General features: G+C 30.3%; 3 protein-coding genes across 3 annotated transcripts; 1 reads left to right on the forward strand and 2 right to left on the reverse strand.

Moving 5' to 3' along the window:
* Window positions 1-26,317: 26,317 nt before the first annotated feature.
* On the reverse strand, window positions 26,318-31,810 carry LOC107030674 (late embryogenesis abundant protein 31-like). The gene is made up of 3 exons (XM_015231943.2): window positions 31,431-31,810; window positions 26,791-27,090; window positions 26,318-26,688 (listed from the first exon to the last, which is right to left on the reverse strand). The coding sequence occupies exons 1-3, from the start codon at window positions 31,728-31,730 to the stop codon at window positions 26,533-26,535; spliced, it is 756 nt and encodes a 251-aa protein (XP_015087429.2). The 5' UTR covers window positions 31,731-31,810; the 3' UTR covers window positions 26,318-26,532.
* A 5,014-nt stretch (window positions 31,811-36,824) lies between these two features.
* On the reverse strand, window positions 36,825-37,676 carry LOC107029532. The gene has a single exon (XM_015230967.2). It carries the CDS (start codon window positions 37,457-37,459, stop codon window positions 36,971-36,973), a length of 489 nt encoding a protein of 162 aa, XP_015086453.1. The 5' UTR covers window positions 37,460-37,676; the 3' UTR covers window positions 36,825-36,970.
* An 18,982-nt stretch (window positions 37,677-56,658) lies between these two features.
* LOC107031089 lies at window positions 56,659-59,332 on the forward strand. The gene is made up of 3 exons (XM_015232296.2): window positions 56,659-56,865; window positions 57,009-58,899; window positions 59,004-59,332. The coding sequence occupies exon 2, from the start codon at window positions 57,215-57,217 to the stop codon at window positions 57,863-57,865; it is 651 nt and encodes a 216-aa protein (XP_015087782.1). The 5' UTR covers window positions 56,659-56,865; window positions 57,009-57,214; the 3' UTR covers window positions 57,866-58,899; window positions 59,004-59,332.
* The last annotated feature ends 5,195 nt before the right edge of the window (window positions 59,333-64,527 follow it).

Below are 64,527 nucleotides of genomic sequence, written 5' to 3' on the forward strand. Positions count from 1 at the left end.
TATAATTATGCGATATCTTTTTATATCCACGCGAATGCATATATAGCTTTAAAATATGCAGAGGGTAAAAGGCTCTTTCCAAAATTTGGATCGTTACAGCAATTTCGATTAAAGTTTTGGATCTATTTCAGAATTTTTTTCCTCTTTTGGTTTGGTGTTCGATAGAATGGATTTGTGCCGCAAAAGGTTCCATTTGGAAAGAAACATTTTCTATCAACTTTTTTTTATATTCGATTTTTAATTAAGGGAGGAGCAATAGCAACTTTCGAGAAGGATTATGATAGTGCGATGTGTTGCTTTATATCGGTCTACTATTAGACAAAAGGCGGAAATTTTTCTAAAAAATCTTTAACATGTTCTATTTTCCATTATTTCAAAGTTGAAATAATAATAATGGTATTCTTATTATTATCATACAAACTATAATTCTTCATAAGTAATTTCTTTAGAAGCACTTCTAATAAATATATTTTTGACAAGAAGGCCTCCTCCTTACGAGTTTTCTACAGATTCAATTCAAATTAATCAAATATCAATACGAATTTTAGAAATGAAAAGAAAAAGAAGAGGACGATCACATGAGACTAACGCATATGAGTGAACATCACAACGTAATATTATATCCACCATCAATCAAGTTGGCCATATAATATACTAATAATTTGTAAAATTATAAACCAATAATAACCCAACTTGTGTTCAGAAACTAAGTCATATTTCACTGGCATTGGCATCTTTTAATAAGAAAATATAGCACATGCATTTTACTGTGCATGACAGAATCTTGAACAATAACAGTAGATGAATTATGTTTTACACCCAAACAGCAAAATATCAAAGTGAAAAACAAATCAAAGATTCTGTTTCATATAATTTTCTCTTGAAGCTGCCCAACTAGTTCCTTCAAATATAGCGTGACACAGTAGATGAGACTGTTTCTTTTTTAATCAGATGTTTCGAATTTAAATTTTAAATATAAAATGTTTTTGATAGGGAGTGCTCATTCTTAAACGAGGCCTTCAACAACGTAAATTTTAAATAGTCGAACTTTGATATGAATATCGAATACGGAGGGCAAAATTCAGGTAAAAAAGGTTCATTCCAATATATATAACATTAATCACGACTGTATTTATTTGTTTGCACTTTCTGTGAAACAAAAGCACGCCAAATAAATAAAATGTCATTACGTATTTGCCATATATAAAGTGACCTCGTGAATATTTTTATCACATTTTTGGTATATAAATAATAATTTACTGATGAAACTATATAACATGGTGTCAGTGATTAAACTTGTTTTGTATGTATCTATCTATATCTATATTGTGCGGCTAGCTGTATAAGATTATCATATATCACTGCACCAAAGACAAAAACTTCAATGATTTATTATTTTATTTCTTTTTTCGTAAAAGAAGAAATTTAACGGATAAAGATTTTAAATTTTCAAAAATAAATTATATGTGTGCCCACAGCTTTTGTTGTTATCCCTAGAGGCCAGAAGTTGTAATTTCGTCCGAGTCTCCTTGATTCTCAAAAAAATTATTAATCGCGTCGTTTAATTTGATATGATATCTTAAAAATAAAATTTTAAATTTAAAATGATAATTAAAAATTTATCTAATTATAATTTATTTTATATAAAATTAAAAACGTTTAAAATCAAATTACAAATAATTATAATCCGATAGAATCTTGCAATCGCACATAATCACTTGCCACTAAATATTGAAACAAGCTCAACTAAAATATTTCAGTATTTAGAACCTAACTATATAATATGTCCTTTCCAGCCAAAAAAAAAAAAAAAGAAACATCATTGTGTTGGAATGATAAGTTTCTTTTTCATTAATAATTAAAAATTTTGAGATTGAATCTTTTTGAGTATGAAATCGTCTTTTATTAAGAGGCATTTTTATTTCGATCTAAAACTTTTTGATAAAAATACAAATTTAATTGCCCTCTATGTGAGACTTTCAAATATAAATTGAGACCCCAAGAGTAATACTTACTACTTCATTTGTTCCATTTTATGTGCTACTCTTTTTTTTAGGTTGTTTTTGAAAAGAATGTCATTTTCTATAATTACAAATATTTTAATTTTAATTTCTTTTTTATCTTTAATTAAATGAATCTTAACCACACGTATATTTAAAGACGGGTTTAGACTATCAATTTCAAAGGTCTTTTTCTATTTTAAACATTATATCAACTAAAAAAATATGATATAAAATGAAACGGAGGAAATATAATATAGAATATGGATTAATAGTTGATTTTGCATGTGTGGGGGTAACGTAGTACTGCAAAATCACGATACCCAAAAATGAAAAAGTAGAAGGCTTTTGGGGAGACTGTCCTCTGCCTGCCAAAAAGAAGGTATAGGCTCCAGCCTACTAGCCGCTACTTATTTAACCTAGTCTTCTCCCATTTCCACAACACTTCACTTAAGGCCTTATTTGGTTGCGAAAATAAAATAATTTCACTATAACAATTACTTTCTCCGTCAACTTATGAATTTTATTTTTAAAGTTAAAAATTATAAGAACTTTGATTAATTTTTTAAGATGTTTTTATCATATTGACACGTAATTATTATATTTTTCATAGAATTTTTAAATATTTATTTTTTATATAATATATTAAATTAACGTATCTAATTTTTAACTTTAAAAATTAGTTAAATTAATTTTTAAAAAACATAACATGACAAATAAAAGTAAACGAAGGAAATATAAAAAACATAATGTGTTTATATCCTTTTAACTTCATCAATGACGTTTTCAATAGATTCTGCTATATTTTAAAGTTAAATTACTACTTAATACTTTCTCTATTTTCCATATTTAATGTAATTGTTTAACATTTTTTTTCATAGTTTAAATAAGTGAATTATTGTTCAATAAAATTATTGGTAATTTCTTCTGTTTTTTTCCTCATTTATATTTTTTATACAATAATTTTGAAAGATTTAGTTAACTTATTTATAATTTTACTTTGAATAATTCATATTTTCAAAAATAATTTAAAGGGCAGTAACGGAAATTAATGTTCAATTTATATTCTAATTATTTTGATAGATGTGCATCGTGTCACATTCGCTTAATACAATACAATACATCATTTTTTAGACTAAAATAAGAAAAGTAAATTTATTAAATTGTAATTTAATATATGTGATATATGATATTCTTTTTGTCTCAAATTATGTGAATTTTTCGTTTTTTGATGATCAAACTGTTTAAGTTCGATTAGAAATTTACATATGAAATCTTTAATTAAAATTCATATATTTGTAAACTATGTAAAAAATATTTTAAATCACAAATTCATAATTCAAAATGTTTAAAAAATCTACAATTAAAAATAAACTTGTTTAAATCTCAAAATTAAAAAATGCCACCTAACTTAAGTGTTGCTAAAATTAACTTAATTTTTCTAAAGTATTTTGGGAGAAAAAAAGCAAATTATAATACCTTTTATCTAACCAACCAAACAACCCCTTGAAACAATAGGGATATCCCAGAAAGTAATTTGTAGCAACATTGATTTCTAGATCTAGAAAAGCTTGGAAAACAATTACCTAAGACAAAATACTGAAAACTGATGATAAAAAAGCTTCAATTCGTGTTATTCAAGATAACAGCTATTTAGTTGCCGGGGACCAAATTCAATCTCTTCATAATGTACATCATGTTTAATATCAACATCATGGTCCATTTAACATACATTTTTATCGATACAAAATATCAGATAACTCTATCCATCAAAAATAAAATAAATAAATCAAACTCTAATAAATTATTCATCACTTGAATTCTTGTAACACTTACTTGTGCTGGCTGACGATAGATCTAACTGTTGTGATTTTGATTCCACGAGACATACAATAAGGTCAGAAAATGCACCAACTATATACTTATGTGTGCTCTTTGGATTTAATGTAAAATAACACATAAGAAGTTCATGTAACGATTCCCAATTGCCTCTTATATCACTTAATCCACGTGCCTCCACCATTTCTTGCATCGATCGTCGAAAATCCAAATACGGGTCGGGTGAATCCGTTGGAATCGCGATGCTCCCTTCGAGGGGAGCATCCGATCCAACGGATGATGAGGTGGATGCTAAAGAGGAAGAAATTGACGATGATGAGTCGATAATAGAATTGGAATGGCCCGGGCTAGAAAAAAAGAAACGCTGAGAAGCGTAAATAGTGGCTAAATCAGGGGTATTATTGTCTAATTCGTAATTATAATCCGATTCATCGGTAGATGAAGATGTAGGAATATTGCATTCTGATGATGATAAGTCGTAAAGAGAGTTGAAGTTTTTAACGGAATTGCAAAAATGCATACTATGATGTTGTTGTTGATGACGTTCATTATCATTATCATTATCATCGATGGATCGTAGGGGTAACGAACGTTTGAGTTTAGTGAAACAAAGATTAAAGTTTGTTCCAAGTGTAGTTCTTGGCATATTGTGAGGGAAATGGAGAAGGCTAAAGAAGAAATTTTTTTTGGGTAAAAGAGTAGAAGTGAGTGTGAATTATAAAAGTAGAGAGAAGACTTGGGGAAATGGAGCAAATATATATACATATATTATATTATAAGATAAGATGTCGTAAAAGTTAGGGTATGGATTACCTGCCCATAATTAAGAAGAAGTTTACTTGTGTTTTGTGTTTACTAGGGACTAAACACATTGTTTTCTTTCTCAAGTCACGATTCTAGTTATATTTTTCTTTTCATTTAAAAGTTATTTAAAGCTATAATAGTTTAATCAGTTAAAAATAAATTTTACAAGTGACATTTTATATCGATTGTATTATCTTTATTCATCCTCTAACATATATTATCGATTTGTCCATTAAGTCTGTTTTCGCTAAAGACAACATTTTTATTGTACTCCCTTCGTTCCATTTTATGTGATACTTTTCGCATTTTGAGATTCAAACAAGTCTATCTTTAACCGTAACTTTTTCATAGATCGTTTTAACATTTTGAATTATCAATTATCGTGACTTATAGTACTTTTTACGTAGTTTACAAATATATAAATTTCATTTCAAAAGTTTGAAGGTTTCATATGCAAATGACCGATCAAAGTTAAATTGTTTGACTCTTGAAAAATAAAAAATGCCACATAAAATGAGACAGAGAGCAATATGTACGAGGAAGGACGACTAAGCAATTAATTATTAAACAATAATGATGCTAATTTAACCATTTAATTTCTCTTTGCCTTAAATTAGGGTAGGAACTAGAAGAAAAATCATACTAGGATCTTTTCTAGTTGTAGTTACATATAACTAACTAAGCATGGTATGATGTACCTAACAAAAAATCTATCACATGGTGTAACTGTAGCAGTTAATTTTGGCTGCCATTTTTATTTTTATTTTGGTAGATCATAGCTAGCTAGGTTCAAATAAGGTCAAGAAAATTATTATATTCTTAATTCTTTATAAATTGGCTAGTGTGGTACTATACTAATCTCTATTAAATATTAATCAATGCGTTGCAACTTCATTAAATAAAAACATCTGCATCCAGTTAAAAGATAATAATAATAATTATTATTATTATTATTATTATTTTGCAAGGGTCATTGTAATACTTAATTTTTGTATATTTCAATAGATAATTTTTAAATATTTCAATCATATTAATGAATAAATTTGACAATATTGTACATATCGATATCTTCCATAAAACATTATAATACATAGTAGTTGGGCCTTCACATTGTTTAAGTTGGAAGCAAGGTGCACATGTTTGCTAAGCTGTGTTCATATGCTCACACCAGACAAAGCAGGCCACCACTAATTTTCTACTACTTATTATATAGTATAATACTAATTTATTAATGTTGTTTTTAAAAAGGTTTCGTTAAATTATTTATAATTAGAAATTTATCAATTCGGTTAACTTAAAAAGGAAAAACTACTTTACTAGACATACTTCACTATCATATCTATTATTATTACTTATACTTTTAAAATAGGGCAACTTTCACATATAGCAAACAAAAAATTCATATTTGTATGCTATAGCAAACTTTGCATAATTGCGCTCCATAGCAAACATAAAAACTGTATAATTCGCTATACATATACAAGTGTATAATTCGCTGGCCTATTTCGCTGCAATTGTATAATTCGCTATCCTACTTTCACTGCAATTGTATAATGCACAATTGTATAATTCACTGCCTATTTCGCTGCAATATTAAGTGTATAGCAAGAAGATATATGTTTTTCTTTCGCTTTATACAAAAACAGAAACACAATATATACACTTCTGTTGTATAAAGCTAGAGAAAATTGTATTTCACTGAAATTGTATAATTCGCAATTGTATAATTCGTTGGCCTTTTCCTCTGCAATATTTGAAGTAAAATGTTTGTAAATTGTATAATTAAGGTATAACACGAAGATATACATTTTTGCATGTGTATATACAATTTTCTCTCGCTTTATACAAAACAGAAACAGAATTATACACTTCTGTGTATAAAGCGAGAGAGGCGAGAGAGAATGGAGAGTGGCGAGCGAGATTTTTGGGAGAGAGACGCTGGCAAATTTTAGCTAATGTTTGCTATGGAGCACAATTAAATCAAACCCTAGCTATTCCATTTAATTTAGGTTATTAGTTTGCTATTATATACAATTTTTCCTTTAAGATATTACATATCTTACTAATTAAGAGTTCCATACATATATATGTGTATTTTTGCTACTAGATACACAAAAATAGAGAGAGAGATGAGCGAGAATAGAAAGAAAGGCAAATGGTATTCCTACATGCAAATCACAGTACGTATATATAGACTAGATACATATACATGTATGTATCTAAAATGATTCTGAGATGAGAGAATGGCGAGCCAAATGGGAGAGAGGCTATGGAGGGGAGCAAGATTTGTTGTGTATCACAGATAGCGAATCTACTTGGATACAATGTATCTAGAATAAATTGTATTTAAATTTGATTTCATATATCCATGATACATATTTCTGGAGATACAATAACTTGATAAGATATGTAATATAGCAAATTAAAGTGTATCTAAGTAATTAACTAATAAATTAATGAAATTATGTAAATTCCCTTCATTTAAATACATACTAGGTAGATCAACCACTTCCTTCGTTCACTTTTTTACTCATCCTCTATTTAACTTGACACTCTCAAACTATTTTGTTTTAAAGTATGATAAATGAATTCAAATTAAATGAAAAAGTAGAATAAAAATAAAATGATTTTTTAAAAAGTTTATTAAAAGAAGGGAGTTATTTGGTTAATGATTTGAGTGGTCATTGTCGGTCCAACACAGTAGGAAAGTGAAACATCAATTGTGTATGATTGTCTTATAACAATCCCCATATCACTCTCTTCTATCTACATTGTTTTTTTCTTTAATAAATTTTAGGTATGAATGTAAGTTCGTTAACTTAAATAAATAAAGTGTATGAAAGAAAAAAATATCGCTAAAAATTGAATGAAAAAATAAATAATGAAGAGATATTTTTTGTCGATTTTTAAAATCTCAAAAAATATATTTTACGTTAAGTAAGATATTAAGAATATAATGATAGTATAATTGATTTTAGTCCGAAACTCTCTCAAGTAGAGATGACATTGCAAGTGTTCTAATACTCCAAGAAAATACGCTTTGTTATTTTATAACTAATAAAAGCAAATTAGGTCACTATAGTAAAGGCAACATTTTAAGCCAAATTTTAGGAGGGAAATATCAAATCTTTGCTTTTTCACATAGATATAAAGGTCCCAACTTTAACAGCCAATTTCCCTTTTCTACCATCTCAAAAATTTTATTTACTCAATAAAATATAAGAGGATAAATCTTTGAAAACTACTTATGAGATGGAGGTGAGTGTTAAGGTTTGTCCCCGATTTTGTAATTTATTTGAATTCGACGTAATTATATTTTAAGTTAAAAAAAATTATAAGTACAAACAATTGCTTGGTGGAAAATAACTCTGCTATATCTATCCTTTTCTCGTAGAAATTTTTTTAACTCCTATAAATTGAAGATTCTTTATGTCTTCTCACGACATAATAACATTCACAATACAATGATTTAAAGAATCTTGTTTTGAGGGGTAATTTTTCATACACATGCCAATTGACCAAACCATATCAATGTTTTATGATGCTTCTAATATAGTTTTTTTTTTAAATCTTCTAATTTATTATTATTGAAATTTATGATAACTTCCGCGGGACTTGATTAATTCAATTCTAAAAGTGATATCAATTGAGATAAATGATAGACTGGAAGAAATAATTATTACTCCCTCTATTTCAAGTTATTTGTCTTGTTTTGATTTTGTGATAATTTCTTAAAAATAAAAGACTTATATTTTTATAATCTTTAATCTGTTATGTAAAAAGTTACACTTAAATCAGTATTAAAACGAAAAATAAATTATTAAAAACGAACTAAAAAAATAAAGCAAAATGAAAAGAATACCACATAAACATCACCATTTAAATATAAATATAAATAAAAAAATTTCAAGTTCCAATATTATTATTAAAGACTATACGATCAGCTACAAAATCTGAAGTACTGTTTAAAAAGACAATTATTATTTAAATTAAAAATTAGGGATCCGCATCACGTTGGTTGTTGAATAGTGAACTGACTCTACAAGCAGTATTATTAGTTGTTATATTCCCTTTAAATAAATAGTGTATGAAGCATAACATAATAATGCTGCAAAAATAATTGTCGTAAGTATTAAATAATGGAGAATATAATACGCTGGAAAATAATTAATACATGTGAGAGGATTAATTTCCTTACAAGTTCCATCATATTGCACGGAACAAGTACATCGAATAATTAAGTAATCAATGAAACACATCAATTTTGGTTATTAATTAGCGGTTGAAAAGATTTGGTATAGTGGAAAATGATTTTCTTGAAAATACGTATTACTATTTTCTTGTGTTTAAGTAAAAAAATAGTATCCACTCACTCATGAATTTCATGTGTACTTGATTTGACATATTTATTAAGAAGTAAGAAATAAAATTAAAAATTTATTACATCATTGTTAATTATGACAAGTTATTTATATGTTTGAAAATGAACATTATTTAATAATAAGGATAAAAATTATATATAAAATAATTAATTGTCTCTTTATTTATTTTCAAACTGAACAATTAAAAATAAATAAATATTTAAAAAAAATTATATAATAAGAAATATATATATATATATATATATATATATATATATATGTATGTATGTATGTATGTATGTATGTATGTATGTAAATTTATTATATGTAACTATAGTTTAATAAAATTGTAATTTTGCTACTATAGTATTCATTTTCAATAGCTATTTTCCAATTTAAAAGTATATCTTTTCAATTAGTGTATTTCTAGACTTGATTCTAGACATTGTATTATGGGCAAATTATATAAATCTCATTAGTTTAGGTTCTAATTACTTAGATTTCAACAGTTTAAAATATTACTCTCTATCATATTTCATACTTAGGATACATGAATTTGAATCCGTGAGATACATGTGCGAATTTTAAAATTGAGATACGTATTTTATTTGTTTAAATTAATTGGTTGTAACCAATTTCCTTAATATAAGACGAAAATCAAGGAGTGTATCTATTTTTATTTTATTTTATTGTCATTTGAAATAATAAATTCGTTAATATTATTTATAAAAGACAAAAACATGCATATCTTCGTTATGCAATTTGATTAATTCCCTTTTATTAATCTTAAAATAATAAAATTCATTTCATTTGATGTATCTATTATCAATATTTGATGTATATATCCAACAAACAATTTAATTTTGTGTATTTGTTATATGTATGTAGTATTAATTTTATGTATCATAAAAGTATCTAATATTAATATTGTGTATTTGTTATATGTATCTAATATTAATTTCATGTATCTATTTATATGAGATAATATTAATTCCATGTATCTATTATATGATCTAATTTCATGTATCTTTTATATGTATCTATCATTAATTCCATGTATCAAGTATTAATTCCATACATTATATTCAAAAGCATGCCATGTATCAAGTATTAATTCCATACATTATATTCAAAAGCATGTATCTCGGATACATAGTAAACACACATATAATTACATGTATCTAAATATGAAATGTAATTGAAACACACGAATTTAAAAATAAATTACGATTGTGGAGTATTTGTCTTATCATTAATTCAATAAAAAGTTTTTTAAAAAATCAATCAAAATCCAAAGGATCTGAATTTTTTTCATAGATACGTATAATCTTAAGTCAGATACATAAACTCTTAATTAGATACATGTACACCTGATGTGTATCTAACATTATTGTTGCACTGGATGTGCATGTAATGGAGATATAGGAAATGTTAAACCATTAGAGTATTTGATAAACAACAAAATCAAAAATATAAAACCTAATTTGTAACAAATCTATACGTATAATACTGATTTGAACATATAAACATTTATTGAGAGAATAAAGAAATAAAAAGGGAAAGAAGAATTAAGGAAGAGGACGTGACTATGGAGGAAATGGAGAAGGGAAAAAAAAAGAATTTGACTTGTTAAAGGACAAGGAGTTTAGATTTAAAATAATTATTTAATTCCTTATTTAAAGGATTTGTGTATCTAATTAATTTTTTTTAAAAATATAGTATAAATATTAAAAATGATCGTAAATGTAATTATTTTAAACTAGAGATAAATATAGTATATATGGTAATGATATATATGTAGTTATGTAGTTTATCCTTGTATTTAACTATTTATCAAGTATCCATCTTTTCTCTTTTATCTCTCCAAATTAGCTCATTCTTCCCTCATTCATAGATGATTATTTTTCTTCTTTTCTTTCATGGACGATTTTTTCATATTTTTTTAAATTCAAACTTAACGACGCTGCGTTTTCTCTCCCTTTCTCCGATAAAGTGTCGTTTTCATTGGCTAAATGATTTTTCGATGCTGCATTATAAGCAATGAGAGAAAGCTTTGAAGCTTAAGTTCAAATTACGAATTCATGAAATTGTATTACATTATATTCATGTATTTGAGTGTATTTGTTTCAATATTATTGCTAGAAATTTGAGGTTTTTTCATGGAATCAAACGCACACATATATGCATTCTATTCATATGTCAATGCACATGTATTTGCATTATATTCATGTATTTGAGTGTATTCGTTTCGATATTATTGTATCAAATGTATTTATTTGTATATGATATTGATTATGTACATTTATATCAATGTATTAAAGGTCTCTATTCCTTGTTATTCATTTTGTATCTCATGTATCTTGCAACTTGTTATAATTTGTATAAATGTATTCAAGTCTATAATAGTTCTTTGTTATAAACTTGTGTCATGTATTTGAGTGTACTTTTATTCACTATTATATATTTTGTATTAATGTATAATTTGAGTGTTACTATATAGTGTATTCATCACCAAATGCATTTATATTAATGTATTCAAGTGAAAAAAATAATCTATAACAATAAATTTTTTATTGTATCAATGTTATACAAGTAATAGTTAGTGATACAACAAAATCAATGACAAAGAAAAGATCTTGCAGTCTAATTCCTTTGTTTATTAAAAAAATAATAATGAGAGATTTCATATTTCCGTTTATTAGGGAAGATTGAGATATTATGTTAATTTTCTTCTTAAAAGGATATTGCCTCACCATGCACTACATTATATATTGTATTAGTATCCGGAGTAATTGTCTAAAAATAACATATGAATACTAGAATACAACTATCAAACACGATGAATACATTTAGATACGACTGGATAGTCAATTAAAAATTAATTACGAATAATAATTATCTTAATTATAACTACTGAACTTTACTAACCCTAAACTATAGTCATTTCTATAAATTCTACCGTATATTTGTAGCATCATAGACAAATAAAAATAATGGTAGAAGCACTTGCGGTTAGGAATGGAAATGGGGCGGTGTAGGGCGGGGCAGTGAGGGTTGAGCTTAACCAACAAAATTTTTAATCTATCCTGCGCCGCCCCGCATAGCAATACTTTTCATTTTCAACCCGTCCCACCCTGCTCCTCATATACCCGCTCCGCATGGACCCGCCCCACATAATTTTTTTAATATCTTCTATTTCTAGTTATGTTTGATACTAAAAATAAAATTCATAAAAATAAATTCATTAAGTTGTATTAATTTAATAGGATAGTAACTTAAAATTTAATTTTAGAGGTCAATTGGAAAACATGTAAGAAATTGTATTATTTTTTATTGAACCATTTTCAATTATTATCTTGAATATTTTAGTAGCTTTAATAAAATTATCATAATAAATAATGCTCTATCACTCTATAACATGTAAAAAATTTAAAATTAAGTTTGAACCCACATAAAATCACATGTATCCGCAACTCGCCCCACATTAATTTTAAAAAAACCCACTTCAATCCGTCCCGCATCTGATCTACCATACATAACTTTAAATCCGCTCCGCTCTGCATAACCTTAAATTCATTCTGTCCCGCATCCGTCCTGCCCCGTTGTCATCCCTACTTGCGATGATACTTATTACTACGTGTACATATTAAACACTTTAAGATGTACAAGTTCTTTTGGACCACACTGAGTAAATACACTTCCTTTGTATTAATAGCTTAACAAATTCTTACACACATTATGACTTCATCACATTAATTATAACAGATCTAATATCCTCCAGCTTACCAAACTGGGTTTATTATAGAAGATCATTTTGGGGAATTGACATATTTTTATTCAATATTTTGTTTAACAATTTAAGCCTAAACATAATGATATTCTATAGTCAATCTTGTATCTAGTTAGCCTTAAAATTAGAGGCAGATTATAAAAATTCAATTCGTTTGAAGCTATTTAGCTACAAATTAATCGAAAAGTATCAATAAATAAATAAATTTTGTAGCTAATTTCATATTATTAGACGTGACGTACATGAGCCAACCTAGGGGGCAGTCAGAAGCTACAATTCTAGAAGGAGAAATGGTTGCTACGATGTATACATTACATGTATATATCGTATGTCTTGTATCTTTTTATATTATAATATGTGTATATATATCTAGAATTGCTTATTCTGTATATGCGCTACATACGCTATATACATTCTTATTAGTGGCGAAGCCACCTTACAATATAATTAGGGGGTTCGGAGACCCTTTAAGGCAGAAAATTATATGATTTATGCATGATTAAAATAACTTTTTAGAACTTTTTAGGTATATATAGTAGATGTCGAATTTCCTTCGACTATTTCGTGTATCTATTTTTTTAGATTTTAAACCCCCTTATTGAAAATCTTGACTCCGCCACTTATTCTTATTAACTCTAGACATAACTGAAGATGATTTCATTGACATTAATTCTCTACAACATGTATACATGAAAGTTTGTCTAGCCCTTCACAGTATGTATATCAAAATGTATATATCTTTTTACATAATTTATATACAACTGAATATATATTTATTAATTCACAGGATATGATGATGAATAGATATATGGTATATTTTATAATATTTATCACAATGTATACATAATAATACTTCTTCTCTATTGATTTTCAGAAACATCTTTTAAAATCGCTTAAACTACATTCTCAAATTATATATCCTTCTTATAGAAAACATCCTTAAAGTAATTAAAACTTAATAACTTTCACACCCTTTTGTTATAATTTGTCAAAAAATTAACGGTTCTAACATAAAAACATAACCAGTTTTACGAAGAGTAGTATGAACTACCCATGTTTTTATATGAATTCTGTTAATTTTTGGGAAAATGCACAAGTACCTCCCAACCTATGTCCGAAATCTGAGAGACACACTTATACTATACTAAGGTCCTATTACCCTCTTGAACTTATTTCATAAATAATTTTTTACTCCTTTTCGGCCTACGTGACACTATCTTTAGGGAGGTAATAGAACCTTAGTATAGTATAAGTGTCTCTGAGATTTCGGGCATAGGTTGGGGGTACTTGTACATTTTCCCAAAAGTTAACGGAATTCATATAAAAACATGGGTAGTTCGTACTACTCTTCGTAAAACTGATTATGTTTTTGTGTGACAACCTCTAATATTATGTTTAGGAGGTTCAATACCAATATCTAGATATAAAATTCTTAAAAATACCTCATATATACAAGTATTAAGGATCATCTATTTTTAATAAGACGACATATAAATAAGAATCGATGCAGTAAAGGTATCCATAATATTTCATTTAATATTTGCTGAAAAATTGGCAATTTTACCTATACTAAATATTACCATCACTATATAAAAGATATTAATCAGTAAATCCATTAAAAAATTTGAAGTGTACACTACTTTAATTTAAGAGTTAAAACCTCAAAAACTCAAAATCCGTGCAAAGAGAGTGAAACATAGCATAGAAATTTGTACCATTCATGTGACGTATTTTGGATTTCGAGATTCAAACAAATCTATCTTTGATCGTAATTTTTCATATATCTTTGAATTATCAATTATTGAGACTTATAGTACTATTTATGTAGTTTACAAACATATAAATCTCATTTTAAAAAATTTAAAAACTCCTTGAGCAAATCGTCGATCAAATTTAAATTGTTTGACTCTAACAAAACGAAATCTGTCACATAAATTGAGACAAAGGAAGTATTTATTTTTGTATAGGAGGGATGGTTGTCGATGTACCCAATGACCGAATAGATAAATATTTGGATTGTTGTGATTATTTTTTAATAGAAATTGTTGAGTATCAAAAACTTATTAGGGGAGACTTGAGGCATTAAATTGGGATTAATAGAGACAATGCTACAAACATCTAGGATAAAATGAGATCATCGTGAAATTGATCATTATCAGTCTTTGGATAAGTAGGGTCGGAGCTATGGTGGTGTTAGAGTGTCCAAATGGACATTCTTTTGCGAAAAATTTCACTATATATGTATCAAATCTTACTTTATATTGATATATATACTATTTTGAACACTCTTCCAACTAATAGATTCCAGTAGCTACTTGAAATGTATAACATATTAAAAATGCACAACTTTGATATGAAGTGACCAATAGTTTGATGGCAATTGGGTGTTGAAGTATGCAAGATTGAGTCCCAATAGCATTACATTTTTTTTTTTGAATTTAGTATCAAAAGTTTGGACACTCTTCATAAAGTTTTTAGCTACGCGCGTTGATTGGTACACTCAATTAGAACAAATTCATTACATACAAGTGACAACCTTTATCATTCACATCATGTTATTTTCTTTTTCCTAATCATATATACGAACGATTGAGAATCCCATAAAACATAAAAGGTAAGACAAACAACACTTACCTACATTCATTCTCAAACGTCTCCTGATCATAATCTGATTTTCACAACCACCTTCCCCAAGATAACACTCGTCAAGTACCATAATGTTAATATTATCTAATCAAGTCTATCATCAGCCTAAAAACCACAACTAACAACACATTCATCCACCCAGACTCCATTCCGAAGGTTTTACATGCTATCTCTCGACAATTTACAAGATAACATATAAGTAAAAATTGTTCTAACTATTCGATTAAGAAAACTTAGTCTACCTAGACGTCAAATAACTTTTGAAAATTCTGTAGACGAACTTTTGGCTCCATGAGGGCAAATCTCGACGTAAATATAGATCGAAAATACTGTTATGGAATAGAAGAAACTAGAAAGATAAATTATAGAGAGAATGAATGATAACTCTTTGTATTTGATTCTTTCATTGATTCAAATAGAAGAGTACATCCCTATTTATAAACAATTAAGGAGAATTCTTCTAGATACTAACCTAATATAGAAACTAAATATTTTACAATTACTGTAAACCCTAAACTTCAAAGAATATTAAATACTATAAATTATTTTTAGTCTAAAAAGAAAAAGTAAAAAGATAATACCAAATTTCAACATTCCCCCTCAAATTCAAGTTGGTATATCTAACTTGAGTTTGAACACTTAATTATTCTTCAAAAATATCTTCTAATAGAATTTATCCTCACATTTTTCTTCTACTAATAATGCTTGTCATTTATCTTGAGTGTCTTCGAATTTGCATATTTTTGTAACATGACCTGTTTGTTTGCAACTTCCAAATACCGCATCAGATCTCCACTAGCAGAATTTTTCCAAATGTGTTTAAATTTCTTTTTGTAATATTTGCAAGGAGGATAATCAACTTTTCTTTTTTGATAGTTTGCTTAAAAGATACCTTCATCAATTTTATCTTGTCTGAAAGCTCTTCTTTATTTTTGTGCTTGAATAACACTTATCAATTCAACAAGAGCGATAGTAGAGAGATCTTTAGACTCTTCCAAAGCAGAGATTTTAGACTAAAATCTATCGGGAATAGTTACAAGAATCTTTTCAACTATTCTACTATCTTTAAAATCTTCACCAAGAAACCTGATTCTGTTGACAATCAAAGAAATTCTGTCAGAATAATTAGTGATAGTTTCACCCTCTTGCATCCTAAGAGATTTAAATCTCTTTTCAAATTCAAAAGTTGATTTTATCTGCCTCGTTCCTTCCTCAGTACTCATTCTCAAGTTTTTCTCAAGCTTCTTTTGCTGTCTCACATACAATGATTTTAGAAAAGATTGAATCTACAATTGAATTTTGAATTACAATTTTGACTTTGTGTGTTTTGATTTTCTCTTTTGAGTGAAGTTTGATTTCAGCATCAGAAGATTTTTCACTGAGTTGTAGTATGTGTTTGTCTTCTATTACAGTTTCCCACAAATCATAAGCCTCAAGATAAGACTTCATCTTAACTGCCCAAATTTGATAATTTTCACCGTTGAAGATTTGTGGGGCATTGAAAGAAAAAGTATTGCTTGTCATGGTTTGAAAAATAAAGTTTAAAATAATATAGATTAAAAACTGATTAAAAGTGGACCTGCGTTTAAAAGTAAAAGCACATGTTAAAATTGGCCCTGCGTTAAAAATGAAAGCACGGATTAAAAGTGGGTTGAAAATAGATATGAATTAAAAGTGGTTGAAAGTTCTTCTTCAACAAACTCACAGATCTATTAAGATCAATGTAAGACTCTGATGCCACTGTTATGGAATGAAAGAAACTAGAAAGATAAATTAAAGAGAGAATGAATGATCACTCTTTGTATTGAATCTTGCATTGATTCAAATAGAAGAGCACATCCCTATTTATAAATAATTAAGGAAAATCCTTCTAGATACTAAACTAAAATAAAACTAAATATTTTGAAATTAATGTAAATGTAAACCCTAGACTTGAAAGAAAATTAAATACTAGAAACTGTTTTTAGACTAAAAAGAAAAAGTAAAAAAATTCTATGAAATTTCAACAAATACATAATTTTGACCTTCTTTGTGCCGAAATCCCTCCCCTCCATTATATTTGAGCTTAAAGCTTCTTATGACAATTTTTAGAGTAACCCTCATTGTTTTATTAATAAAGAGTGGGAAGAAAAATAAAAATTTCATGTTTTTCGAGTGTCTACCCTTACTATAGCTGTTGACATGCCGCTATAGTAGTGTCATCATAGTGGAAGTAGTTCCGCTATGGTCGAATGATGTCAGCCTGGTTAATTTTAAAATTCCTAAATTTACGTTGTGTGCCTCAATATAAATTTAAATTGACATCATATCTTAAATTTTTTAGGACTCTACACGAGGTGACTTGAATAACGACGATTTAGGTGATTACATTTTCCTTTTAAAAATGATTTACCTAATGATGTGGCGAGATCATGATAATTGAACATGTATAAAAAAATAAATTTACAAACTCAAAATTGATTTCAGTTAACAAATAATGACGTAGATGAGTCTTTTCTCAAACAAAAATGACATAGATAAGCCAAATTTTCAACAGGTGTCATAGATGGACCTTTTCATCAAAGTGTAGATACCATATTTGATTTTTTTTTTTTATAGTGAACTAGATAATATATAATTATCCATATACTTATAAAAAATACTAATAACACAATTCATAGCTACTATATAATCTTCAAATTTTATAATTAGTTGCGAGTCAGTGAAAAGATGATAATAAAGAATACCAATTATTAACAAACTATAATTTAAAATATAATTGGATGATCATCTTTTGTAAATACTAATTACTCAGATCAAACCTCTTATTTTCCTCATATAAAATGTTTGACTTAAAAAAGATCTGGTCAGAACAAGACCAAAATCATAAACTAAATATATTTCAAAATGATACATTCAACTTGGTATCTAATACACCCTCATTTAGTTACATGCCAAAATACTTGCGATCGCAACTTAATATTTTCTAATTCAAACTATTCAAAAATTTACAAAATCTAAAGTTTTCCTATAAATAGGTGTCAATTTAAGCAAAGGAACACACAATAATAGTAACAGTCATTTGATCCCCATACCAAATAATCCCACTTCTCTTCAGTCATGAATAGAAAAAAAATGAAGTTTGATTTCCTTGAAAGTAGATTGACAAGGATATTCCATTGAAGAAAAAATAGAAAGAGTTTATGAAAAAGACTCATAAACCAACACATTTATAATATGTAGTCCTTATCACAAGGAACTTGTGGTGTTCACAAATTATGAAAATTCATTGTGATAAGAATTATAGATAATCATAGCCATTTAAATACTATAAAATGTGCCTAGTTCTTGAGTTTATTTTTTGAGAACCCTTTTTGTCTTTTTCTGTATGAGATGTCATTGTTAGTTTTACTTTTAATGAAAGCAAGCTTCACTTTTTTTCTAGTCATTGCTAAAGAGAAAGACAAATGTTTTTGTTTGGATGTAGATTAAATCGTTACCCTCCGGTAAGGTCAACACCGGAGCGGAAGTAAGGTCAACACTGGTGCGGAAGTAAGCCTATCTTTGTACCCTCCGGTAAGGTCAACACCGGAGCGGAAGTAAGCCAATCTTTTAACATTTGAAAACTTCTCTCACATGCCTCCGACCACTCGAATTTCTTACACTTTTGGGTCAAAGTAGTCAAGGAAGATGCAATGGATGCAAAACCATCCACGAACCTCCGATAATAACCCGCTAAGCCCAAGAAACTCCTAATATCGGTTGGAGTCAAAGTTCTAGGCCAATTTTTCACCGCCTCCGTTTTCCTTGGATCAACCTCAACTCCTTTACTAGAGATGATATGACCAAGAAATGTCACCAACCTCAACCAAAACTCACACTTGCTATATTTGGCAAAACAATTGATGTTCCTTAAGGGTTTGCAATACCACCCTCAAATGACCCATATGATCACCCTCATTCTTTGAATATACCAAGATGTCATCAATGAAGACAATGACAAATGAATATAGGTAATTTCAAAACACTCTATTCATTAGGTCCATAAACGTCGCCGGAGCATTGGTGAGACCAAAAGACATTACTAAGAACTCATAATGACCATATCTAGTCCGGAATGTCGTCTTTGGTATATCCTCACCTCTCACCCTAAATTGGTGATACCCCGACCTCAAGTCAATCTTAGAAAAGTAGCTTTACGGACCTTATGAATTGACGGTAATCAATACACATTCTTAAGGACCCATCCTTCTTCTTCACAAATGAAATCGGAGCACCTCATGGAAAAATAATAGGTCTAATAAAGCCTTTGTTTAGTAAATCTTTGAGTTGAGCCTTCAACTCTTTCAATTCGATCGCAACCATCCCATAAAAAGGGATTGAAATGGGATTTGTATCCGGTAGCAAATCGATATCAAAATCAATTTTCTGTTCGGGTGAAATACCGGAAAGGTCATTAGGAAAAACCTCCAAAAATTCACTCAGTACGGGGACCGACTCAATGGGAGGAATTTCGGAGTCTAGATCTTGGACTCTTACAATATGGTATAGACTATCCTTTGAAATCATTTTGCATGCTTTTAGACAAGAGATGATATGACCTCTAGGAATAGAGTTTCCCCCCTTCCACTCTACAACGGATTCATTGGAAAGTTAAACTTCACCACCCTTGTCCCACAATCAATAGAAGTAATGCAAACATGCAACCAATCCATACCCAATATAATATCAAAATCTAGCATATCTAGTTCTACTAAATCAACATAAGAAACTCTATTGGGCAACATTATTGGACAATTTCTATACATCCTTTTTGCAACAATCGACTCACCCACCGAAGTAGACACTATAAAAGGTTCATGCAAAATATCGAGTAAAATATCAAACTTTTTAAGCTACAAGAGGTGTAACAAATGACAAGGTATCACCCGGATCAATTAAAGCAAATACATCTATGGTAAAGACTTTCAACATATCGGTCACCACGTCGGGAGAATTCTCTTGTTCACCCCTAGAGCGGAGAGAATGGAAGCAATTCTTCTTAGGAGCATCACTAGAACCACTTGCTTGAGCTTGACCACCCCTCTCTTGACCCTTCAAGTTTGGACAATCTCTCATCTTGTGACCACTCTTGCCAAAACTAAAGCAATTTTCCGTTCCTAGCAAGCACTCACCAAGATGACCCTTTCCACCTTGGCACATGTAGGCTTCTTATTTGGTGAGTTTCCACTCCTTCCCTTTTGAGCTCTCGATTTATTTCCATTGTCATCACGAGCCTTAGGGAACTTGGATGGAACTTGATTAGAAACCCGCTTCTTAAATCTAGGCTTGTCTAGTATTTCAAGCCTATTCTTTGAAGAACCTCCATTAAATGATCTTGCCCTCTTAGCATCTCTACTCTTTCTCTTAGCAATTGCCTCCTAAACCCTTCTAGCATGCACCATAAGACGGGAAATGTTCATGTTGTCATGTAGCATGGCCGAATGACACTCCTCTTGTAAGTCCTCCGACACTCCCGTCACAAAGCGGCTAATTTTATCTCTAGGATCAAAAATCAAAGAAGGAGCATATTTGAACAATTTAATGAATTCCAAGGAGTATTCGTGAACACTCCTTCCTCCTTGACGAAGGTTGATGAACTCCACCACTTTTTCCTTCCTCGTCTCCCTAGGAAAGAACCGATCTAGAAAAGCCTTCTTAAAGATCTCCCAAGTCAATGGACCACCTATCAATGACCTATTATCCCTCCATTGCACATACCATGCTTGAGCCATGTCCTTGAGTTGATAGGTGGCCAACTCGGCCTTCTCACTTGTGGTCCACCCCATAGTTATAAGTATTTTAGAGACTTCATCGATGAAATCTTGGGGGTCTTCATTAACCTTTGGCCCGTAGAAAGTAGGAGGATTCACTCGAGTAAAGTCCTTTAGACGGGAAGCCATAGTAGTGACTTGTTGATGAGGACGGGGTACAAGCTCCCGATTGGTTTAGTCTGTCATAGCTTGGGCTTGAACAGTAGCTGCTTGAGCCAATTGGATGAGGGCAGCCCTTATATCTCCATCCGTCAAGTGTGGAGGATTAACCGGAGCTTGGTCAACATTAGCATTTTCTTCAAGTGGAGGAACTTGTTCACCACGGGGAGGAGCTCCCACATTGGCAATTTCCTCTTCAAGTCTTCGTGCCGCATTCCTTCGAGTGTTCATTCATCCTATAAGCACAATAATAGAATTAGATGCAAAAGCACACCATAAGTATACTCTAATGGCACGATATAACATTTCCAAGAACATGAGAGTTTCCTAGGCATCATGTAGGTTCCCATTCATAAGTGTGGCACGCTTCACAATTATGAACACGAACTTACATAGACGTGGTAGAGAGAGACACACACTCTAAGATAATTCAATCTCATGCTCTGATACCAAGTTTGTCACATCCGGGTTTACCCCCTAGACGTAACCGATGCCGTCATCCTCTTTGAGGACTAGGACTAGCCTCTTAGCTTACATCATCACATTCATAAGTCGAATTTAGCAGAAAATTTAAAACTCTTATTACTTCTACTCAGAGGTTTACATAGACCTCTACATACACACACATATATATATAAGCTAGAAAATAATCTTCAAAGATTGTGTCATCTCATAACCATCTAACACGATTGACAAGTTGGGCATAGCCCATACATCAAGGTAAAGATAGCAACATATAGACTTTATATAATCCGTACTCAAATGAAAGTAGATAGAATATAAGAGTCTTAAAGCTAAAACAACAACAACATAAGCTCGATATTGGCATCGCCCTCGGACAATGAGGACCTACCCCTACTTGGATGATATAGGATCCAAGCCTTCTTCAAGTCGCCTTCCAAAACACTTCAACGACCCAAACCTAAAATGTTTGGGAAAAGGGAATTAAATTGGGTTAGTACGCCACTTGTATTAAGTACGAGACCATATGCACACATTCTATGAAATCATGCCAACAAAGAGGGATATTTATCAAAACATGCCATTTTATTCTTTGAAAATCCTTATACATAATCAAGGAAAATCATACAACTTAAAAAGGCATATTCATCAAGTCAAAGCAAATAACATACTTGTCAACATACTTTAACCCATTGCCCAATATAACCCTACTATCAAGAAATTATATCACAAGCATGGATAAGGGTTCATCATATCATAATAAAGAAAGACTACTACCTATGAATCCTCATAAAGCCAACAAGTGCAATAATCAAACGAAGCCCCATAACCTTACTCAATCAAGTGACCCAACAAGAACCACGACTAATATTCAACTTCACATTACATAACCTTTTTAAGGACATACAACATCATACTTATAGCAACGTAGACCAATTACATGTTCATGAGAGTGTCAATCACCATACAATATTATTTATATGTAAACTCATCATACTATCATTTTTTACATTCGTTATCATATACATACATAATATCAACTTTCTAAAGCTCCCATCAAGGCAAAATAGTGCAAGGCATAGGTATAGTCCCATAACCCTACTAGACTAAGTCAAACCTTTCAAGTCACCTTAGTTAGTTTATCTTCATTTGTTCATTTTAATTTAGGGAACACTTGCCTTAATCGACATAGACCACATGATCTAAGTATGGAATCCGTGTTGTAAAATCTTACACCGATAGAAGGTGAACTACCGGCCAAAGTAAAACTAAACATAAACATAGCTTTCTAGGTGGATCCACTAGCTAGTCTTCCTATGGGGGCAACATAGTTCAAGAACTAAGAGATAGTATATTTCCTCTTCATACCACTTGGTAATTGGGGTCTCCTCTCATGGGAATCTATTGGATGAGTATTCCTCTCCGAGAAGTCAACATCTCATGTAGAACTATAGGGCGAATCTTCCTCTTTGAGAAGTCATCACCTCCCATTGTCAAGTTCACTTGGTGCTAATCTAAGTCCCTTTATTGAAATATCTTTAAGCCTTTAATTATCAATCATATCTTAGTTTAGGTCATAGGGTCTACCCCTTGTATAATCATCATCATCAATAGCTCAATAAGAATTGCATGAGTATAGTCCTTTCATCACAATTCATATAAGTGAGGTTAACACATTAGCATTTCATAGCATAATAAGGCACATCGACAGTCATCATCATCCTTATATCACATACACCTTAATCAACCTCGCAACATAGTGAAGACATTTCAATTCAACATCATACCATCCTATCAATCCTAATACAAGGTATACTCCAATATAACGTCATGACTTAACCATAATTAATCACAATTGGAAGTAAAGATAGAAATTCCAAAACTTACCAAGTCTCCTTCATAGTTCATCATTTAAGCCTTACCATAAACCCTCAATTCAATCCAATTTAGATGTTCCACATCATAATCAATAATCAACATGATAATAATACTAGAAGAGTCATTACACCATAATTCAATACTAAATCAAAGCTTAGAACAAGATACTTAAGTCAATTCTCATAACCTAGATCACTTCTCATGAACTAGTATGAAAGACTACAAAGTATACTAATTTATTCATGATTAGTGTAACAACATCATCTAATAGTGATTTAACCAATAATCAAGTCAATTGAATCAATCACAACACAATTTATATCAAGATTAAACCTAGATTTAGGTCAAACCATCACAAATTACCATAATAAAGTTAAATACATGTTAATCTATCCATTATATCCTAAATAAAACATAAACAACTCAGTTCATAACATCAAATTCGTATTGAGTAAAACCCACTTGAAAACCCAACTTTGAAAATCCATTTTAAAGGAACCCTTTGATGAAAGAGTTTCAAAGGTGAATTAGATATCATACCTTGTTAATTGATGAAGAGTTGATGGTGAATTCGTCCCTTTCCATCCCTCAAAACCTCCCCTATCTTGTCTTCAATGGTGGTTTCTAAATAGAGAGAGAAAGAAGAGAGAAGGAAGAGGATTTATTTTTAAAGTTGTGTTTAATCTAATGAGGGTTGGGGTCTTTATATGAGGGGTTAAATTAGTTAATTAATCTTCCTTTAATACCTAAATAACCCCTAAACCCCTTAATTATTTAAAATGAAATGAAATTAAAATGTGCAGGAACTTGGACACTCGTAGAAACCCAGTCGACGGTTGGTCCCCCCTCCGTCCTGCACAATTGTCGTCTTGGTCAGAGACTTGTGCAGGCGAGGGCTTCCCCATTTTTGCTAAGTGTGGGATGAAATTTGGCATTTGACCCCCGTCGATCCACACACGATCCGTCGTTTGTGTCTCATTGGTGCACACTGCTCAGACAGTGTTGCCTCCAACGTGCTAGGGTCCTCCTCAATGGCCCTTGGTTGGTCCTCGGGGAGTCGTACCCGGACGTTTTGACCACGAATCACCTTTAACACATGTTGTACACCCTTTCACCTAATTTCATGAATTTCCGACTCCTAAAAGCTTGTCAAATAGGCTAAGGCACGCTAGTACGTTCTTGAACCAAATTTTCAAACGTCATGCACATTCTTGGACGTTTTGGTTCCTAAACCTCCTAAATGACTTATATTCATCATTATAGGTCTTATAACGTGTTTAGACCCAATGACACCTATGTTAGGCCTTAAGACTCATATTGAATTTTTCGAAGTGTTACAATATTGTGTTACGATTTCTCTTGTTGTCACAATCCTAATCCATTGAGCATAGCATCCAGACTAACCCCGATTGGTGAACTGACTAACTACCAGCACATAATCCATTAAACAACCAAAAATCAATTCTAAAACAAGGTTTCACAATTAAAAATCAAAATCATAAAATAATTGCGAAAATTTTTCCTAGAATTTGAAATTCATGTACCAAAAATCTAAATCCTCTAGAAAATGGAGATACAACTCCAAAATTGATTTTCTCTCTGTCCACTTTTATTTGTAATGTAACGCTTTTCGAAAGTCAATTTGACTAAGTTTTAAAGTTAAATTAGATTACATTAGTTCAATATTTTTATAAAAAAAATTAAATATTCAAAAACTATATGAATAGAACTATAAATTGCATTTTTTGTATATCAATATAATGAAAATATACATCGTAAAATATTGATCAAAATTCTTATAGTTTGACTCTAAAAAAAGAAACCATAATAATTAATTGTCGAAGGAGGAAGTATAGTTTAAATCTAAAAAAGGGACCAGAGAGAGGAGGAAGCCATAGCCAAGCAACTCATCCTTAAATTTAGAAAACGCTAAGATCACAGTTGAGGTCGCAATTGGACAATCCTATAAATATCCCCCAATGAATGCATCAGCGCAATTGAATAACTATCATACCTACTCCATTGACTTTCATACCTACTCCATTGACTTTCTAAAAGGTCCAACATATTATTTGATGATTCATATTTTTCAACAATAAATTTGAACATCTTTTTAATAAGCATTAACTTGAAACCTCGTGTGCATCAAAAGCAAATTCAGGAAGAATTAATTAGGTTCATATAAATTTCCGGACTGCCCATATCACTTGATAGTAGAAAACTTTCGGTGTGAAATGTTAATAGTTCAGACAAGTAGCAACTTAAACTTCTTTAAAATTTAAAATTTTACAACGATTTTGCAGATGGTGCAAAACCATACACTTGGAAAAAAGAAAAAAAAACTGAAACGTTATTTTCAATCATGCACTTGGAAAAAAGAATTGATTTATTTTTGAGATTTTATTGAAGAGTGATGTACTCCTAATGTTTACCTTAACTGAGAACAATTTATATCCTAAAAATTATAAAGGATATACTAATATATGTGTGTCACATTTAGTGTTCGCTCAAGGATAGACAAGGGCACCACCAATTCTCTAAAAATAAAATTTAAAAAATCATGACAATCTCATAATTACACCACCATGTATATATGTACACTCAACCAAGGGCGGATTTAGAAGGTTGTCAGATTATTCATCAAAACCCCCTCGAAAAAAAAATTAAGTTAATTTTTTTAATCTCTTTAATACAAGACTAAAGGTTGACTAGTAATTTAGAGGATTCAAAATTCCGAAAAGGTCCTGAATCCGTGTCACTGCACTCAACTACCTAGACAAAAACCAAAACCAAAACATTCATTAGAATTTGTTGAGATCAGATGCTATGGTGATGGAGGCTGCTACACCTCCCGGATGTATAGCCAAGTCGAGCGTATTTCTTATTTCAGCACCCACCACGCCTTCTGCATCTTCCCTCTTCGCTGCTTTATCTTCTATAAGCTTGCTCGTTGCATCCTAAATAACCAATAAACAATAATTAACCCTAATTTGAATATGACATAAACTTGTAATTGGTAGAATATAATGATGTCCGCATAGCATGCAAAATGAACTTACTTTTAGCACATCTCTGAGTGTGGTCTTGTCATCCGTTTGAGCATTTATGGAAGCAGCACATTGAGCTTCCGCTCCTACGCCTCCTGGCACTACTTCACTTCGTCCAGTAGCTCTTGCTTCTGCAGCTTGTATTGCTGCAGCATCGCTGTGTTCAATTGGTTTGTTCCCTTCAGGCTTAAGTGCCACAGCCTCTAGTGCTTCACCTACCGTAACTGCATCCTCTTGAACTCCTGTCGTAGGATATCGTGTTGATCTCTCTTCATCTGCTGCTTCTGATGGATAAATATACTGTGCAACTACCTAAATATCCAATCAATTGTTATTTTCATACCTACACTACGTCGACAATGATTTTTAGTGACAATTAATTAGCAATTGTTGTTAAATATGTATTTTTAGCGGTAATTAACACTCTTTATATATGTTCTAAAGACTTTAGCGACATTGGATCTAATGACACTTAACTAATATCATTGAAAACTTTAACACTTTTTATTAATGTGTCTATCTATTGCCGCTAAAAGTTATTTTTTTTTGTAGTGCTATCAACTACCTATACCAAGGTGCATTGTTGTTGTGTATATATCAATTTAATTTGAAGGGAATCCATTATATTGCACTTACTATTTGCTGAAATTTTGGTAATTTTGCCCTACACTAAATATTGTATAAAAATTATTAAATTCAGTAAATTGTATAAGAATTAAAGTACACTCTACTTTAATAAGAGTTAATACCTCAAAAAGTCAAAACCTGTGCAAAAATTGTGAAACATAGCACAAAAATTTGACTCGTTCCTATATGATAATCTCAGAAATTTGTGATTATTTTTTAAATAGAGATTGTTGAGTATCAAAAACTTTATGACCCTGAGTCCTATAATGAGAACATATTGAAGGTGTACTGTTATATTCTAGGTGTTTTGATGATCCTCCCAAATGTAAGGACCTAATTCCTGGTAGAGTGCTCTCGTCCAGATACAAATGGAGTACAACTGTAAAATGTTCATGTCAGGTGGTAGGTGAAAAGTGCAATGTCCTAAATCAATAGGAAGAGCGGACGAGATTGTCTATCTCAGTTACTCTCACAAACAAAGGGGCATTGTCTCTTGTTAAGTTCTCTCGTCCAAATCCATTATTAGGAACAACTATAAAGCTATTATGTCAGAGTCGGAAAGCGTCAACGTACTACACCAATCAGAATAAGTGCAGTTATTTGTCTAATGGTCAATAACTCTTTATGGTTGACTTAGTCAACATGACAAACAACAAATAAATTCATGCATCCAAAGAAGGAAGTCAGCCAGCAAGACTTTTCAAGAACTCACAAAAAAGTTTGCAAGGGACCTAGTCCCTGCAAGACTACGATATGAAAGGTTACAAGACAGCCGTCAGAAAAGTTGCTACCTCTAATGTGGAGGTGCACACATCTCTAACAGCAAACCTTCAACCAATGGGATGGTCTCAACGAGTTTGTGCTGATTTATATTATCTCTTTCTAACAAACACAAACTCAAGATTTGGCAAATTAAATTCACAAGCTTAAAACATAAAGCAAGAACCCGATCAAGAGAAGAAGCGTTTTCCGTACCTATTAGTGTTCTTGAATGTTTGTATTGAGCTTAACTTGTAGGATTCGTCTCATTGTTTGTTAGAAACATTTCAAAGCTGGTTTGAGTTTTTTAAGAACATATTTAGGACTATAAAAGTCTATACTAATCAGTAAGGTTAGTATTGTGGACGGTGTGGTATCCGCTTAGTTGAAGTCTAAGTTATCTAGGGATGATATCTTAGTGGGCAGTGTTATATCTGCTCCGGCTTGTCTAAGTAATAGGTGGTATTGCTTAGTGTGGATATTAAGCAAGCTAATCTCATTTTGTAAATTGATCTTTACTTTTGCTTGGAGAAGATTAGTGGAAGCAGTTTGAAAAGTTCTGTTGAGAACGGGTCGTGGTTTTACTCCTTTGAGCAAGGATTTCCACAAAGTTATTTGTTCAATCTTTACTTTCAACACTTATCTTACTTACTGTTTGTTATTGTAACTGTGGTGAGTACCTAATCCCATCAAAACAAGTGAATGCATATTCTTAGTTACTGTTCTTGCTGAGTCAAGGAACCTGGTCCTCGACTGATTGGTTGATGCATACATTCAAACACACACGTATTATTAGGGGAGATCGAGGCATCAAATTGGGATTAATCAGGACCAATGCTTCTAGAATAAAATAGGATCTTCATGATGTTGATCATTATGAGTCTTCAAACAAGACGGGGCAGAGGTACGGGGGTGCCAAGGTGTCTAACTAGACACCCTTTGTCAAAAAATACCACTATATGTACTTCAAATCCTAATATATATATATATATATATATATATATACACGTGGGTGCCAAGGCGTCTAACTAGACACCCTTTGTCGAAAAATACCACTATATATACTTCGAATCCTACTTTATATATACACACACACACACACAGATATATATATATATATATATATATATATATATATATATATATATATATATATATATATATATGTACACAAAATTTTAAACACCCTTTCGAATAGTAGATTCCAGTAGCTACTTGAAATCTATAACATATTAAAAATGCACAATTTTGATGTGAAGTGAGCAATAAATTGATGGCAAATAGGTGTTTAAGTATGCGAGATTGGATCCCTATAAGATCGTACTTCTTTGTTGAATTTACTATCAAAAGTTTGGACTAAAATTTTTAGTTGCACCACTGACTGGTACACTCAAGTAAAATTGACAACATTTATCATTCACGTCATGTTATTTCCTTTTCCCTAATCATATATAATGCATGAAATACTAACGAAGCGACCAGGAAAAAACATCACCTACCCGAAATGATTCCTTCTCGAACATCTCCTGATCATAATCCATTTTCACAACCACCTTCCCCAAGATAACACTCCAACAATATCATAATTCAACAATCTAATCAAGTCTATCATCAGCCTAAACTACAACTAACCACACATTCATCTACCCAGACACCATCTGAAAGGCTTCTGCATGTTATCTCTCGATACTTACAAGATAATATATAAGTAAAAATTGTTCTAATTATTCGATTAAGAAAACCTAGCCTACCTAGACATCAAACAACTGTAGTAAAATTTTGAATACAAACTTCTGGCTCCATGAGGGCGAATCTTAACGGACATTGATTGAGAATTCATGGATTTTGACCTTCTTTGTGCCGAAATCTCTCCCCTACATAATTCCCGAGTTTAAAGCTGCTTATGAGATTTTTTAGAGTAACCCTCATTGTTTTATTAATAAAGAGCGGGAGGAAATAAAAGAATTTATGTTTTTCGAGTTTCTACCCCTACCATAGCAGTTGACATGCCGCTATAGTAGTATCACCACAGTGAAAACATTTCCGCTATTGCGGAATGATGTCAGCCTGGTTAATTCTAAAATTCCTACATTCATGTTGTATGCCCCAACTTTTATATTGATATCGTATCTTATAACTTTTAGGACTCTACAAGATGTGACTTGTATTATGACGGCTTAGGTCGTTACATTTTTCTACTAAAGCCCCATTTCAGTTGTAGTGTTGGTCTTTTCATATAATTGGCTTATTTTGATATCATTGGTGTTTAGGTGATATCACCTTGTTTTTGTATTATGATTTCTTGTTGCCACAATCCTGATTCGTCGTGCATAGCACCACACTAACCTTTAATTCGAGAACTAACTAATCAGTAACGCATAATCTATTAAATAACCAAGAATAAACAATTTCATGTTCTAAAATAAGCTTTCCTTATTAAAATTAAAACTCATAAAATAATCATGGAAAATCCTCCTAGAATTTGAAATTTGTGTATCAAAATCTAGATCCTCTACAAAATGGAGATGCAACTCTAAAATAAATATAGTTTACGTTTATTAGAGAGAATGGGAGGAACCCATAGCTGCCTGAAACAAGCAACTGACTCATAAAACGCTAGGACCACAATTGAGGTCGCGATTGGACCCATCCAATGCATCAATGACATTGAATAACTATCACAACTACTCCATTGTCTTTCTAAAGGTCCAACATTGTTTGAGTTGATAGACTGAAATAATGATAATGTAATAACTTATTTGATGATTCATACTTCAACAATGAATTTGGACAATCTTCATAAAATTTCTGATTATGCCTCTGCCAACAAGCTCCAATTTCAATTTCGAAAATCACATGGTAAACTATAATGAAAATCCATTTTATCTAGCATTAACTTTGAAACCTTAAGTGCATCTAAAGCAAATTTAGTAAAACTTAATTATGTTGGAATAAATGTCCTCACTCCCCCATATACTAAAAAACTTAATATGAAATATTTTAGTTGAGAAAGGTAACATCTAACACTATTTTTAGGCATATATGGTACAAAAATATTCCTTTAAAACTTGGACTAGCATCTATATTGTCTAATTTGAATGTGTCTATTTTTTGAGAATATACCTTTAAAACTTGGACTAGCATCTATATTCTCCAACTCCAACTTGAATGCGTTTATATTTTTTCACACTATGCATATTTAAGTGTATGCTATGATTACTTATTTCATGAAGTCTATGATTACGATGAAACAAGATGAAGTTTACCTCTCCACCTACGGACTCAGAAACAACAAGAGTACCCCCAACTTCAACTTGAGAAACAGTAACGCAATGTTCTGTGGCGAAATCATTAGTAGCTACAACACCAATACGCTCATTCTGTGAGGCGGCTGACTGCATGAGTGATGCAGGGCCGCCTCGCGGAACATGACCCAGGGCTAGACTCTCTACTGATTGCATTATTGATGCATCTTCTGGTGCTATAATTTCTGAACTAAGTTCACTTGACACCAAAAACACGTCCCCATATGTTATGGGTTTATCTTCATTATTACTCATCCTCATCTTCTTTTAACAAATTTTATATATATTTTTACAAACATCGAAGAGGAAGGATAAACGCAAGTTAAATTAAGGTGATGAAGTGGTACTGCCAAACGCTGTAAATGTGTTATACGTGTTGACGGATATGATAAAACACTTCAGTATTGATTTTACAGATGGTGCTTTGTAAGTTGCGGTGTGAACCGCCCACACCATTATTTCTTTTAAGAAAAAAAAAGGGGTTATTTTTGAGATTTTGAAGAGTGCTCTACTCTTTATATTTATTTTAACTAAAATGTTGCTAATTTTTGTAAATAGTACAATTCACATGGTAAAATTTCAATAAAAAATGACAAAGTAAAGAAAATGGCACTTCAGTATTGATTTTACAGGTGGTGCTTTGTAAGTTGCCCAAACAATTGATCTTTCAAGAAAAAACTGAAACCATAATTTTCTGAGGACCGTAACTTTTTATGTGCTTCATTTCATTGAATAAAATCACGTCATATTTTTTTAATTTTATTTTGAATCATTTTTTCATAAGTGTTATTTGAAGAAAAGACAGTAGAGATTAAAAAAACAACTTTAAGAATGGATTAGAAATTTAATATCATGAAAAGTTCCATTAATATAAAGTTAAGCTATTTATATAAGAAAATGGACAATAGGACCATTAAGTAAGCTCCTTTAGCCGCTTCGATTATTAGAGGCGCTTACTTCACACCAACAGAATCATAAATTTCTTCTCCGCCTCAGTTTGAGATCTTTCTACATCAAGATCTGACCCTCGATCGACTCTAAATATAGTGTAATTTCTGATATATGTACACCACAATAGCTAACCCTATTCCAGCTTGCATTGTATTTGATGTTGAGGATTTCGCTTTTGATGTAGTCAAGCTAAGCTACCAAAAATTAAACCTAATAAGTTTTTAAATATTCAAGGACTAAAATAGGTTAATATATAGTTAAAGAACCAAAGGTGATAGGTCTTTATATAGTTAAAAGATTAAATTCGATAAGTGCATAATTAAGGGATCATTTTAGACCTACACCTATAATTTGACATTTATCTCATCTAGTATCTTCTACACCCCCAAATTCTTCATATTCTAAAGAATGATGTCATATTCGAAGTTCCATTTAGAAGCAAGAAATCTCGATCAATATATCACACCCACATTCAAAGTAAACCCCAGAGATATAGCAATGGATGAGTTACTTTTCCCTTAACGATATTGAGTTTTAGAAGAAGAAAAAGATCCTTTGATAAAAAGCGCTACCCTCTAAAAAGCCCCCACCCAACTCAAATTCGAATTAGTCAGGACTTCACATGTATTGGACACCAGATAAGAAGCGAAAATTAAGTAACAAAATAAATATTGGGACTTGTTTACCACGTACCATTGTCACTAATTTAAGAGCTATAGCTAGTTTATAAAAGCTAATCATTAGTTCCCTTGAAGACTACTTTGTTTCAATTCCATTGCAATTGAAAATGACCAAATCAAGAATAAAACACAAAACATGCAATTCCTTGACTACAACAGGCTATTGTTATAAAAACAAATTACTCTTCAACTTTTCTTTATAGTATGATTGAAAGCACTTTTGCCATTAAATGTGGCCATCGAGAGTGACAGTACTTAGAAGAGTATTTTAAAGCCATTCCAAGCAGAATGTATTCGTGTCCCACTTGCAAAGAAAGTTGGAGAATAGTTCAACTTTCGTGTAATTTCAGGAGAGGTAATTTGGCAGCAAAAATACAGTGACGAAAGTTCGTCTTTCTCAAGATAAATGTTAAAAGCTCTTAGATTCATCCTTTACTTGATATCATGTTGTTATGTGGAGTGTGGAGCCTCAACTTTCACATCAGACTAGACTAGGATGTGTCATTGCCAGCAAGTGTAAATGGCACATTTGTGTTGCTGACACAAGGGAGTGTGAAGCTAACATTTGCAAGACCCCACTTATCTCATAACCAGAAATTATACTAGTACATTTTACTAAAACTGTAGAAATAACCAGAAAAATAAGAAAAACTCTGTACCACCTTCTGATTCATCAAAGTCATTCGAGTAGAAACTTACCAGGATCGTGACAACACTTGAAGCAAGAAAACAGGTATTGTGCAACATCTGATATTAGTGATGGAAATATATTGACACAGAAGTTGGTTTTGCCAATACAATCATCTACCAGCAACCAGAAGAAAAGAAACGTAACGCATCTTCCGGGAATACCCTGGGTGATAATGCAACTCGACATAGTCAGTCCCACACTGCAATAATACACGTTTGTTGAACATACAAAAGTTGAAGATATGCAAAAGCTACTAAAGGATTCTTATCAAAGCTTTCACATAGGCTTGGGACTGAAAATGACCACTAAATATATGGCTTTTGTAAGGTCTATTTTAGGGATTCGATTGTAATAAATCTCACGTAAGAGCATTACCATGAGAATTTTTGACCAAATTCATCACTATTGTCTTGCTTCAACTTTCATGACATCCTTGTAATATTTTACTCAACTAAGAACATTGTTTAAATTTCCAAAATATGACCAAACACCCTTCTGTTTACTTTTTCATTCTTCTCTAACTGAATCTGTTTTTCTCAGTTTCGCTTCATCTATTAGTTATTCTTTCTTTTTCAAAAAAAATTCCACCAGCTCTTCAAAGAACAAAAACATCTTTACTTGGCCAAACAACATTGCTGAAATCCCTTCTTCTCCAAGTAGTTCTCCAGTTTTGATGCTCTTAGCTCGTTGGACACCAAGCTATTGGGCAGCCTCATTAGTTATTGAATAATTCAATAAGTAGAATAATGACTCAACACAACCTTGGTACTTTCAGAAAAATGTGCCTATAAATAGTTTTGGCTAAATTATAGATAATTTCTCAGAAGTCAGAACATGAAAGAAAAGAGTGATAAGGAGCAACCCCAAGAAACAACAGAAAAAAAAAAAGGAAGAACCTTCTAAGTCAGTTCTCTCAGCTGGGTGAACTATTCAAAAATCCATTGCTCCAAATTGTTCCATATTCAAAAAAAACAAATGGCAATATATTGTTTACGTATATGGAGACTGTGGTTGAAGACGGTTACACAGTGTTCATTAGGTCAAGTCTTTGTTTCTGGGCGATTCTTCTTTTGTTTCTCTTTTTTTTCTTATAAACTGAGACTGATATAAAGATTATTCTGTTAGAGAAGGATGAAATATTTAACAGAAGATGTTTTTGATAATTTCTTTAGAAACCTAAAGGATGTTCTTAGTTAAGTAGAGTATTATAAGGATGTATGGAAGTTGAGGTTGAAAATAACAAGGATGAATTTGGTCAAAAACTCAATACCATGACAACTGATTGGCAGCTTCAGAAGCTCTTTAAACTCTGAGCAAAAAGGCAGATCCCCAGCTGCAAAGCAAACTACAGAAAAAGCCCTCTCTTGGATACAAGATGATTAAACATTGAACACCTCTACAGCCATTAGGCCAGAAAGCTAAAAGCTCACAGATCACATAGCCATGGGAATATAGAAGCGACATACAGATTATTACACCATCTGTCTGCTCTAGGTAGTTTAGGTCAGCTGGAAACAAAGTTAAACGTAGGATCTGCTTCTAATGCCTCTTTCACCATAACATGACGATGCTAAAACTTGGTTTCAAACAAAATGCAACTGGCGACTAAAAAATAGTCAACTCAAATGTCTCAACATCCAACAATGGATATGTCTCTATGATTTACTTCTTCAGATTCGTTTAGCTCTTAAGCCTTTCAATAATCTGTAAAGAACCCATCTGGGCCATTGGCTTATTGCTTTTGGCTTAGTTTTGCTATTTTGACTTAAAACAAGTACTTAAAAGCACTTTTAATTTCATCCACACACTTCAAAAGTGCTTAAAAGTCATTTAAGCTTGAAAGCACCATAGATAAGCCAATCCAAACAGGCTCTAATTCTATTATAAATGCAAAGCAGATTGAAACTAGAATCTAGGTAATAGTAACTGCAACAGAATTCTACACTTAGGTACTCATGTTCAGAATAGCAGCACCAACCGATCTATAAGAATAAATGAAGAACTATAGTGTGAAATGACTTTTGCACAGCAATGACATACAAGACAATAAGCGCAAGTAATTATTAAAAGGATAGAACCAAGAAAACTTCGATGGGACGTTATTGGACAAGCATAGAAGTGCAACAAGATCCGAATAAACCTACAAATCAAAATGGTTTAATCTGTTGGAAATTGGAGTAAGAGAAACATATAACAACACCATGAAAAGAATTAGGACCCTATACATAATATAGGACTGCACACACTTGAGAAATTGTTATCCCATTAGCAGCTGAATAATGATGATAATCGTGCGGCAGTTCGGAGTATTTTTTGCAAAAGTGAAGGTAGAATTACCAACATCAGCAGTTCTTCGGCTACTTCGGACAGCAGAAGTCTATATGACGTGTGATCAATACTATCTTAGACACTAGGAGCCATGGAGTTCCACTATATGTTCTTCCATTGGTTCATCACTCATCAACACATACCTTTGTGAAAGGAAATAAAAGGATATACAGAAAATCAACTGAATGGCACCACCATTGCATACTTTTTTAATGGTAAAGTTATTTCGAAATAGTGGCAACCAAAAAAATCAGATGAACTAAATTTCAAGATACAAAGAAAGAATACATCTTTATATCGATAAGATCACAGACATGAACCACACACATAAAGAAGAATAAAAAAAAAAGAAATCAGCCATTTGCCTATTACAAACATTTATGCTTATTCAACACAACCAATTGAACAACTCAGCAACTCAAGCTACGCAGATGCGATTGTGACAAATTGCAACAACAGAAGTATAAAGACTACTTTAACAACTCATAGCCATTAATATTTCAAGGAAAAGCCTGCTCTTTTCTTCTTTTACAATTGGCCTATCAGTAAATTCCACACCAAATTAGTGGTTAATGAAAGCAATGATTCTACTAAATTTCGTCTAATACATCCATAGATTACCCCAATAAATCTAGCTGAAGTTCATTATTATGAATCCTCTTCATTCCTGACCTTTTGTAAAGTAAAAGCCAAAAAGTAAGGATATAAGTAGAGCACAATGATCAAAATTGAAATCCAAAAGGTACTATTTTATTTAATATAACATAGATAGTTAAGATATATCCCTTTAGCAAGACGAGCCACAATTGGGACATAAACTGGAAAAAAAAAAACTGAAGCTAGAGAGAAGTTTATTGTACAAGAATAAGGCGTCCAGCCTCACCAATACCATCATCATCGACCTCCTCCTCATCAGGGTCTTTCGGAACCGTGACCACCAGTTCACCGTCAGCAAAATCAGCGGTAGCCAACTCCGGCAGAGTTGACGGCGGAAGACGGAATCGCCACAAATCAAGTTCAAACTCACCCAAAGACGAATCCAAAACATTATCCCCTCGAATTACAATCTTAGTAACACCCGGATAGATCTCAACTGTATCAGCCCTAATATTATTCCCAGCATCATCCGTCGGTATAACAAAACGGAATGAATCAGAAGTTTCTTCAATAGAAACATCCGCATCGGAATTAAACGGAAGTTCTAGAACCTTGGCGAATATATGAGGGAGTCGCCGGAGCTTCTTCTGACGGCCGGTTAACGAATTAGCCTGAGAAAGAGCCGAGACGATGTCGTATCGTAACGTGATGTTGCGTTTTCTTGGTACTGGATGAACCTTCATGATTTTAAGGTTAGAAGAAAAAGAATTAAAAAAACAATTTTACAAAAATTGGGTCAAGAGAATTATTTTATGAGAAAAAGAAAGGTTAAAGCAATGGAGAATTTGCAGAGAATAGTTATTTTGTGGGTAAAGTACAGTGGAAATTCTTGGCTTTGGATGGAAGAGAAAGAAGAGTACCAAAAGGGATTAAATCAATAAAGAAAAATGGGAAATTTATGAGGTAGGGAGAATATTAATAATTCTATTTATATATCGAATCAAATAATTTAATTTTAAAAGTTATAAATAAAAATAAGAAAATATATGAGATTAAAATTAGATATAATTTTTCGAAATACATAAGTGGATTAGCACCTCACTTGCGGCTCTTTTACTGTTTTGTATATTATATAATTCATATTGATTTGAAATCTATATCTTATCTCGCTTGTTATCTTCTTATTTAGTGTATCTGATAACAAAAATATATATATTTAACTATGGCTTCCTCAATATATGATTAAAACCTTTTAATTAATGGCAAAATTATTTAAAAGTATAATTAAAATTAGTATATAGTGTAAAGATATAGGTCTAATGAGGTAGTTAAGATAGTTGCGTTAGAATTTACTTTTAAGTAACAATACTTAACTGAAATATATTCACTAGAAAAACATATTGTATTAGTTTGATAGTATAGTATATTAAGGGTGTAAGTAAAATTTTGGGGAAATTAAACATCTCGTATAAGTAAATTAATTATATATATATATAGAGAGAGAGAATTATTAACTAATTAAATAATTTCATAACAAAAAATCGTAATAATATCATAAAAATTTATATATACTCTTATAGTATCATTCACAAATGAGTTCAAACAAAAAATTTTAATGACATCACAATAATATGTGTATATTCTTATAGTATCATTGATTATTGAGTAATTGCTGAACAAGAAATTTTAATGATACCACAACAATATACATATACTTTTGCAGTATCATTAACTAGAGTAATTTCTGAACAAAAATTTTTAGTGATACCAATACAATATTATATGCTGATTTAGTATCAGTGAAGTGAAACTATCATTCGTGGGGGTCGTTTGGTAGAGTGTATTCGAGAAAATAATGCTAACATTAGCTTGATTTATTATCAGTACCTTGTTTCGTACACTTTTCTAACCAGTGCATAACTAATATTTGTATTAGTAAGTAATACACTCTATTGTGTACTAAAAAGTGTATTGCTAATATCATCTTTTTCTATGCATTAGTAATGCAATGGGTTCTAATGTATACATTAACATGATTACCGATACAATTGCTATCGAATTTTTTTTACATCCTTTCAATTATATTTGTGGATGGTATTTTTGTGAAATATTTTTCTAAAAATATTATGTAATGCATAATATTTTTAGTATACCCAACCAAACATTGCATAAAAAGAATCTCATCATAACTAATGCAAGCATTACTAATGCAAATATTTCAATACACTATATTTTGCATTATTCTTATAGACTCTACGAAACGACTCCTTAGTGATATAAATACAGTAATATGATATTTATTTATATCAATTAAGCGAAATTAGAAATCATAATCAATGGGATATAGGCTGTAATTATTTATGAGAGAATAGATATATAAAAAATTACATTGAATTTGAATATGAACTTGTGATTATTTTAAATATTATGACTCATTTATATAGTTCTTCACGTATATTAATGTATTTTTCATCGAAGTGACTGGAGCTAAATTTTATTTTCTTTGATTGGTAAAGACACATTTACAATATTTCATACATGTTATAATTTTTGAAGTGAATTAATTGATCCAAAAAAATTAACTAATTATGAAGTCTTCATTTGGATAAGTGTTACATCAACATAATAGAAATAAATGAATATGTACAAAAAAATATAGATACTCAACTAACACAATTAATGAAGTATTTATTAAAACATAGTACTCATTAATTATAATCCTAATTATTTCTCGATTGATCTCTATATACTAGTCAATTTTTTATTTGACACATGTATTAAAAAAAATTAATTGTTATAATAAGTTTACTATTTTAACACTATTACTTGATAGAATTTCAAAATCAATTTACTCATTAAAGAGATTCTACTTTTTTTAAAATCATTATTTTTTAAATAAATAGAAGATATAATAGGTAAAAAAAATAATATTATTTTGTTAAATTTATCAAAAATAACAAGTAAAAGTTTAAAATTAAACAAGTAAAAAGAGACGGACAAAGTAAATATTATGGTAACTTTTTCATATTATTATTTTAATTCAATATTTTGGATCGAAAAATTATTTTGAATAAAGAAAACAAAAATTGATCTTTGTAATATATTACATTAAACATGCAAGTAAAAAAATTAATGTGGTAGTAACAAATATATATTGTGTATAATAGTAGAGACAATATAAAAATATCAATGCAAACCAGCTGCCCTTTTCAGCCTAATTTCTTGGTTTATTTCAGCTTGACTTGTTGAATTTAAGTCAAGACTTTATTTATGATCCAGCTTAATATGTTTTGGTGCTGGCAAACTTTTATTGGATCATAAAAATGCAATTTTTTATACATTATAATATCCTTTTGCAAATCAACATCATTGCTTAAAATAAAGTAATTCAAATATGATCTTTATCATTTTTTTCTCTAAAGTTTATCAAACAGAATTGTACCTCTTCTTTTTTTTTCTTTCAGGAAATTGAAATAGGAAAGAAAGTAATTTCTAGGTTAGTTCATTGAAAATATAGGAAATACAATAGAACTTTAAGAAATTACAAATTAAGGTTAGTGAAATTTTCAAGGCACAGAGTTTTATATTAGTAGATATTTTGATATGTAATATGAAATTATGAAACGAAATCAGCGTTTAGATATGTGATTTCATGTTAATTTTATCTCACATCAAATCATGACATGAAATTCTAAATTCTTCAAAAAAAATTATTTAAAAATTTTAAATCGTGATTTGAAAATTTTCAAATACAAATATTGACCCACGAATTTAATATGTAAGAGCCTAGTCAACTCATTTAACATTATACCTACACTAATAGTATTATATTATAAGTATATATAACTTAATTATATCGTTAGAATAAATATTATTAGAAGTTCACTGATTTGATCAAGCAATTACATATATTTTGCAACTATTATATTTAGTTCCAAATTTAATATATATGTGTGTGTGTGTGACGATGAAGCTCCATCACAAAATTTCATAAATATTTGCTTAGCGTTTTCTCCTTTTGATTATCATAATTGGTTCTTTTTTTGTTTGTTTGTTTAAATTCATACCCCACTCATTTTTGTATATTTATTAGACATTTGTCTTAGAGCACACATAATCGTAAAACATGTATGAATTGAAGACCTCAATTACGTGTGTTTTATACATCTAGTTGATATCCTTGTCAACATGAATTCGTGTTTTAAATTATAACTAGTTAATTGGTACTTTATTGTCGTTTAATAGTATATATAGTATAATATAGCATATTTCGTAACACGCTATTTCTTATTTTTATCTAATGCCTTCGAATTGACCTTAGTATTTGGGGTCTATTTAATAGATGATTATGTAATAATAATTACTTTATTATTTATGTCAAAATCACTTAAACTATTGGTGTGTTTGGTAGGGAGGAAAATATTTTTTAGAAATTATTTTTTAACTTTTTTTATGTTTGGTTGATTTTAAATATTTTCCAAATTAACTTATTTTTCCTAAAAAATTTAAGAAAAATGACTTTCCTTCCAAAATTAAGGAAAATATTTTTCAAAACTCTATTTCATTCTTGGATTTTTTTACCCTACTCGTATCCCGTAGCCGACCCTCTCCATTAAAAAAAAACTTAAATTTTTAAAATTTTCTTATCTTTTAAAAATTTCGAATATACTTTAAATGTTTCAAATTTTTTTTTTTAAAAAAAAATTACTTGGCGTACCATTAAAAAAATTATATTTGAAAGATATTTCAAATTTAATTTATTTTTTTACGCCACAATCCCTCCCTCCCCGAACAAAGGTGAAACCCTCCCCACCACCCCCGTCAAAGATTTTCAAAATTTTTTACCTTTCTTGAAACTTTACACAAAATTGTTAATTAATTTCTTTTTTTTTCATTAAATGTTATTGGACCATGTTTTGGTCCAATAAATGAGTTTCCATTAATATATTAAATTAATAATATCAATATACACTAAAATCTGAAATACACACATTTAATAAAATATGTAACATTAATAAACATATTGCTGTTTTTTCATTTTCACTAAAAATTTTAAATTAATGTTATTTTGATTAATTATGTTATTAAAGTTGTCTTAATTGCTAAAGAACACACTTAATAGATTCAAGTTTGGTGCTAAATCAAAAAATTTCCCAAATTAGGAATCCAACTAAAGCCCAAATATGATGGGCCTATAAATAAGCGACTCTCATCTCATTGCCCTCTCTCTGTTTCCAATGGGCTTTTAAGATCAAGATTTTGCATGGATGGCCTTTATTCTGGGGTGGCCTTTAAATTGTTTTTCTATTGTTTCATTTAATAATAAATAAAAAAAAAATGACAGAAATATCACATTTAAGTTTTCTTATTACCATTATTCCATATTAGTTTTACAAATTCCCAAAATTCCTTATTTTCATGCATCTGATTAATGTATCAGCGCATCAAATTAATGTATTTTGCGCATCAGATTAATGCATCTTGCGCATTAGATTAGTGTATCATGTATAAAATGTATATCAGATTAGTGTATCATGTATAAATTTTAATGTATCTTATTTAACGATCAATGTATCTTGCGCATCAGAGTAATGTATCATGCTTATATTATTGTATCAGTTTGAGGGGTTTCTTTAATTATAAACTTATAGAGACAAATGGTAAGTTGCCTTAAAAGTATGTAATTTTTGTCATTTACAAAAATTGTGGGTCAAAGTATTTTTAATTATGACCTAATTTTACTCAACATAAGTTTAAAACTTTTTTACACGACATAAATTTTGTAGGAATTAAGTAATTCACCGACATAGATTGTATAGTATTTAATTCACCAGACAAAAATATAGTATGTGTAACTCATATCTCTAACGACATAACTTATGAGTTCTAAAATTGATTTTTTTTAATCTCTTTTAAGTATAAGTTCCGAAAAAACTAAGTTATGCAATACCTGATAGATTTTGAACTAAATTTTTACGGTGATCAACATAAGTTATAAATTTGTATCGCTGCCGGAAGGGAAAATATCAATAGATTGTAAATAGATCTATAAGGTAAAATACAAATAAGTAGCATATAAATATATACATCAAATAAATGAGTATAATTATTTTCTACAAGATAACTTGTGTAATGAGATTTACCTGAAATTATCATATAGTTCAAACAGAGTGAATTTGATCATTAATTGTTTATAAGCATCAACTTGAATAGTTATTATGGTGATCTATACAGATGACGTGCTCGTTACAAGAGAAGCTCGAAGCAATTGAAGAAACGAAAAGAAATCGAAACAAGAATTTAAAATGAAAGATCTAGGGAGCTAAAATACTTTTTAGGGAATTAATTTACGAAAATAATTAAAACATATTGAAATTGATTCTAATTTCAAAAAATAAAAAATAACTCAAAGGATTGGTCACAAGTACATTCTAAGTTCTAACAAGAGATTAACCAGCAGACTCATTGACTAAACGACTCAACAAAGTTTAATATTAGTAAGTCTTGGGGCATAATAATTTTTGTACAAATTTTCACCTTACGAGTGTAATTAGTTAGAAGTCTTGGAGTCAAATAATTGGTTAATCTTAATCGAGTTAGTTAATAGTCGAGAATTTTTTTCACCATTACTGGCATGGGTAAGGTCTTATTCGGAGGGTAGCGCTCTCTATCAAGTACATTTTTAATACATATCGCTCGAAGTTAAGACCTCTCGTCAAAAGATCGGAGGTTGCACTTTTTTTTAAAAAAAATGATAAATATAAGGGACAAGCCACCATACGGTGAAGTTAAATGGAAATCGCTGCCCTTAAAAAAATTTGAGCTTCTTCTCTTTGCAGCAAGCCAATAATAGAGGCAGGGGCTGCTCTATAAAAAAAAATTGACAAATCGTTGCCATAGCAGCGATTTTAAGGAAAAAATTTTTTTTTTTGAAGAAATCGCTGACACAACATTGATTTTTGTATTTTTTAGAAAATATTGACACGTTAATTTTGTCAGGAGCAATTTGCCCTTTTAGTTAAAAAAAATATTGATGTACATTTTTAAAATTTTGATAATTTTTTTACTCTTTTAATTTCGGACTCTATTTTTAATATGAAATTATTAAAGCATACATAATTTTAGAAGGGTTTTTAATATAATATCCCCAAGTCGACAAAACATGTAAATTTTGTTGGACTTTAATCCAAAAATAGTAATGAAGAATATAAAACAAAGATGAAGAGACAGTACTCTACAATAAGACACACATTTTCCTCATAAAGTCAAGTGCTTATTTTATCATTTTCCCAAAAAATAGTAAGTATAATTAAAGTTGCTTTTTTCAGTTCCTTTAACGGGAAGAAAGGGAAGAAAAAAAAGAGACATGTTATCACTAATTATCATGTCTACTATGTTGCTAACAAAGAGAATTGTAAAAAAATAATTTAAAAAAGAATTATTTATTAAGCACTATATAAAATAATGGATTTATTCAAGATTATGTGTTATCATGAATAATTCAAAGAATCATTCTTGACAACGAGCAAAAACTCGGAAAGTACTAAATATTAATTTATAACTTATGAGACTGAATAATTTTTATTTATAAATATAAATATAAGAAAATAATTTAAGATTGCAGATAGAAATGTTGTTAAATTAGATCCTAGAATTGACTCACATATCAAAAGCTAGCTCAGATAAAAAATAATTATCGAAACCTTATAAAGAGTCGACCTATTTTATTACCCATCAATATGAGACTTTTTGTTATTTTTTACAAAATATGCTTAATAATGAGCATAACGTTTTGAAAATTCTTACGAATTATCATGATTTATCTTGACAATCATAAGAGAGTTGGTGTGCTTTCAATTTCTGGCCTAGAGGCTATTTCTCCAATACTTTGTTTTTTACATGTAAGGTTAAAATTTAAATGATATTAATTAAAAAATTTCTAAAAGCTCAACTCGAAATTTTTGATTATTAATTGAGGATGAAAAAATTACTTAAAAGAGTAATTAAAGAAAATGAAAAGATAGTGGGCTTGTCAACAATACAAGATATGAGTTGATGGAGACTTTTAGGAAAAAGTTTGATAATAGGCATTTGGCATGAGCATAGTGTTAGTATTGAGTGTAAAATTGGGAATTCTCCCTTTCGGCCACAAAGTTATTTGAAAGAGAAATGAAAAAACATCATGCCATAAGAAAAGGTAAAAGAAAAACATTACCAATAAATCTGAGTTGCGATGAAATAGTTGAATTTCACTATATTAATTAGAAAATTAGCTCTTGACATAAAAGAAATCTTATTAAAAATGCTTTATCAAAAAATAAATTTTATGGTACGTGAATTTAAATTAATTAGACTTCAATATGAATATCAGATAAAATTCTCTTATGAAAAAAAATCAAAGGAAATAAATAGACAAAGTCTTTGAGAGGAAACAAAACAAAGACTGATTCTAAATTCTTTTTTTAATGTGTGGAAAATTTCATCCTATTTCTTGAAGGACTTCCTTTTCTTCTTTTTTTTCGTGATATTATTTTCATGCACCTCTTTGTATCACACTGATATATATTTATATAGAGAGATGTTTTAACCAAATTAAGCCATTATAGAAAGTCATTCACCAAAATAATATATTTTTCTAAAATTTTACAAAACTAGTATAAACGTATTCCACAGTAACGTTTTAGGATATATTTTATTTTTTAAAAGTTGATGGCGTCAGATTGATATACGTTACTCACAGTAACATTTTACTCCTAAGACGTTACTCATAGTAACGTTTTAGGAGTAAAACGTTACTGAAAATAGCGTTTTAGGAGTAAAACGTTACTTACAGTAACGTATATCAACCTAATGCTGTTAGTTTTTACAAAATAAAATATACCCTAAAACGTTACCGTGAAATACGTTTATACTAGTTTTATAAAATTTTAGAAAAATGTATTACTTTAGTAAATTGTTTTTATATAATGGCTTAGTTTGGTTAAAAATCCATATATATATATATAAGAACATGTCATCGATGATTACAAATTTTTATTTCGAGTTTTAAGTATGAAAGAATTTGAAACATCTTCTTTAAGTAAGCTCTACGCAATATGACAAATTGTGTTAATCTTTTTCTCGTTTCACATTTTGGTCTCATTATATTTTAACTTATTTTATCACTTACTTACCTTTTTTTTATACAATTATTTTGTATCTTGTTTTTTCTTATTAATAATAGTATAAATTATTTAGATTGTTGATGAATGGTATTATAATTTATATAATGATGAAACAAAATATAATATATTTAAATAGTATTATTATCTAATATATTATACAATAATACATTATAATTTATACATTATGCAATAATACGTAACAATCATCTAAACAAGGTGTTTCCCTAAAAAAAACAAAGACAAACCAAAATTCACCTTCTTTATAGATTTCCCCTTTTTCACCTTGAGAAAAATTTTCGTCGCAGGGGAAAGAGGGTGACCAAAAAAAAAGGAACATAATCAAAATGAACAAGAAAATAATATAAAATGAAAAAATGTTATATTTTTTCTATCTCAATTTATGAGACATATTTCAAATTTTGAGATTTAAATAAGTTTATATTTGATCGTGAACTTTTAATATATTTTTTAAATATTTTGAATTATCAATTATGATGACTTATAGTACTTTTCACACAGTTTACAAATATATAAATTTTATTTTTAAAAATGTTCATGTCATATATATCACTTACATTTAGATTTAGATGGAAGAAATTAGTTATTTTGATTTATTTCAACTCTTTCTTTAATTACGTTTTGAGAATCTTTTAAAAGTTGAATCCAATATGAACGACGTATACCAAAAATTGTAATTAGCTAAATATTGGTAGACTTCAAAAGAACAAGTAACCCACTAACAAGGGCGGAGTTATTTTATAATTCGACGAAAAATTATATTATTTATACATGGTTAATATAATTTTATATGTATATGTAATAGATGTCGAACTCCCTTCGGCTACTTCATGTGTCTATTTCTACAGATTTTGAACCCCCTCATTGAAAATCTTGACTCGGCCTCTGCGGCCACTAAGGTTTCATGTTATACTTGATAATTTTTTTACGATTTGTTTACGATATCGTAAGTTTAAATAAGCTCTTTGAAACTTAGATCGCTTAGATCAAATAAGTTATTTGAAACTTAGATCGCTAAGATATTCAAGAAATTAGACAAAGAGAGCTTTTAAACAAGGCATTTTGTATTGCATGGAGAATGTTTTACACTTGATTGGTTCTTGCTTTATTGCCTTTACAAATGAGAGTCTCTCTATTTATACTATAATTACGTGGGTTAAAGTGCAAATAAAAATTATTACACAAGTCCCTCTGTAACACTTCGAAAATCTAAGACGTGTTCTAGAGCCTAACATAAGTGTTTTAAGGTTTAGACATTGTTTTAAAGTCTATTTTAATGAATATAGGTCATCTAGGAAGTCTAGAAATCAAAACGTCCAAGAACGTCCTTAACGTCCGGAAACTAGTTGAATGAGGTGCTAGTGTGCCTTAGCATATTTGACTAGCTTTTAGGAGTCGGAAAATAATAAAAATTAATAGAAGGTTGTATAACACGTATTAGAGTTAGTTCATAGTCGAAACGTCTGGGCACGACTCCCCAAGGACCAATCAAGGGCCCTTGAGGAGGACCCTTGCATATTGGGGTCAAAGGACTGCCCAAGGCAGTGTGCACATACGAATGCCATCGACGGGGCGTGTGGCAATCGACAGGGCGTCGATGGTCACTTAGCCAAAATCTTGGAAGGGTCATTTTGCATGGTCTCTGAGCAAAACGACGGACCAATAGGACGAAGGGTCCTGTGGCCGTCGTCTCACGGATGGACCGTCGATCGGGGTTTCGTCTGTGAGGGGGCTGTTTTGCTAGGGGAGGTCTAATTAAGTTAGTTAACCACCTAAATAAAGCCCTAAGCTAATTAGACTAACCTAAGCTCTCATGATTTCCCGAACCTAGAACATTCTTCCTTCTCTCTTCTTTCTCTCTCCCAAAGAAACCCCATCGAAGACCAAGCTAGAGATGGATTCAAGGGCTGCAAAGGGTCAAGTTTCTCCATCAATATTATCAATTAGTAAGGTATGTGATTACTTTCACCTTTGAGACCTCTTTCTTCAAAGGGTTCCATCAAATTGATTTCAAAAAAAGTTGGATTTTCATCTAAACGAAATTGATGTTGTGAATTGATTTGTTTATGATTACTTTTAGATATTAGGAATAGATTAATATGTATTTTAACTCAATTATGTTATATCTTGATGAATTGGTCTAGTTTGTAGAAGATGACCCATTCTCCTTAACTCTAGGTTGTGATCTTGATATGAATTGTGTAATGTTGGTTCAATTGAATTGGTTATTGGTTGAATTACTACTAGATGATGTTATTGTATCAATTATGAATAGATTAAGATGAATTTGAGTCCTATCATGCTAGTTCTTGAGTAATTGATCTAGGTTATGAATTGTATTATGGATTTGACCTAAGTCTATTGTCTTAAGCTATGAACTAGTAATGAATTATGATGTAGTGATTCAATTGGATTTATTTATCATGTTGGTTATGGATATGTAATGACATAACCCTTGTTGGGTTGAGATAAGGGTTTATGATAAGACCTTGATGATAAATTATGAAGAAGACTTAGTAAGTCTTATGATCTTAAGTTTTTACTTCAATTATGGCTACTTGTGGTTTAGTGACGATGTTGTATTGAAGTATGCCTTGTATTAGGATTGATAGGGTTGGTATGATGTTGAATTGAAATGTCTTGACTATGAATTGTGAGGTGTTGGCTAAAATGTAAATATTATAAAGATGGTGATGATTTATCAATGTGCCTTATCATGATATGAAAATGTTAATATGCTAACCTCACCTATATGAATTGTAATGAAAGGACAATACTCATGCAATTTATTATAGATCTATGATGATGATGATGTTTATACAAGGGATTAGACCCTGTGACTTACATTAAGCTATGATGATTAGTAAAGGTATTAAAGACATTTTAAAAGGCACTCTAGCTTCGCACCGAGTTAACTAGAGTGAGGAGTGTCCCTTTCCACATAGGGAAGGTAGGATCACTATTGTACTCTTGAGATTGGAGATCATAATGCATGTAGCATAAAGAGGATGCCAACTATATCTCCTAGTTCTTGAACTATGTTGTCCCCATAGGAATACTAGCTAGTGGATCCATGTAGTTGCTATGTTCATGTTTTGGTACTACCTTGGCAAGTAATCCTCCTTCTTTCGTGTAGGGTTTCATGACACCGAATTTCACACTAGCTCGTGTGGTCTATGTCGGTTAAGACAAGATGTTCCTAAAAAGTAAAATGAACTAAAGGAATGAACTTAACTAAGATGACCTAAGAGATTTAACGTAGTCTAGGTAGGGGTATGAGACTCTACCTATACATTGCACTAGTTAGCCTTAAGAGAAGTTTTAGGAGGATGTTCTTAGGTGTATATATGCTTATAAAGGTAAATGATATGTATATGATGATCTTACATGTTAATGACACTATGTGATGTTAATTACTCTTATGAACATGTATTTGGTCTATAATGTTGAAATATGATATTAAGTAATCTTAAGGTTATGTTATGTGAGGTTGGACATTGGTTATGGTTCTTGATAGATTTACTTGATTAAGTAAGGTAATGGGGATTTGCTTAGTTATTGCACAAGTGTACTTAAAAAGGGTCATGAGTAATGGTCTTGCTTTGGTTATGTTGAAATATACTCTTATTCATGCTTGTTGAAGTTATAACTTGATGATAAAGTAGTTTTGATTATACATGTAAGTATGTTGATATGTTCATTGACTTGACTTTGCTTGGTATTGTTGGTCTTGTGATGTACATGCCTATGACTTAAGGAATATGTCTTATTTATTGGTATGGTCTTGTTGAATGTGCATAAATGTTTTCAAAGTAAATTGCGTATTTAATGAAATGTCCCTTTTAGCATGGTTTGATACTATATGTGCATATGGTCTCATACTTAGTACAAGTGGTGTACTTTTCCATTTTTTCCTTTTCCCTAACATTTTAGTTTCCGATTGTCTTGGAATTCTTAATCATCCAAGTTGGGTAGGTTCTCACTTTCCGAGGGCAATGCCAGTATCAAGCCTATGATGTTGCTTTTGTTCAAGACTCTTATGTTTCTTTCCTTTTCATTTGGATATTAAACATTGTATGACCTATATGTGGTCTTATTGTATTGATGTATGGGCTAGGCCCAAACTGTTATACTCTTATTAGATGGTTATGAGATGAGACGACTATTTGAGACTATGTTATATTTTTTATATCTATATGTAATAAAAGTAGAAGACTAAGTAATCTTCATATACGAAGGGTTTATGTATATACTCGATATAACTATATAATGTGTATGTAGAGGTCTATGTAAACCTCCATGTATTAGTAATAAGTTTTAAATTTCCGCTAATTTTGACCTATGAATGTAATGATGTAAGCTAAGAGACTAGTCTTAGTCCTCAAAGAGGACGATGACGCTGGTTACGTCTAGGGGATGCTCCCCAAATGTGACACCCTCCTCCTTTACAAGTTGGTCCATTTTTTTAGAATTTTCTATGATTTTAAAATATTACAATGACTTTCTATGTAATTTTATAAGCTTTCATGAGAAATTTCTATACTTCTCTAGAATATTTCACCAAGGCTGTTTTTCTTCTAATGTAAGCCATTCAAGTAGACAATTTTATGTCAAGTGACGCCTAAGTGGAATGATGATGTGGTTAGCCATGACATATGTCTATTGAAAATTCATCTATAATATTTACCCAAAACCTTCAAAAATTGACTCATATTCATTACATTTTTTCCCTATTTCTTTGAAGTCCATATTTTAATAAGTGACACTTGTTATATTTAAAATTTAACTTCTAGATTAAATTAATTTAACTAGCCTAATAATCATAGTCTAAGAACAAATTTTAAAAAATACTTGCCAATTTTGGTAAGAAATATTTCATCCACTAATTTTGGCTCCTTATTTGTATCATCACTATAATTATACTTTCTCATTTCTTTCTGATATAATTTTAATTTTATTTAAAAATTTAGTTGATTGAAATCATGGATATCTTTAATTAAAAGATACATAAAAATAGGAGTGTGAAAAACTGAACTGATTAATAAATTGAATTGAAAAAAATGTTATTGGATTATTATGTTATTGGGTGTTTAATGGGTTTATAAAAAGTTATTGGGTTATTGATTTGATATCGTTTTTTACTATTAGGTTTTGGGTAAATCGATAACCCAATAAGACGAGAATAAATTATTTTACCCTTCCTAAATATTAAATATTAATTTTTTAATATATAACTAAACATTATAATTATATCAAATTATTAGTACTCTACCCACTTCACACTAGGTTCACAATTGTAGCTATTTGATTTTAGTTTTAGTTTTAGTCTTGTTGGACTATTTGATTTTAGTTTTAGTTTGTAATTGTAGGTTGTAGCTTTTGCAGGTTTATTAAGGTCTATAATTTGATTAACATAAGAAATTCAATTTTATGTTTTGGAGGTCATGACATATAATTATGACTTTTGAACTATATTTTGTCTTATTGATGCAATTTCCCATTATCTTTGTTTCACTATATCAATACATTTTGAGAAGTGAGAAGTCATATAATATTTTACGGATATTTTTTTACTGGTTAAACAAAAAATCGAACCAATAACGACCAAAAACCGATAAAAATATCTTATTTATTTGTTATTGAGTTAAATATTTAAAAATCGAAAATCAACAAACCAAACCGATAATACATAAGACCGAACCGAACTGATTGATGCACACCATATAAGATACAAGATACACAAAAATAACTCTGACATGATCTATAAAATTTTGATATCAAATAAAAAGAATAAATTAGATCATACTTTCTAAATTACTTTCAATATATAACATTAATTCATGAATAACTTGTTTTTAGCCAAACGATCCTTACAACAACAACATACTCATCGCAAACAACTCGTATAACAACAACAACATATTCAGTACAAACGACCCTTAGTATGTCGTATCAACATGAAAATACGTCTAAGGTTTCACAAACTTTTATATTTACTAAGTAAGGTGAAGATGTTTTCAGAAACAAATAAATTCTTCTTTAAACTTATGCAATACCTGTTATTTTCAACATAATAAATCAAACAATTAAAAAAGATTAAAATAAGTACTCCCTCCGTCCGGTATTGTTTGTTATGTTGCGCTTTTCGAAAGTCAATTTGATTAATTTTCAAAGTTAAATTAGATCACATTAATTCAATATTTTAAATAAAAAAATTAGATATTTTAAAATTATATGAAAAGTACTATAAATTTCATTTTTTTGCATATTAATATGATGAAAAAATACATCTTAAAAATGTTGGTCAAAATTTTTATAGTTTGACTCTAAAAATAGAAATCATGACAAATAATATCGGGCGAAGGGAGTAATTTTTAAAACATAGTTAATTCATCATAACTAATCTAATGATTAAATATTGTCTTAAAAAATTGTGTTTTGGTTGAAATTAAAGGAGTATTTAGGTATTGAGAAAGTGCTAAATGGCCAGAAAAATATGGTCAGAATTTGGCCAGAATAGTGAAAAGATTATTATAACCTTTCCCTCCATTAACTTTTTGATATTTTTAAAATAGTATGAGCATTAATTATTTTGATAAGATTAATTTTCTGGGTCCCATGCATTATTACTTCTTCAATTCTTTTTCTTTTTGGCATTTCACTTCTCCGTCTTGGCTTTTTCTTTTTTATTTTTCTTATAAAAAAATTAGAATATGGTGAAAATAAATAATTATATTTAAACACTTAAATTGGTTAAATTCATCCCATGAATGAAACAATAAAAATATTTGTTTTATGTATCTATTGGAACTTCATCAAATTTCTGTATGTTTTGATGTTTATCATATATAAAGTGTTTTAAGTTTTGTCTGACTTTTATTGAAATAATTTCAAATTATACTTACAAAATTATTTAAATATGTATTTTAAATTTATTTGAACGCAACTTCATAAACTTATTTAGTTAGAACTCATATTAATAATAATAAATAAGTAATAGTTCACATATTATCAAGTCAGCATAATATAAGGGTGCTATCACATATTCAATATGATTGTTGTTAAATAGGATCAACACTGATGAATATATAATTTTTATAATATTGTGATATTTGTATCTAAAGTGTTTCGAGTTTTGATTGTCGTTATTAATATAGTTTTATATATGTTAAAATATTCAAATAAATAGCCTAAATTTATTTAAACATAATAATTTATAAATTATATACTTTTCATATTAATAACAAATATGAGTAATGATCTATAAGCTATCAAATTGACATAATATAGTACGGATACAAGACTATAATTAACATTAAGACGTTACCCTCATGGATTCTCAGCAATATGCAATATAAGTAAAATAAATGTGGATTCTGAAATTTACAATTGAATGATGATGATTAATACGATTTTTCACTAATTAATTAACTGTTTATACATCGTGTGTGTTATTCTTTTAGAAAAATAATAGTATAATTTTGGGACTTAGATATTTTAAATAACTATTAATAATAATGCAATTTTCATAGTGATGTCTTGAATTAAGAAAGTTACTTCTTTTTATATAATTGTCTTAATATCAAGGTTGACTACTCTCTTTTAACATTGATATATATAGAATAACCAAATAAGATATATAGTATTTTTTACATTTTATTACTATACCACGTTGTTTGTTTGATCTTCATACTAATATATTGTGCATATTATGTTAATTATTATTACGAGAAAAAGATTTGAAATACTCCTTAATTTTGTGATATAGAGATGATATATATTTTGTAAAGAAAAGATCAAATATACATTTATTGTTACATTAGCAACTTAAATAACTTATATATCCTCTTTTGACTAACGAAAGTTATACTTTAGATTTTTAATTTATTTATTTTAGTTATTTAACCAAACAATATTCACATAAAGAAAAATTAGATAGTTTTTTCACGTGATTTTATTTTTGAGTTTTTTAATTCAATGGTTAACTTGGGTCTTAATTATCTCCCTTATGAATATTTTGTTTATCATTATTTGAGTTTGTTGTTCATGTTTAATTTTTCGCTTTCATTCTTTAGTATAGCAAACATGAGAATTAAAAAGAAATAGTGAAAGAAATAAAAATATTTTTTTTAAAAAAAAAGCAAACTAAAATTAATCATTTTTTTTGCAGTTATATTGAATTTTATTTTGTAGTTATAAAATTTTTGATGCATCTATTATAGACTTTGCAAGAAGATAAGAAGCCCAATTTACAAAGCAAGACTCCACCTACTTTTCCCTAATCAACCGACAAATATACCCAACTCATTTATCGGCCACTTGTAAGGCTTGCCTTGTCATTGTCAAACCCAGCATAACGGGCTCCTAGTAGCTCAACTTGTCTCCCATCAATAAATTATTCGCCATGAAAAAAAAAAGACTCAAATATGATATCAAATTTTTTAAGAAAAGTTATTTAAGTTATTTGTTAAAAAATTGACTAGTTATGTTGTTTTGATTTGAGAAAACATTATTTGTTCACTAAAAGAACAAAGCTACTTATGAAAATATGTTTGTACATTGTTGGTGCTAAAGAATATTATTTGGTGCAAGCAGACTAAAATACATTTAGAATTTCTTTGCCTACCACAATTATTATCATGATCCGGATCATAATATTTTTTATGCTTAGATTGATAAAAAAAAAGGTTTATCTCATTATGTCGAGGTATGATTCGTTTTACGCTGATTTGATAGAGATTTATCTCATTCATATCATAAAATAAAATTAGCAAGTTGATTTTTAAGATTCTTCGTTGATAAATCATTATATTGTTCAATAATTAAAAGATGTGAAAATAATTCATGAAATTTTAAACTCTATTTCTCAATATTGTTATTGTATGAGCATACTTGAGGAAAAAAATGAGAATTTGTTTTTTAGCACATCACGGTTAATGATATTTTCTCTGCATAATGTTAATTACGCAATAGCTTTGAATATGAAAAGATTTATGATCACCTTCATGTGGTTACATCTATATCTCAAGTTATTCCACATCACAAGTAATATTTTAATGGTGAGATATATATATTTTTTTGACGTCAAAGGATGAATAGTTGCTCGAGCAATAATAATTCCATTCTAATTCTAAAATTGTGAATTTAATTCACCAAGAGATCAGAAAGATGGGAGAATTTACAAAAAAAAAGAAAAAACATCATCAAGGTGATGATAGGGGAATACCATTATGTTGGCACAATCTTGATTTGATGTCTTATTTCTATTTGCTTAAAATGGTCGAGACTCATCCTAATACTATGTTATGAAAATAAAAACTATAAGTTAATAAATAAGAAAAATTATATATAGGGAGAGACTGATATATTATTCAACTTTAAGCAAGTCTATCCCTTAGCTTACTGCAAACTTATTTGATTGCAATTTTATCCAATTAAAATCTTACTCACTAAATTGTGTAATGAATATCCAAAAATATTATCTATGTATAATATAATAATATCGATAAATATTAGAAGATATTTTCGATATTAATCACTTTTTTCTATTGTGTAGTTTTTCTAAGATGATAGGAATAAGATATCGAGACCTAATATATTTTGCATGTACATTATACATATATTTAGAAATCTATTAAATATAAAGAAATTGTTAAAAATTTACTAACAAAAATGTCTTGCGATCCAACAGTAAAAATAACACAATTTCTTACATAATAATTTTTTTTAAAAAATTCAATTTGTTATAAACCTATAAACTTCGGATTATAACCTGCCCCATCTTTTTACACCATTGTTTTGCAAATTTCGTGCATTTGTAGATTGATACGCAATATGACCAAACCATTTGAAATGAGGGATCAAAGGTGCATTCCATATATATCAATCTTCTCATTTAGTATTACTTATATGTACTATGTATTTTTCATTAGCGGAGCTAGAAACTTGACGAAGAATATATAATTTTTTCTCTTAGTTATGTTAAGAGTGTACAAATTTAAATATATATTCATATTAACTAACACTTTATGTATGTATATCATATAATTTTCTGATGTAAAATATGTATCGAAACACGTTTCGACTAAGATGGCTCCGCCCTTACTAATCAAAAGTTTAATTATATTGAGGGATCAAAGGTGCATTGTATGAACACATTGAATAGTGAATTTCATTAATATATCAAAGGTGCATTGTATGAACACAATAAAACAATAAATTACATTGAAAGATCAAAAGTACACTTATTATGTGAATACGTTGAACAATGAATATAATTGCACTCATTATCTTTGTGCTTCAAATGTTCAAATGTTTTAATTATTTTTCCATTTTAAGCCTTAAATGCATCATAAATGAGATTAAAAAGAGTTATAAAAAGTAAAAAAAGTATTTCCATTTAATATTTATCATGAGATACATTTAATCAATAAAATATCAAGTCGATGCTAACAATTCGTAAAATTATAATTTAATAGATAATTATTCTATAATTATGCTATATTTAACAAAATAGTTATGGTGCACACAATTGTCCGGAGACATGATTAATTATAATAATTAAAAATAATTTAAAGTTGGTGAACTAATTCAATCATGAAATGAATAGTTGAACTACCAATTATTTTATAGCGATTAAATTGGAATATATATAAAGGTAATGGCATTTCGTTATTTAACTCATTCTCGGAGGGTAATTCTGTAATAGTAAGACCGGACGTGTGAAGTAAATTTAAATAGGGCTAATGGGTATTTGGAATCCGCAGATTCTATTAACGTTTCAAAAAGATCAGTGGCTGAAGTTCCAATGGAGTTGTGATAAACGAAGAGCAGCACAAGCTCCCAATACCAAATTTAGTACTACTGACCAATTATAAAGAGTAAATATAGAAGATTAGGGTTTTAAGATCTCTAACAAAATTGCACTGGGAAGAAATCTGGTTCTTCAATTTTCTGGGATTTATCAGGTAAATCTTGTGTTTTTAGTTTTGTTGATTACTGAATTTTATGAGCTTTTTCATCATGGGTTTTTGGTTTTAGTTTATGGGTTGATTGTATTTTTTGTGATGGCTTATTAGTTTTTTCGATTTTTGTTGTTTTGTACTGATAGATCTGAAGAAACTGAAGAGTGAAGTGGTAATCGTTGATAAGTGTATGTTCAAGGGAGGATTGTTTGGATTTACTGAACTGTTGTTGATGTGGTTTTGGAGAAGATAAGATCTGTGATTTGTAAAACCCAAAACGGATTCTTTTTGTACTTGATTGATAGATCTTCAGTTTTTTTGGGAGTTGAATCAGTTATTGTTTAATTTAGAAATGGAGACACTTGTTGTTGTTTCTCAGCATAAGAATCACTACTATGATAGAACTAGGGGTCAAGCTCCCATTCGATGTGGATCCTTTGGGTCACCTCCTTCTGTAGGGTTCAAAGAGATAAATTGCCGGAATTTTGAATCAAGTGCCGGTATACTTCCTACCCCGTTAAAGGCCTATTCCACACCAGTCACTAAAAAGGGTTATTCATCCTCGTTTCGTTCCAAAACACCTTCACCCCCATCATCTATCCAGGGTAAATCTCACTCTGAAGGTCAAAAGAAGTCGAAAAAATCAGTCCATAGTAGTGCAGTTTCAATACCTATTGACATCAAAGGGTGTGGTGATTCGAGAAAGGAAGGGTCTTTGAATGATGAGTTTGCTTATTCTGAACTTTGGGCTGGTCCAGCTTACTCAAACTCGCCTCCACCTAGCTCTTTGCCCATCCCCAAATTTTCTGTTAAGCCTAAAAGGACAGTTTCCCTTGACCTGCCTACTACTTCACCCTTTGGCATTGATTTGCCTCCCTTTGCTAAATCTGCACCTGCATCCCCGACCCGGGAGCGCAGCCCATCTCCAGGAGTTTTATCTGACAGTACTGACTCTGCAACGCAGACTCTCCGACGCATTCTCAATCTTGAAATTATGGATTGAGGGATGTATGGTGAGGGGCTGGTAAAGAATAAGGCAGTTACCTAGTTTGCAAGTATCTTTAGTAGATTGTATATAGGTTAATAAATCAGTCTTTAGTTTGATTGGTGACAGTTGGTTAGGTCTTGTTGTGGTGGTGAGCAGCTTTGTTTCAATGGTGGAAGGGCTACAATAGTTGTGACAGTGTGTTGGTTAAGGTTATGAATCAATGGTGGGTAGATCAACATTTCCAGGTAGATTTGAAGTTGATTAGTTTTATGTGCAGACGTGGTTAAATTTAGTAGTGGTACAACAACATGGAGTTATGTTGTAGTGGAGGTCAATGGACAGAAGAAACTATTGCAGTATTTGTTATAATGGCAGATCTTTGCTGAGTCCGCAGGATTGGTTGCTCAATGATCTTTGATGCGCTTGCAGATCATCACATTACCTGTGATGTTGAGTTCTCAGTTCTTGATTATACTCTTCTTAATAGGTTGTTTTCCTTTTTTCTCTCTTCATAGTCAGTTAGCTTGTGTGTTTGTCAAACATATTGTACATATACTAGAGCTCTGATTAGATTAGGTGGATAGCTATCTTTCAGACTTTTGTTCTATACACTGACCAGATTCTTGGCCCTCTGCTCTCGAATTTAGGATCCTTCTTTGCAATTCAATATCCAATCCTCTACTGTATAGAGTATTAGGTACCCCTTACTCCTTACAAACTTGATGCCTGAATTGGCTGGTCAGCGTTCATTTCATCTGTGTGCTTGTTTTTTTATTTTCGTTAAACCTTGAATAGGATTTAACTCATACTTCCCTCTTCTTAAAGTTGTTTTCCCCTTCACCATTTTCTGTTTTTTTGGAATGAAAATTGGTAAAGTGGGACGTAAAAGTTAGTTATATCCTTTTCTACTCCTGCTCTTAGGTAAGTTGCCTACTGAGTATTCCTCCAATGAGTCTTATTAGTTCTCCTTAGTGTTTGTTCCTCTCCTTTCTCTGCTAAAAGTTTCATTTGCCTCTGGAAATTGTTGATCATACCTGGCTGTTGATAAGGTAAGCAATTTCTCTTTTATAAAGGGACTTTCTTGTTCTTTTTAGTCTTACTCTTGCTGTTTGTCCTTACCTGTAAATTATGTTTGCTGTTTTATTGTGTACAGGACCTTGTTTGGAGTCTGAAGAAGACTGTTGAAAAGGCTGTTCTCCATGTTTTCTAGTTGGTAGCGTTCTGTCTCATTTCGTTGCGTCTTTAGTAGAGATTTTCTCGCATTACTTGCAAAACTGGTACTATGCCATGGTTTTATGTTTTGATCTGTGTTCTGTTAAGTCTACTTTTGCGTATGAAGGACCAATGTTATGGTTACAAGGTTAACCTTGGTAATATAGACAGTTAGTAGTTGCTTTTGTTATTTGCTTTCCCAGATTGTACCATTTCATGGTGTAGTTTATGCTAAGTTTTTTTCAATTGAATTGAAATTGTTATCTTTGATTTTGTGAAAAAGCACAGAAGATGGTTCATAACAGCCTCCTTGAGCTAGTGCATGAGCACCAGGAAGCTCATTGAATGGTTGTGATGGAGCTGTTACTGGCTGACATACTGCTACCTATTAGCATTGGACACTTCCCCTAGTTTCTTCATTATACTCTTGTTAATACAACTAACCATCTTTGTCACAAATTGTCATCTAACGCTAACCACCTCTCTCATCGTTATCACCTCGTTGCTCAATCATTACAATTATATCCATTGTCACCCTAACTCCCATCTTTGTAGCTGTTGTCTCTTCTACTACCAATGTCAACCACTACAATTGCTACTGTCAATTTCTACATCGAACAAACTCTGTTATCATAACACATTCTTTGATAAACCACCACTAGTATGGTCAGTTTCTAATATCAATCACTCTCTTCATCATATTAGCATGGTTGCCAACTATCATAAGCACATTAATCACAACACGTTCTCAAGCAATCTCCATCAACACTATTAATTACTAACATCAATCAATCGAGCACCACTACGAATATGACAGTCACCACAACACCAAGCCCCTCTGTTACAACTATCATCATAATAACTAGCCACAAAGAATAACGACTACTATTACCACAATCACTATAAACGTCTCCGCCATTACTAGCAAACATAACTGTCTCATTCTAATTTTTGTCAATTAATGTTTTTATCTTATTAATTTCTCTAAATGTTTCAATTATAAATAATTCATACATATTCAGATATTAAAAAATGATCAACTTTAATAATTTAATATTCAGATTTAAAAATAAAAAGTCAGACGTTTAAATCTTAACAAACATCACCAAAAGTAACACAAATACAAAGAAAAGTAGACAGTCTGAAAATTCAAGAAACGCCTAAAAAATATCGTGACGTGTAAAAGAACGAACCATTTCTTTTTTTTTTGGCCAAATACATACGCAGGTCCCTAAAGTTGTTCGCGCTTTTCCCCAGGTACCTCAACTAACCAAGATTCCTATTAAATCCTTTAACCCCCTATAATTTGATCCTTTTAAATATTCTTGGCTGATGTGGAGCCAAACGTGATCTCACGTCCTTTAAGCGCGTGCAGACTCTTTAAAAGCGCTGATGTGGATCTTGAACCACCCACCAACGATCTTCTTCCCCCTTTTAACCCTAATTTCTCCCATTCTTCCATTATTTCTCCTCTTTTGTTTCTCTTCATCATTATTTCTCCTCTTTACCTCATTATATTATATCTCTTTTTCATTGATTTCTTCTTAATCATCAAGTTCCAATGTCAAATTTATCTTCTTCATCGATTTCTTCTTCGTCAACTGCAAAAATCATCTGCAATTCCTTCAACAAGACACTCAAAATCACTTTAAAATCTAAGAATTTCAGCTGTAAAAGTCATTGAAAGGGAGAGATTCTTAGGGTTTTCTCGTTTAGAAACGGGTTAGAAGTGATTTGGGGGGAAATTGATTTTTAGGTTTGATGACTTAATATGTGGCACTGACGTGTAATTGGGTTGGAGTGTATTGGTCAAAATTTCCACGTGGGGAAGGTTCATCTCACGCGCCTAATTACCAAAAATAATTTATTGAAATTTGGCTCCACATCAGCCAAGAATATTTAAAAAGATCAAATTATAGGGGGTTAAAGGATTTAATAGGAATCTTGGTTAGTTGAGGTACCTGGGGGGAAAATGCGAACAACTTTAGGGACCTGCGTATGTATTTGACTTTTTTTTTTTTTTGCATGAATAGTTTATATGAGCAGCCTGTGACATGCTTTTAGCATTTGTTATGCATATTATTAATGTTGTTTCCAAGTAACTGACCTGTCTTTTTAACCACACTAATAATTTTTTATTAGAACACACAACTTGTGTCAATATTCAAATTCCATTTAGCAAGGCTGTCATGTCACCCTATAAATATAAGTAGAGCATTTTGCATGATCAACTTGGTATTGCCATATTTATCCTAAAGCTATTAATTAGAGAACTTTTAAAAACCTGGTCGGGATCTTTTTCGGTGAATTGACATCTGAAATGACGTTAATTAATTAATTAAATATTTTGGTTTTTGGGTTAAAAGAAGCAGCATGATTTGATGTGAGAGAATTGGATTAGTATAATGATTTCTAATGATCAATGGACACGTCAAAAAGATGAAAAATACAAAATGATATTGTCATACGTCATCTACCACCTAACTATTTTTTCTTCTTCTTTTTTAATAGGAGAGTAGATATCATGTATTCTTTTCTACCTTATCCAAAATCTTCAATCTCATTGTTGACCAGGTTTATTGGACCAACTTTTTTTTTTTTTAATAATATAGTTAAGTGGAAAAAAAAAAGTGTGACTTAGATCAAAGTAATCACTAAATGATGATTCGAAGAAGAATAGTATTGAAATATTCTAAGTTGTGTCCAATTTAGAAATTTTGCCAAAGTTCAAAGAGGAAGAATATAGTAGTGAAGAAAAATAGCAACTAAAACAGAAAGTAGCGCAAAACCTATAAGAAAGGAACAAGCGGAATTGAATAGTGCGATAGTCAAAACTCAATAAACAACAGATGATGATAGATATCAAAAGAAAGAAATACAATAATAATACGGCTAGTACAACGATAAACACTAACATGCCTAACCTTAGAAAAGCAATACAACACTCCATTATCTACAGACATTCTATCATGATATTCGTCATTCCCATCTTACCTTTAAGTTTTTGAATGAAAGTTTCCACTTCATTCACGCCACATTAATACGATGCGTAATATATAGTTATCAATGTCCCCATTTTCCCTTGATTATAGATCCAAGTTACTTGACTATATCTTGTAGGGATTGTAAAGTCTCACTTATATGTCAAATCGCTGAATTTGCACCCTAATTAATTCTTTGTTTTGGTCCTGCTTAATCCAAACCCTTGAGATTGCAGTGTTTCTCTCTACACTTTCAACCTAGCACTAACTCTATTGCGTATCTCATTAATCAATAATATAGCATTAACTCTATTGCGTATTTCAATAATCAATAATACACTATCCTCAAATAACATACACCAAGACACATTATCTTAAATGGACCGTATTAATTCATTCATCACCAAAACAATAAGAACGAGCTAAGAGTTGATCCCTAGTGCAACCTCATCTCTACTGAAAAGTGGTCCGAGTTTCCTCACACAATTGTAACCCATGTTTTATCTTTGCAATACATCATTTAATCGCCTTAATGTAACATCTCTTGAGGACTTCCCCCGGAACTTTGTTGTATGGGTCAATAAACACTATATGTAAGTTCTTATTCCTTATTCGATATATTTTCACTAGTCTCTCACAATATGGTTTACTTTTGTAGTCGATTGCCCCAATATAAATTCAACATGGTTCTTGAAAATGGATACAAGTACAACCCTCCTCACCCTCAATTTCACCTCTTTCTCCCAAAATTTTATAGTATGATGATTTAATAATTAGATACTCAAGTAATTGTTATTATTTTGAATATCACCTTTATTCTTGTAGAAAAGAACTATTACCCTACATTTATTCTTCGATCATTTTACTCGTCTTAAAATAGATATTAAACAAACTAGTTAACTTCTCCATATTTGTCTATGCTCTTCTAAAACTCTTATCAATATATCATACGATTCGATTACTCTTCAATATCTCTCCAACATCTTCCCTAACACAACTTCAAATGACCAGCAATTTGTCTACTCATTTGAGTGCATATTATTAATTAATTATATGACATTTTTAGTTTGTATTCACCCTATAAGAAATTCATTTATACATAAGAGATAAATGCGTTTTCTCTCATTAAATTCTACCTTTTAATATAATTTCATGATTCGTTTGAAAATTTAACTATAAAATAAAATAAAAAATTTATATTACTCTACTACTCAAACTAGAGAGCTAGTAAAAAAATTACTCCCTTTGTCTCACAGTAACGGATTACTTTTTATTTTACACTATATAATCAATTTGATTAATTTATTATTTTTCTTATTAGTGAATATTAATATAATTTATGATGACGTAGGGCGTACAAAATGTATAAGTACTCCAAAGTGGATGAGAGCAAGAATACAAAGGAGTAATAAAATATTTAATAAATTTTTTGGAAAGATAAATTCTAGGAGCTTTAATTTTGTTTAAGCTTTCAAAGAGAAATTATGAGAACATTAAGCATGATAATAATATTAATTATACGGGTAAAATGAGAAATTTTAATCAATTTAATCTTAATTTAGTTAGTGATCAAGTAATTTGAAACAAATATAAGGTGATTAGTTAATATGAGACAGAAGGAATACTTATTAATATTTATTTACTAAATTAATTCTAAAATTAAAGTTCAGATATTCTAAATCTATCCAGAAAGTACTATGAGCTATAAATTTTCTAATGTCAATATAATTCAAAAATATATATTAAGTGTTGGTCAAAATTTATATTTTCTTTTTACTCTTTAAAGAAAAATGTGCGAAAATCAGAGGAAACAATCCAAAAAAAAAAGAAAAAGAGACATAAATTAATAGGAATCTTAGGTCATTAAACTACAAATTATGGTATGATCTCATTATAAAATTAGTCGAAGCATAATGGATTAATGTTCTCGTATATATGCATATACAATTTCAAATTAGTTTCAGAACTTTGCAGATCACCTACTTCATAGTAATTAATTTAGCCTATATCTTAAATTTTGTAAAATTTGATGGTCCATATTCCATTGAAAACTTCTCTAATTTTTAAAAGTAAAATGTTAACCCAAACCATATTTAAAATATCACTTTATATATAGATTACACAATAACTTGATTAAATCGGTCAAGATAAAAATTGAATATATACTAATTTATAATTACTTATCCGAAAATATAAAACAATATTAAGAGGCCATAGGTTATTCGCAAAGTTAAAATGTGTAACTATTTTTTTCAAAATAAATTTAAAGGGTAAACTGTTGTGCGGAATTCGATATAATAAGAGAAAATATAAACGCGAAAAATAAGACAACAGATTTACGTGGTTCACCAATAAATTGGCTACGTCCACGGGAAGAGGGAGAGCAGTTTTATTATGGAGAGGCAAGAACAGAAATTACAGAATAGGGTTTGCCATAGCGTCTATATATAGTGCTAAGCTACGCCCTAACAGGCTTGGGCCCAA

Source organism: Solanum pennellii, chromosome 9, assembly GCF_001406875.1.
Source record: "Solanum pennellii chromosome 9, SPENNV200".
In the NCBI taxonomy this organism is placed as follows: Eukaryota; Viridiplantae; Streptophyta; class Magnoliopsida; order Solanales; family Solanaceae; genus Solanum; species Solanum pennellii.

Excerpts from the sequence above, each read along its gene's own strand:
- LOC107031089 (XM_015232296.2), top strand. The coding sequence starts at position 57,215 with ATGGAGACACTTGTTGTTGTTTCTCAGCATAAGAATCACTACTATGAT.
- LOC107030674 (XM_015231943.2), bottom strand. The coding sequence starts at position 31,730 with ATGAGGATGAGTAATAATGAAGATAAACCCATAACATATGGGGACGTG. Across the intron at positions 27,091-31,430 it reads CTGAGTCCGTAGGTGGAGAG|GTAGTTGCACAGTATATTTA; the intron begins GTAAACTTCATC and ends TTGGATATTTAG. Across the intron at positions 26,689-26,790 it reads CACTCAGAGATGTGCTAAAA|GATGCAACGAGCAAGCTTAT; the intron begins GTAAGTTCATTT and ends TTGGTTATTTAG.
- LOC107029532 (XM_015230967.2), bottom strand. The coding sequence starts at position 37,459 with ATGAAGGTTCATCCAGTACCAAGAAAACGCAACATCACGTTACGATAC.